The following is a 71,881-nucleotide window of genomic DNA, read 5'->3' as shown; positions in this document are numbered from 1 at the left end:
TCGATCGAATGAGTCCTGGTTCGATCGAATCAGTCACTGATTCGATCGAATCAGTTTCTTTTGACATTTTCAGTCCGTTAACTTGGTTTCACGATCGTTATTTTCATATCGAACCATCCTGATAGAACTGGGGACATACACATGACATTTCATGTCCTAACAAACTCCCCCTTGGAGCCAGTTCTATTTACTTATAATCAATCGAGTTCTCTTGCTCGATCGTAACTCCCCCTTGGAGTTATCTCACTCTCTCTTTTCTCAAAGCTAGTGGTGCGCACGTTGCATCCACGAACTCCTTTCTTCATGAAGTTCTCTCAAGATCAAATGGTTCAGTCAGTCAGACTTACCATAGGTTCCGCATATCCTGAGAAGCTTCGTTCCTACAGAACATATAGATCATAATACATTAGTAACAAATGGAAAAATATCAGGCTCAAACATCTTTGGGTTTTCTTGTCACTTCATCCTTTCTTTCATGCACAGCCTGTTGCACAGATGAACATTTAGCAACCTGCATGAAGTTTTCTTTCATTCCTACACACTGGATAAACAATTAGTAGGAACAGACAGGGATCAGACTACCTGTCACGATGATTTCTCATTAAAAAAAAAAAAACAGAATAAAATTAAAAAAAAATTAATTCAGAATAAAAATCTTTTTGTATGTTTTTTTTTTTTATAATATTCAAACTGAAATAAACAACTGTACAAAAGTTTAAAACACATTATTTTTGGTTGAGAAGGATCTATAATAAGAAATCATACAGACGTATATGACTATCTACTGAGACTTTTTTTTTTTTTTTTTTTTTTTTTTTTTTAACAGAATATACGAAGTTAAACAAGACATAATGAATATTCTTTTTGTGAGAAAGATCCGAACAGGAATCATACTAATTACGTGACTGTCACACAGATCCGTGTTTAGCTGTATTATGACATAAAGAAACAGGTTGTGAGCATGTAAATAACTTAAAATGGTTTTCATCGTTTCTGTGATACGAGTTAGGTTCAATTATGTCTCAAAATTTAAGTGGGTAACAACTCAGAGATTATGATGCCTCCTATCTATTCTCAAAGCGTATTTGGCTTTCCCAAGTCACCCCGAATTGACCTTGACCCATAGTGTCTGATTAAGGTTGTAAGTGTCTTCATCTGCTTCCCGTTTTCTTTCTTACTCCATGATTGAGAAGTCTTGACATTGTTAACTCTAGAATGTTTCAATCACTCATAAGGTAAATTTTTTTATTTTTTTTTTTTTATTTTTTTATTTTTTATTTATTTTTTTTTTTTTGAATGTTACATAGACTTCAGAGTAGTAAACAATTGCAAGTCCCGAATCTGGATCACTGCAGTTTCTTCACACACTATCTTTACAGGAATCAGAACACTTATGGGCTCGTGTATGACTGGGTAATCGCTTTTCTGCCTATCATTCGGAAAGATATATATGAAGACATACAAAACTCTTAAGGAGTTTCCACGTAAAATCGAGTAGATTTAGTTTGTATCACATCTACTTTTACCACCATAAAAAGCTACCATGACACACAATGACCGTTCTAAAGCCTTTTAAGCCTAATAACTTCACTAGTTAAGCTCACAGAATCAGTGTATCTATCATTTTCCAAGGTTGGATCAATTTCTCATTTTCTGAATATATATGAATGTCCTTTTTTTTAAAAAAAAATAACGTTTAAATTATTTCGCCCCGATCAAGTCAAAGTCTTCAGGTAAACGGCTATCCTGAAGATCCAATGGATCAACTGGACCGACCACATACGAGTATGTGTCCTTCTAACTAAGTATAACCGACTATTTTTCAGCGAAAGAATAAAAAACCCATCAAAACCCGCCCCGATCACTTTCAGTCATCTGGTTAATGGCTATCCTCATAATCTACTAGTAGAAGTAAGGACCAAAACACATCCGAAAATGTGTCCATCAAACTGAGGTAACCGACATAATTTTAAGCGATAGTGATGTATAAAAATTTAATATAAGAAAAATGAAAATAAGCTGTACAGAAATAACAAATCTTTTTGATGTCTCAGTATGATAGCGTCTGTGTACTATCACCTTTCTTGTAACAAGATCAACTTCTCAAAATTTTGAAAATTTTTGGTTTTTCTTGAAACCTTTCTCCCCCTAGAATTTATAAAAAAAAACAAAATCTTTTTGGATTTTTTTTTTTTTAAATTTTTAAGAAAAGAAAAAATGAAAACAATTTAAATGATATCTTCAGGAACATCTTCTGATATACGTTTAACGCCGTTGATCTCTAGTAAATATAAAAACCGTGGTTTATCAAATGCTTTAGTGAAGAGATCAGCGCGTTGTTCCTGAGTGGGGATTTTTATCACATCGATTAACTTCTTTTCGTAGCAGTCACGAAGGAAGTGATATCGAATTTCGATGTGCTTCGTTTTGCTAAAATGGACCGGATTTTTGGTAATTGAAATTGCAGCAGAATTATCAATATATATGGGAGTAGTAGAACATTCAATACCGTAGTCACGCATTTGTTGCTGAATCCAAATAACTTGAGAACAGCAACTGGCAGCCGCAATATATTCCGCCTCAGCTGTTGAAGTGGAGACTGACGTCTGCTTTTTGCATTGCCACGTTACTAAACGACTTCCAAAGAACTGACATCCTGCTGTTGTTGATTTGTAATCGAGTTTACAACCACCATAATCCGAATCACTATACGCATGAAGATCGAAGTTGTCATCATAAGGATACCAAAGACCCCAATCTGGAGTACCCTTCAGATAACGCAAAATTCTTTTGACTGCAATCAGATGGGAGACCTTCGGCTTTGACTGGTAACGTGCACAGAGACACGTAGCAAACATTATGTCTGGCCGAGAAGCAGTCAGGTACATTAGAGATCCGATGATCCCTCTATAGTGAGTTGGATTGATCAATTCACCCTTCTCGTCAGGATTAATCCCGTGATTAACCTCTAAAGGAGTTCCCTGTGAAGAAGAACTCAACATCTCAAACCGTTTCAAGATGTCATTGACGTATTTTGTCTGGTGAATGAAGATACCGGAATCTTTTTGATCAACTTGAAGTCCTAAGAAGAACTTCATCTCACCCATGGAGCTCATTTCAAATTTTTCTTTCATCACTTGTTCGAACTCCTTACAAAGTGTTTTATTCGTGGACCCGAAGATGATGTCGTCCACGTACACTTGTACCATAATTAGATCTCCTTCTTTTTCTTTTGAGAATAGCGTGCAGTCAATGGTTCCCCTTCTAAACCCGTTGTTCAGAAGGTGTTTGGATAGTTCTTTATACCAAGCTCTCGGGGCTTGGTGAAGACCGTACAAAGCCTTGTTGAGCAGATAGGCTTTGTCCTTGTGATATGGGTCTTCAAAACCTGGAGGTTGTGCCACATATACGGTCTCTTCGATGTGACCGTACAAAAAGGCACTCTTGACGTCCATTTAATATACTTTGAATTTCTTGAAAGATGCATACCCCAAGAACATCCGGATTGCCTTCAAACGAGCAACCGGAGCATATACCTCATTGTAGTCTAGGCCTTCGATTTGCCTAAACCCTTGGACCACCAGGCGGGCTTTGTTGCGAACAATCACTCCACGATCGTCACGTTTACATTTTAGTACCCACTTAGTGCCAATTTTCTTCTGTCCTTTGGGGAGATCCACCAGCTTCCACACACCAAGTCTTTTAAACTGCAATAATTCCTCTTGCATGGCTGAGACCCAGTTGGGATCTTTCAGCGCATCGGTGGTGCTGTGTGGTTCTTCTTGTGCTAAGAAGCATTCATGGGCATTAAGAGCAACTGATCCTGACTCCATCATTTCTGTGTAGAGACCAAAATTCAGCTGTCGACGAGTTTTGACACCCTGTTGAATGTCCCCTATAATGTTGTCTTGTGGATGATCACGTTCAGTCCTAACAACCGGATTGTCAGGAATGACAACATTTTGTTCCAAGTTAGTTAAGTTCGGCTCAGGAACTGGAGCGGATTGTGGTGCCTCTGAAGTAGACGTTAGAGGCTGATCTGCATTCGGCACTTCTTGATTTGACGATGAAGGTTGTGAAGTAACCTGAGTTGGTGCCGATTGTACATCATCTGCTGGAGATTCATCTTCAGATTCAGATTCGGAAGATTCTTGAACTTGATCGCTAGACTCTGTGGAGGAAGATGATGACGGACCAGGATGAGTTGAAGATTGCAAAGATTCATCAGGAGGTGCATTTTGCGCCTCATACATCATTTGAATAGCAATCTCATACAGATTGAAAGACTTGAACAATTTGTCATAATCAAACAACCAGTCTTCTCCTGTCCCCTTGGCTGGTTCTGTGTAGCGTTGAACATCGACATGGTACCATTCTTCAACTAATTTTGTTGTTCTGTTGAAGACCCTTTTGAGAGGTACGCTGTAACCCAGAAAATAACCCTTGATAATCTTCTCCTCGAACTTATTATCAACGTGCCTTTTAAGTAACGTGCAAAGAGCTCCGAATGGTTCCAGGTGCTCTAAGTTAGGCCTTCGTCGTTGAAGAAGCTCGAAACTTGTCTTGCCGTGGCGCTTGACAATGCCTACCCGATTTAATGTGAAACAGGCGTTGGCAATTGCCTCACTCCAAAACGTAACAGGTAACACTGAGTCGGCTAACATTGTTCTTGCTGTCTCGATTAACGTACGATTTTTCCTTTCAGCAACCCCGTTCATTTGTGGAACATATGGAGCACTGAACTCCTGAACGATCCCTTTTTCTTTGCAGAAATTTTCAACATTCGCATTTTTAAATTCTGTACCGTTATCTGACCGCATTCTTCGAACCACTAGACAGTATGAGTGCCCAGAGATACTTTTGACGCTTATTGGGCCAAAAAGATCCATATGAAGGAGTTCCAACGGAATATCAATCGAGTGGAAACTCTTAGACTTGTGGGACCTTTTTATTTGCTTTCCTGCTTTGCACTGCACACACGAATCAGGGAGACGAAAGCTTCTCAGATTAACTCCCTCAACTAGTCTGTTGTGCACAAGCTTGTTCATGTTCCTGACATTTATGTGTCCCATCCGTCTATGCCATAAGACAGTATCACGTTCGGATGCCTTGGACACAAAACATGTCGCCGTTGGAGACGATGACCCTGCCTTAGCCATATCCAGAATGTAGAGATCACTCTGGCGTGCAGCTGACATTAAAACCTTGTCTTCAGGAAAGTTGAAATCCTTAGCCAAGATGTGGCAATCTCGGTCGTCAAACATAACTTTGAAACCTTTGTCGCAGATTTGACTTATCGACAACAGGTTGTTCTCCAACTCTTTGATGAAATTAACTTTCTCAAACGAAATTCGCCCATTAGACACAATTCCTTGGGCCGTGATATAACCTCCTTGATTTCCTGCAAAGGAAACTGCACCTCCTTTTATTTGTCTGACACTTGAAAGGAGATTCATGTTTCCAGTCATGTGCCTGGAAGCTCCTGAGTCTATGATCCACATGTTGAATCTTGGATCATATAGAGCAACCTTGGCATTTGATGTCTCTGCCATGAATGCAAAGCAAAGATTCCCAGCTTTTTCCAGAAACGATGCAGAAGTTGCTTTAGACTCTACTTCGTTGACTTCTTCAACTTTAGCAGCCTCTGCGGGAATTGTCGAACATGGAGATATTTGAGGAACATTTGACTCTTTATCGTGATCCTCCTTTTATTTCCAAAGATACCACTTCAACCTCAGGTTCTTCTTCATGGACTTCAGCAGCTGGTTCATTGACAATATATTCTTCATTGGTCGAGGAAACAACAGACTCGGTTTCAGAGTTTCCATCTACTATTGTGACATCAGCCATGTTGATGCTGAAGTTCCATGTCTCGCCTTCATCCCCTTGAACTGCAAGAGCAGTTTCATTGTTGATGTTGACGTTGTTTGCTGCGGTTTGATTTTGAGGGACCAGTTGTCTCTCAAGGTTGACAGTTGCAGCAGCTGCAGCAGGAGTGGATGATGATGAAGTGGTTCGGAAGGGATATTGGTGACCTTCCCTTCTTGGCTTCGAACACTCCTTGGCAAAGTGACCAAGTTCGCCACAGTTGTAGCATTTTACTTTGTTTTTATCAAAGCCGAACTTGGATTTGTTGTTTATTGAGAGGGCCTGACCTGTTTTCTTCGTCCACTTTCTGGCCCTTCGGAACGCACTGCCAAGAGCCCACATAATGTCTATGCGTTCCATATCATCTTCGTCAAGCTGTTCATAGTCATCACTGTCCAGATGACTATTTCCTAGCTTACCCGCCACCATTAAACTGTAGGACTCAATTATCGTGCCTAGAGTTGCCATGTGTTCTTTGGCAACCTCCACTGTTACTGTTCCCAAGCCTTCAGTATTCAACGTTGCTTTCTCCGTTGACTTGGGTCCGGAGTTAGTACTTGAGTTTCCAGAAGTTGATGGTGGGACGGAAGATCTCGTTTCTGTCCCCTTTGATTGATTTGACGTTGAGGAGACAAAAGCGGTCTTCATCGGAGCATGATCAGTTGAATCTGACATAGGAGGTTTTGACATGTAGAGTGATTTGTCAGAAGTTGATCTCGGTTTTCTGGAGGAGGCTCTTAGTTCAGCCTCTTCTTGTCTGATTTCTTTAATAAAATCAGACAGGAGAATCGTCTCCAGCTGATGACTTCTTCTCATTACTGTCAGGAAGGTGTTCCAGCTGGTTGGAAGTCCTTGAGCAAGACATCTAACCTTTTCAGTCCCTGTTGTTTTGACATTATAGGACTTGAGTTCTGACATTAGATGATAGAATCTTGACAGTAACGATTCAATGTCTTCTCCCGATTCTGGACCAAACAAATCAAATTCACGCTTGAGCTCCCGTGCGTGAATTTCTCTAAGTGAGTCAGATCCTTCACATCGTTCAACCAGTGCGTTCCAAAGAGTTGACGCTGTTGTAAACTGGTTAAACTGATGGAAGAGATCGCTTGAAAGTGCTTGTGACAGTAACGAGAAGGCTTTCTTCTCAGCATCAAAGGCTATCCTTTGATCTTCAGACAGCCTAAAGTAACTCAAAGTCTCACCATCATCATTTGTCGGATGCACCCAAGTTGTCTGAACAGCTTCCCAAAGTCCAGGATTCACACCTGTTATATGAATTTGAAATCTTGTCTTCCAGGTTGTAAAATCGTTTAAAGTCATTAGCTTTGGTGGCTTGTTATAGCTTCCCGATTCAGAATCACTTTCGAGAATCGATTGAATCCTCTTGTTGGTACTCGAACTTGCAGCCATCTTTGTTTCTTTGCTTTAACGTTGAACTGTTGATCGAATGGGTTTGATTCGATCGGATGAGTGACCTATTCGATCGAATGTGTTCTGGTTCGATCGAATGTCTCTCTGAAATGCTGATCTGTAAGTTATTCGATCGAAAGTGAATCTGGTTCGATCGAATGGGTTGAGAGGTTCGATCGAAAGAGTTTCTGGTTCAATCGAACGGATTCTGACAGTCGAATAAGACAAAGATCGAATCGGCGGATCGAATAAAAGACTTATTCGATCGAATGGTGACTAATTCGATCGAACGAACAAATCTGGTTCGATCGAATGAACTAGGAGTAATTCTCGGCGGGAAAAAACTGATTCGGTCAAAGTTTAAACTTGTTCGATCGAATAGGAAGGCTATTCGATCGAATGAGTTCCAAAAATAGACACGTTCGATCGGAAAAACTGGAAATTCCAAAATTAGAAGATTTTGACGGATTTTCGAATTTTGAATCAAAAACACAAATCTTGGAAGATCAAGAAGCAACTTAAGATCAAAATATGACTTTTAACACAAAAACAACTTAAGACCAACCAAAAAACGGATCAAAACCACCAAAAATACGAAGAACACGAAGAACGCGAGGAACGTTCTTGACGAAACTCGAACTTTTTAACACACAATTCTAAGATCAAAACACCAAAGTATGACAATTTTAACAGTTTTTGACAAGAACACGACGAACACCAAGATCAAAAACACCAAAAATTCGGAATTTTCCGGCAAAAATTACGATTTTCGCGAGAAAAACACGAATTTTACCACGAATCTAACGTGAATCTAGAACCAAAGGCTCTGATACCACTTTGTCGGACCGGTGCGGGACACGGTTTCCCAACGATTCACGGGGCAACGTGTTAGAGTGCGGAATCCTCTAACACGGCGATTCGGTGGTGATCAACAACGCACGGTTACGATTCCTAAGACGGTTTGACACCTAGGGACGGAGGAAAAGACCGACACGACGAAGATGGGCAGAGAGGATTTTCGGCAGTAGCAGGTTCGTGACTGTGTGTAATGTGTGCTCTCTCTTGTGAAATTTCCTAAGTTTCGTTTATATATCGTATACTGATTCGATCGAATGAGTATCTCATTCGATCGAATGAGTCCTGGTTCGATCGAATCAGTCACTGATTCGATCGAATCAGTTTCTTTTGACATTTTCAGTCCGTTAACTTGGTTTCACGATCGTTATTTTCATATCGAACCATCCTGATAGAACTGGGGACATACACATGACATTTCATGTCCTAACAAACCATCCAATAAATTTGCAATTTGAACCGTAATTTCAAGCAAAAACATATAATTACTTGTGTTAAGCACATTCACAGAACCCTAATTCAAGAAAAGAAATCGAAATCTGTACCTGGACAGGGCATGAATAGAAACGACGACCTGGGTTTTTATCCGTCCAAGAGGTTTTAATCACGACTTCATTACCACATTCACGAAACACCATCCTTCCAATTTGATTACGGCGCCCCAATTTCCCCAATCTGATAATGACTCGTAGCCCTAATTTCTAATTGAATGAGGGAAACGTGGGGAGGGTTATAAGGGGGGGGGGATGAGCTGGACAGTGAAATTACGGATTCACCCTCATGTGGGGGTCATGTGATCAGAGTTAATGAGATTATTTAACTGGGTTAGTGTAAAAGGAGGTAACGTGATACATTTTTGAAACACAGAATATGATTTCAGTCATTAAGTTTTCCAAAGAACGAACATTGAAAAACCATGTAAACATAAAGGACCATTTTTGCCATTTTGTCTAATCATAATCATGTCTAGAATAACAACATTAATAGGCGATCATAACGATATTCAAAATTCAAATGAATTGATTTTGGTCAAATGTTGTTATTGCTTAATTTGGTTAAGGAAAGATTCCATCCTTAATTTATGGATGTATTTTGTATATATATATTATGTATGCATGTAAATGAAATATACAGCCTTTATTTCTTTCATGGTATCATAAGTCTAGGTTCTCAAACCCTAACATATATCGCCTCTGTTCACTTTCCATTAACTGTCTTAACACATTTTTCATTAGGTTTTTAATTTATTTTCAAATTTGCTAACCCCAGCGAGCTTATCATTAAGCGAACTTAACAATAAGCGAACTTAACATTAAGCGAACTTACTGTAAGCGAACTTAGTGTTAAGCGAACTTAACATTAAGCGAAGTTAAGCATTGAGCGAACTTATCACCAGGCGAAGTTAAGGCTCGGCGAACTTAGCTTGCAGGCGAACTTAGCCGCAGGCGAACTTATCCGAACGCGAACTTATCCGCAGGCGAACTTAGCCGCAGGCGAAGTTGCCCAGCAGCGGCTACTGTTCGTCCTTAACCCCCATAATCATCTTCATTTAAACGTGTAACCCCTTGAAATGATATTAAACAACCCCGTGAACATTTCTATGATCGGTATCGGGGAAAACTCGGCCCGGAAAAGTATAAAGTTTGGACCTTTAAGCTAAAAACGTTCAACACTAGATCTAAGGTTTTCTTTAAACGAACCGTACAGGTTTATAGGTTCGTTAGGTTTGTTTTAACGTCAAGTTTGCTACTTTAATACTCGTTTATACCCGATCTTTGCTAGGTTCGAGTTTCACGGATAACCGTTCATAAAAACGTAAACTTTAAGGATAAAGGACATACCTTTACGTGTTTTTAAGGTTATGGTTAGCTTGGTGATGAACTAAAATCTTGTATCTTGCTTGCACGCTCAAGATCTATTAAGCTATAGGCTCGGTTTGGTCTCGGATTGCTCCTTATCTCGCGGCCGTATATGGTGTAGGAAGTATGTGTGTGTTTTTGAGTGTGTAGAGATTAGGATGGATAAGATGGATGGAATGGAAAGGATTAGGGTTTAAGGGGGTATTTATACTCCCTTAAGCCCATGGACCTAAGGCCCATATTTCCTTTTGGTCCATAACTAATCCCATCTAATTATCCTACTTAGTCTTCATATTTTGCTATTATTATTATCGTTCCACTAACTCGTTTATTTCACCCGACAAAATAATATATTAAATATTACTTTAGAAATTTCGGGATGTTACACTCTGCCAGCACCTGCTGTTGAAATGCAACCTCAAACTCCTTCCCCGCGTACCAAACCTGAAACCAAACACTTCTGTTCACTATGCCCTCACCCTCCAACTCAAGCCCAAATTCCCTCAACCTCAATTTCACAATCAGACCCATTACCTAGCCAACCTAATACTCCCACTCAACTCGACACTTCTAGCTCACAAAATAATTCACCACCCACTATTTCCATGCAAAATTACATACCAACTTCACCAACTAACTCACCATCATCTACCGATCCACCAGCTACACATACCACCCAATTTCTACCCACCTTCTCTTACCAAATGACAACGAGGTCAAAATCCGATATATATAAAACTAAGAATTTTGCCGACCTTACCGACTTCTCATCACATCAACTTCATCATTCTCTCTTTGCTGCTCATGTTCCAAAAGGCTTCAAAACAGCCTCAAAAAAACCATAACTGGGTCATGGTTATGAACGATGAGCTTACAGCCCTTCGACATAATGATACATGGGAACTTGTTAAACGACCAACTAATGCAAATGTTGTGGGTTCGAAATGGATTTATAGAGTCAAGTACAAGGCGGATGGTTCACTTGATCAATACAAAGCACGCTTAGTTGCACAAGGTTTCACTCAAGTTCCCGGTCTAGATTTTTCACACACTTTCAGTCCCATTGTAAAAGCTTCCACTATATGTGTTGTGCTCACTCTTGCTACTATTTACAATTGGCAACTCCGTCAACTTGACGCAAACAATGTGTTTTAAAACGGGCATCTAACCGAAACGGTTTACATGGAACAACCCCTCAGCTTTGTTAGCTCCAAATTTCCAAACCAAGTGTGTCGGCTCAAACGGGCTTTGTATGGCCTCAAACAAGCACCCCGTGCATGGTTTCAACATCTCAGCGTGTTTCTTGTCACCCTCGGTTTTCAATGTAGTCGGGCCGACCCCTCATTATTTGTTTACAAAACAGATAATGCTATCATCTATCTTCTTATTTACGTAGACGATATTATTCTTACCGGCAACAATGAAATGATCATCAAAGAATTCACAAGTCGTCTTCACAAAGAATTTAAAATCAAGGATCTCGGCTAGTTGAGCTACTTCCTCGGCCTTGAAGTGACTCAAAATTCAACCGGTCTATTTTCAGTCAAGCTAAATACGCTTATGACATTCTTTCTCGAGCAGACCTTGTTGATGCTAAACCGGTTGCCACCCCTCTTACCACAACCGATACTTTCACCTCTACTGGTACACCGTTTCACGACCCCACATTTTGTCCTTCCTTAGTCGGTGCTCTTCAATACCTCACTATAACGAGACCGGATCTCTCCTATGCCGTTAATCAAGCTAGCCAATATCTTCAAAATCCAACCACGGTACACATTCAACTTGTAGAAAGAATTTTAAAGTATGTCAAAGGAACTCTAGCCTATGGTTTCACATTTGATAGACCCATCAAAACGATGTTGGTTGGTTATTCCGATGCGGATTGGGAGCGGTGCATCGAGACTAGACGTACCACTTACGGTTACTCAATTTATTTGGGGGGAAACTTAGTGTCTTTGAGTGCAAAGAAGCAACCAAAAGTGTCGCGTTCGAGTTGCGAGTCCAAATATAGAGCGATGGCTAACACCACCGCCGAAATTGTTTGGTTAACTCATCTTCTTCGTGTACTACATTTCGTAGCCACGTGCTCTAATCCTCTGAGCTACAGGCCCCACTGCGTCTCCGCTGGATCTGTTCCCGGAAGTACCCTCAAAAAAAGGAACCTTTGCTCTCCCCAGCCATTTCGGGTTAAGAAGATGACCAACATTATTGTGTGACAACAAAAGTGCCTTATTTTTAAGTGAAAATCCGGTATCACATAAACGACATAAACATATTGATATCGATTACCATTTTGTTCGAGAATTAGTTTCTGATGATCGTCTCTATACCAAGTTTATACCAACCAAGCTTCAGGTAGCCGATATTTTTACCAAAAGTCTTCCACGTCCACTCTTTGAACGTTTCCAGAAAATGCTTCGCGCTGGATCCCTACATATGCACTTGAAGGGGGTAATAACCGATCACAACAATATTCAAAATTCAAATGAATTAATTTTGATCAAATGTTGTTATCGCATAATTTGGTCAAGGAAAGATTCCCTCCTTGATTTATGGATGTATTTTGTATATATATTATGTATGCATGTAAATGAAATATACAGCATTTATTTCTTTCGAACATAATGCTATATTCTTTTGGTTTTGTATAAGAAGACATTATTATTTCTCAATTTTTCTAAAATTTGATTGATAAAATAAAACAAAAAATTAATTGATCATTGTTATTGAAGAATTTAATAGTACAGTATTTAATTCTCGTAATGTTAAGTTTATCGGTTGCCTATTACCCGTAATAATTAATTGATCGGTATTAATAAGACAATCTTAATTATGTTTTGTATTTCCATAGCCATACTATACGTTATTTGTATTGGTACACTTTAAAATATTTTTCAAGCTAAGTCTTAGTGGTAGCATTTCTCTGTCTAATTAGAAGAGGAAAGATTGTCTTCATCCCACCATTTGGTGGGATTTTTTCTAGGTAATGCCCTTGTTTGGCTGTTTATTATTGTGTTGCACATGTATTTAATCTTGATTTTAAACTTACACTAGATATGTGTATGTTTTTATTATTATGGGTATGTTTAGAAGGAAGCTTTTAAGAGTTTTTAGGAGCTTCTAGCTTTAAGCTTTTAAGAAAAAACTCATACTCAATTAAAAGTCTTGTTTGGTTCAAGGAGCTTGAAACTTTTAGGTTATGAGAATAAGCTTAAAGCTTCTACTAGTAGTGTTTAGAAAGAGCTACAAGATTATAGTATTTTATTTTACTTAAATAATCTTTCAAATAAATACATTTACTATTATTGTTTTTAGTTATGCCCATTTTAGTAATTTTTATACATTTTATTAAAAACTCTAGCTACTCTGCCAAATATCTATATATATCTAAAAAACTACAGCTACCAGCTTCAAGCCACCGGTTACCAGCTTTATGATATAGCTAGCAGCTAGTTTTGCTAAACATACCCTAGAACTCTAGAAGTGGTTGATGAGTATATTAATGTATTTTATATGTTTGTATGTTGTAAGGTATGTTATTCATGATCATTCATACATCTCTACTTTATCGGTGTAGTTTGTTTTAGGGATGAGATATGTGCATACCCGTACCGAAAGTATTCATACTGAAAATTAGTAAAGCTGGGTATCGAATACCGTGCCGAATTTTATGGTGCGGGTATTTTAGTACGGTACCTGCTTTGGTACCACTTTGAGTGTTTTTTTTTCAAATCTTTAGTGAACTTAGTATCGGTACTGGTAAGCGGTCTGAATTGTCTAAATTGGTACTGATACTGGTATGGTACCGATATTCAATAAACTATAATAAAAAAAACGTGATACACAACAAGGAAATACCAAAACCAAAAATTAAAGAGAAAACTCCCAAAATAGCCTATTTTTACCAATTTATTCTAGAAATAGCCTAGGTTTTCAAACAATCCCCCAAAATAGCTTATTTTTCTGTCGGATCCATCGAAAATAATAATTGATCTGAAGGATTAGTATAGCCTATCAGATGTTGACACGTATTCAAATTTTCTGGCAGATCCGACGTTTTTTAAGCTATCCGATGAATTTCGCATTCTAGACGATGTAATAATAAATAGTCGGATCTAACGGTTTAGTTCATGCTTCCGTCGGATCCAACTGTTTAATTCGTCTGTCGAACCCTAGATTTTCATTTCGGGGGTTTTTAAATTTGAGATCTAGAGTGAAATTAAACACCGTGGTCGTGTTCTCCTCGAAAAACTAAGCTATTTGCACTATTGATTTGCTTGAATTTATGGATAAATAAGGATGGAGATGGAGGTTTAGGGTTTGATAGGTAGAAGATGATGAATTCCTTTGGATCAATTAAAAATTCCGTCGGATTCAACGGTTCTTTAACAAACTCCGTCGGATCCATTAATACGTTGACACGTGGCGCGCTTTTAAAGGCCCACAAATTCTGTCGTATGATGTTGAAATTCCTTCAGATTCAACAACAAAAAATGGCTATTTTGGGGATTTTTTTTGTAAAACTAGGCTATTTTTGGAAAAATTTGGTCAAACTAGACTATTTTGGGGATTTTCTCTATACCAATAAACCATAATATCAAACGGGTACCTCATACCAAAATGCCTTATCCAAACGGGTACCGAGTTCTGAAATACCCGTTTGAAGATATGCACGGGGTTGGACTTCCCAGTAAAACTCTAGATATTTCAAATGGATCGTTGAGTTTGTGTGTGTGTGTATGTGTGAGGTTTGTTAGTTAGTTTTAGTCGGTAATGGCCGTGTGAATGTGATAGTTTTGGTTGTATTGATTGAACATGAACCTTTTACAATAAGAATGCGTACATATATAGGATCCCGGAGGAATCTTTGCCTGGACCGTTACTCATAAGGTCCGGTCTATTATCCATTGGTTCTTTCTCTTCCCTCTGACTTTGGCAGAGAGCTTGCTATTATCCGTTGGACATATCCTTTCCTCCAGGAGTACGTATATCTCAATTATGTCCTGTGTCTAGGCCAATAACGACTGGTCTGTCTTTGACCCAGGCTCTTTTCTTGGTGTGCACTAGATACCATTGGGCCGGGCTTCACTTCTTGGGCCCGTCCGTCTTATCATCGCATATTGGGCCTTGAAAGGCTAAATCCGATGTAGCCTCTTCAAGTCTCCCCAGTCTACTATCCTTGTTATTTATGGCAAGGATAGTGGACTTAGTTCAAGCCCATCTTTCTTATCTTCCTATTTGTTTTCTTGCCCTGGATAGCTGGCTTCTGGGCCCATTTCACAGGCGAAACCCATCCTCACTTAGACTTTGGCCCAACACGTTATCGGGCCCATCCTCGATCCACGGAATGGAGGCGGTAAAATATGTTATGTAAATTGAATCTGCGCCTTTCCCTATGCCGTTATTATTCACTTGGTTAAACATCTCATCACCATAACTCTTCAGTTACTTTTCTTTCTTTATCTCACTACCACGACCTCCGGCGACTCATCCATTTCCGACTGACCTTTCCTCTTACCATTTTTTCATCAGGTTAGTGTTCGCTATACCCTTATATTACATCTTCTTCCCTTTCACCATGAGTCGTGAGGGTCTATCCTCGATCACTTCCATCCTTACATAGGAAAAAATGCTTACGTTATGTTCACGGTACCGTATTCCCCTGTCACTATCTTCGATCTTGCCCAAACCCCAATAAAAAGCCATCAGCCGTCCTAAACTCATTACATTATACACCAAAAATTTGGAATGTGCTAACATTCGCTACCCTCTCACTGAGTTTCAAACGGCGTTGCTGAAATATCATAAACTAGGGTTTTCAGAGGTTCATCCGTTGAGCTTCTTGCGGGTGACCCATTTTGAGCTTGCTTTCCATGCCATGGGGGGTTTTCCTACGGTGACTTTATTCCGTCTGTTCTATCACCTTAAGGTTGATGGTGACTAGTTCATTTTTGAACGCCGCCCGGTCGAAAAGCACCCGCCTTGCTACTCAAAGATGCCCACTGGGTTTTATCCAAGAGACTGGAAAAATAGCTTTTTCTTTGTTTCTCCCAACTTCACTCCTGGTATTCATAACCGTCATCGTGTAGACTCCATTATTCATGATTCAGTTCCCCGTCCTCTACGAACCAGGATACTTTGTATAAGTTGCTTGTGGCTAACCCAACAGAGGCCATGACCTACCCTGAACCTATGCTATACTTGGCCGGAATGAGCCATATATGGCTGGATCCTTCTACTCGGCCGGCCATGTTCGAGGTCCTCAGTCCCTTGTTGTTTCTTTCTTTCGCTCATATTGCTCTTTGTTTTTATGTTATTAATGGTATTTACTTTTTACGCAGAAATGAGTTTGAAGGAAATGCTTTAGAAAGGGTCCATGAAGACTGCCGAGTTTGTCACTCTTCCTATGACACCGGTGACTAGCTCAGAAATTGAGTCGGCGTCGTTGGATCGATTTACCCCGGACACCCCCAAGCGTAAGAATCCGTTATCAGACGTTTTTGACGCCTCTATGAAGAATCGGCTACAGAGCTCCAAGCGTCCTTATCTGGGCCAGTCATCCTCTTCTTGTCTCGTTGCCTCGTCTTCTACTGAGGTTGTTGATCTAGATTCCGAGTTTGTCTTTCCCGTGGTTACTACATCAGGAACATATTGTGACGCCAGCCCTCATTCCAACCAAGCCGATCCCAAAGGTAAGCGCCCAGAAGAACCCAGGTCACTTCCCGATGATGACAGGATCCATTGCTCTCAACAACGGAAGAGCCCGTTAGTGGCAAAATATTTGCTCCTAAATGGAAGTTGGACACGGGTGCTTCAGTGCATACTCCTCAACAGGCGCATGACTTTCTCACAGAGGTCATTCCTCCTGTAGACTTTGCACATATTTGGGCCATGAGCATTGATGATCTGGTGGGTGAATTTGGGACGCATATGTATCGTGCCTTAGCATTGGGGGCAGTCACCCACCAAGCTGTCATTGATGCGGATCACTTATTGCAAAAAAACCAAGAAGAAATCGACCAGCTGGAGCACACAATTGAGAAGAACAAGCAGATGAAAGCTTCCCAGGGGGGTGCCTAGTTTGGAAGCGAATTTGAAAGCTTCCCAGGATCGCATTACCCAGTTGTCTGCTGATTTTTCTACGGCCCATGAACGAGCCACTGCCTTGGAAGCTCAGTACATTGCAGCCCAAGCCAACCGGGAAAAGTTTCAGGAGGTAAGGATTTCTCCATTTGCTCTTTGCTTTCTTTCTTTGTGATTTGTCTAATTTTTATGGCCTTGTCGTTAGTTGGAAGCTGGCATCAAACGGGAGCAGGAGGCGCATGAGGGCTTGAAGCGTGAAGTTGGCGTGATCCGGTCTCAGATGGATAGGGTGATCGAGGATCTTCGCGAAGAATGTGCGAAGTTGAGGCAGGAGCGTGAAGGCCACAAAGCCAATCGAGCTTGGATGGTGATGGAAGGATTTAGACTGGTGTATGAACGAGCTAAGTCTTTCCGGGAGACTTGTCAAGTTAGGGATGTCCTGAATAGAGCTTTTTTGCCTCCGGGTTCCAACATGGTTTGAAGGCGGGTTATGATTACCAAGCCCAGGGTGTTCCTATCCTTGAGGTGCCTTCTTTCTCCGCGACTGCTGAGGTCAAGGCTAAGGAAGCCTTCATTGCATATAATGCTTTTGAGTCCCCAATCCTGCAGCAGCTCTCTGCCACCCCTGATATGCCTGTGAATGAAATCAAAGCCCTATCCTCAGTGGTTGATCCCCCGTCGCCTTACCTGTAACCTTGTTGTTTGCTGTCAATCATGGGAAGTAGTCTTCTATTATGGATTTCCTTTTTAAACTTTAAACATTTTGTATGGATATTTGTAATATTGACCCCTTAAGGGTTTAGGTTTGTGTGTTGGCATCCTGCCCCTGGAGGGCTTATTTGGGTATCTTAATCGTCTGATGACGTTATGTTTTATTTGTGCTATGCGTTGATCATACATGCTTATGACAATCTTATGAGTTTTTTTTATGTTTCTTGATCATTTTGGTTAACCAGATAGCCTATCGGCGATGCCTTCTCCTTGCCTTTTGTGACAGGATGTATAGAATCGTTTAGTTGTTATGAGCTCATTTAAACGTTTTTCTCAGGGAAAAGTAGTTTTTTGGTTATCATGAATGGGTCATTATATATTTTTTGAACTGTGAGTGATATGTCATTTAATGTTGCAAAATGAACGAATGTCCTCTCGGAGAGGCTTTCATAAGATTTTCAAGGCAGGTTCCCTGCCATCGAGTTCGTGTCTCATTACACAAGTGAATTACAAAAAAGACATTAACTAAAACCCCCCAAAATGTCAACTAGGGTTAATCTCCATGTGTGAATGCCCTCCCGGAGAGGTTATTGTTGATTCTAAGGGCTCCTACTCGGGAACACGTTGATTATGGTAACAAAAATATATGTCGTTTGCCTGACGTGTGTTGCCCCTCCGCCTGACCATCACCGGGCTCACACATAGTACTTCCTCAATTGCATCGTGTTCCATGTACGGGGTACCTCTTCCCCTGTATGGTACACCAGTTTATAAGACCCTTTTTCCCCAGCCCAAATGACTTGGTAAGGGCCCTCTCATCGGGGTCCTAACTTCCATTGGCTTTCCTGCCTACTCGCTTCGTTTTCTCGCAGGACCAAGTCTCCCACCTTGAATCTGACTTCCCTCATCCTTGAGTTATAGTATTTTTCCATCTTTTTCTTGTATTCGGTTTCTCTCCGGGCTGCCATCTCTCTTCTTTCTTTGGTGAAGTTCAGATTCAGCCTGAGGTCATTCTCGTTGCCCACCGCGGTTAGTTGCATCCGTCTGGTTGGTGACCCTATCTCCACGAATATCATAGCTTCTGTCCCGTAGGTTAAACTGAAAGGTGTTTCTCCATTACTGGCCTTAAGCATGGTTCGATGGGCCCACAAGACATGTGGCAGTTCTTCTACCCATGAATTCCGATGTCCTCCCAAACGCCCCATTATACCTTCGACGATGCTTCGATTTGCTCTTTCTACCTGCCCGTTGGCTTGGGGGTGGGCTACTGACATGAAGATCTGTTTGATCTTCAATTGTTCGCACCATTCTCGAAAGACCCCCCACCCCCACCCCCGGCAAACTGCTTCCCATTGTCACTCACAATGATGTGAGGGAGCCCGAAGCGGCACACAATGTTCTCCTGTAACATCCTAAATATTCTAGTATTAAATAAAAAGAGTTGCGTTAAATTGTCGTGTGTTAAATTATTAATTAGTATTAAATAAAGAAATGGTCATGGACTTCGATTAATTAAAGTGGATTAAAGGGTAATGGGCCTTAGGTCCATGGACTCTAAGGGATATAAATACATGATGTGCTCAAAACAGTCAATTAAATATTAACTAAATTAAACAAGTAATAAAACTAGACCTAAGACTCAACTAAACAAAACACCATCAAGTGAACCGGTCAATTGTACTAAAGCTAAGTAAGTCCGGAATATCGAACCCACAAGACTCTATAAATTACGTAAATTAACTAATTAGACTCGACTTACGACACGACTATTTATTATTAATGTTTTAAGGGGGTTTTTAAACTAATATTAAACTAAGAAAATAAATGAACAAGTAAACTAGAAACAAGCAACCAAACACAAGATCGAAACCGATAAGAGAAGGAATCTACCTAGGTAAGAATCCCATGCATCAATAATCATCAAGCAATGGACAAATAACATGATTATGGAAACTGATTTCTAAACATATTCATCTAACAAACCCTAAAGGACCCTCAATTGTATTAAGTAAAATCCTAAAGAATGAATATTAGATTACTAAGCAATCAGTTATATTGACTTCCTCACATTTATCAAATAGGGTTAATTAATAGTATCTTAGGCAAGCAATCACACGAAACACTAAACCCTAGATAACTTGATAAATTAAACACGACTTCATGAACTAGGATCAACACAATAAGCAAGAATATTGTCATTATCTATCCTAGCATGCGATTGACCAAGAAACATGAACAACTCCTCACCTTACAGCTATTGGAATTTAGCAAAACATTCAAAATCCTAATCAACCATCAACAAGCTTCTATGATCTAACGGGCCCATTTAATCACAAAAATCAAAACACCAAGTAATGATTAAACATAAACCCTAAATCTAAAGAACACAACCAAAAGATAAAAGATCTATGTGAAGCAATAGTTAATAATCAACCAAGATAGTAAATACTTATACGCATCATGAAAACAAAACCAAGTCTTTACTATTAATATAACGAAACCATAATCAAACAATTGTCCAAAGCAAGAATCAAGTCAAAAACATGTTCTTCAAGCCTAGGTAGAAAAGAAGTCTAGCCTAGCATAGTCATAATCAAAGACTAATAACTAAACCAAAGAACAAAGAGAAACATCATGAAAATTAATGAACAAAGGTAATGAAAAAGAACGAAAGAACCCGTCTTAATCGACCCTTGAACACCCGTATAAAAGCTTTATGATCTTCTCTCTTCCTAGCCTTCAAAACACCTTCAACCTTAGCTTAAACCTTGAAAATTGGCTGCCAAAGTCTCTTTCATCCGGCTAGGGTAAAAAGATGTATATATAGAATGCATAATGGGCTTGGACTTGCAAAAACGGTTGACCAGGGAGGCCTAGGCGCCGCGCGAAGGCTATGCTTAAGGGGGTCGCGCGGCGCGGCGCGACGCGGCTTGCTTCTAATGTAGCCCACGAATTTTCCATGTTATTTATTACTTAAACTTGCTAGATCTCTTCCTTAGCTTCCAAGCAACGATAAGAACCTTCTGGAACTTCTTTTCCTTGACTTACAAATCATCATCTACATGAAAACAAATCATAACACTAAGTGGAGTAATCATGTAACCAATGATGAACAAAACGAGCATAAACTTCGCATGAAAAGATAGAAAGAATTAAGTTTAACATGCAAGACACCAAAAGATATACAACATGTAGACATATAATAAAAGTTTCGATCGGTTAATAACATGGTAATTGCCACTGCCAGTACCGGAAGTGATAATAAAAGTGGGAATGCTGTCAACCTAAAATAATAAAAGATAAACCAAAACACGAACTAAAACGAACTCAAAACATTAAATAAACATAACTTTACAAGGGATTCGAGATGTATAAATAGATGTATATCAAATATCCCCACAATTACTCATTTTTTCATCCCTGAAAAAGTTTGATGCGGTTGGATCAGAATCGGAAAATATAGTCTAACAAACATATGGGTTAATTTTTTAAAGCTTAGAAGAACGCAAAAACCGCGATCACCGATATTGTTGTCCACTTAAACCCATGCCTTAATCTTTACCGGGACAAATATGATCCGACAATAATAGTACTCAGTGGTTTACACAATTAAGACCCGCTTATTTTCAGCTTTTACCGGACCAGACCACCCCAACTTGACTTAAACCTCAAAATTAGCAGATTTAAAACTTTTGTTGCTCTCTTTTTTCATGAATAGTTAAGACGATCAAGGGTATTGTTTATCCACCTAAGCTTAAGCATCAAAGTCTACCAAGCCATTAGATATGATTAAGGTACAATTTATTAATAGCTAGTGTTCCCCACAACATGACATACCCCCGTTATCAAGAAATACACCGAACCATTACCATAGGTGAGTATGCAAAATTTCATCTGTAGGGCTTACATGTGGCGTGTCCCTTGTGGTCTGTTTCTTAATGGTAATGAGACGCGAGCAAGGGGACCCCACATGGCTAACAGTATGGATGATCACGTCTGTAATGCATTTGTACTTTTATACTTTTTGTGATCATGTTTAAAGACTTATGTGGCATAAAATATGCGGGTTTGCCCTTTTTTAGCTTTATTTTAAATATTCACAACCCCATTTGGAATTGTGAATACCCAGATGAATATTCGGCATACAGACCCATGGTCTCCGGACCCGGGGCATCCCATCAATACAAGATTTAAGGTTATAAAACCATACGCCAATGATGTGTAAAACACTAAAGCTATCAGTTTAAGATTTATATCACAGGCTACACGGCATACTCTAACGTTAAACCTACCCAAGCATCATATGATAACGTATTCAATTTTTCAAATTTTATATATACTTCCACTTTTCATACCAAGAATTGAGGCTTGAGTATGGCTGACCTTTCATCACTTATTTTCTACGGACAAACGCTTTACCCATAAGAGATTTCCGACCCATTTTATCAAATTGCCCTTTCATTTTCAAGGCTGAGCCTACCGACACATCCCGAGTTAAGTGCGCTTTCTTTTATTTATCTCATATTATTAGTAGTTTGAAAAACCAATTTCCGATAAAATCATCATCTCCCACTTTAACGCAAAAAACTAACTTCAAGGGACATTTTTAAACATTTTTCAATTTTTTTTTTAAATTTTTTATTTTTCTTAATTTAAAGCAAAATTAAACTACGACTCAAATATCCTATCCCCACACTTAAATTATGCATTGTCCTCAATGCAAGGATAAGGACGACTTAAAATAAAAATAAAATTAAAAATAAAGTCGGACCACAAAAAACTATTAAAAACTAAAAATTAAAACTAAAATAAAAACAAAATAAAAAAGTTAACGAGCTAGATAATGGGACTTAGCTGGTAATATGCGAATGAAACATGATGCTAAAGTCTTCTTTCCATGAATGTCCTCCCACTACGAACGTCCTCAGCAAATGGTAACTCCTTCTCTCACGAACGTAAGCGGCCAAACAAAACTAACATATCTAAAAATGTATATTATCATAATGATAGATATTATGCATTCAAAGTGTTTCAATCAAACGACAAATATATAAAACATGAATAATCAGCAGCAAATAATAATAAAACATAAAGTATACGGATCAGCTGCTCCATCCCCACACTTGTCTTTTTCATTAAATTCTTCCTTGGGGATCGTCTCTCTAGCTCATTCAATCTCCAAACTAGCAAAATTTAAAAACACAAAAACAAAGAAAAACTACAAAAAACTACGTTAGTGATTCAAAGAAAAAGAAAATAAAAATAAAAATAAAAGAAAATATACAAACTCTACACTTGAGTTTTCACTCAAGAACCCATGTTATACGAATCACGTGGCGGACCGAGTGGAGCTTCCTCCACCACGGTAGAACTCCAATGCCCTCAAAGATTCCAAATCACGCTCCGACCATTTGTCAACCTTTGTCTTCTTCTTTTTAACTCCATGAACCTTCTCAAACATTTGCTTACCGCCACCTTTTTTCCAACACACTTCACCATTTCCCGAGAACTCGAAACCATTCGTCCCTTTTCCACACTAAAACTCACCGAACGGGAATCATCAAGACTAAGAAGATCTTTCAAAAACTTGGCGTATTTGGGCATATGCTAGAGGACTTCAACGAACGGGAGGTTGACATTTAATTGGCTAAATATATTAAGAAAATGCCCGTAATCCTTCGTATACTGTTGATGCTTTAAACAAGCGAGATACGGGACATAGGTAGGGTTAATGATGTGTGGTGGTGGCCGGGCTTCAACCGGCTTCTTTTCGACTAGTGTCTCAATAATTAGTGTTGAAACTTGTGACTTACCCGGAGCCTCTACCTCTATCTCCTCATCTACCAATTCGTCATCCCCATTTTTCCCAATTTCTTTACTAACTACCTCCGGACCAAAAACCCTACCACTACGAGTGGAGATGGCTTTCAATTGAGAAGCCGGATTAGTTTGAGGAATACCCGAAAACTGACCTGGAGGCCTTTCTTCCAAACGACGAGCAATATCAACAACAGTTCTTTGAATATCGAGAATAGAAGATTGTTGATTCTTGAAAAGCAAATGGTGTTCGGCAAACTTTTTCTGTGTAACTTGATCTCTCTCCAGGATTTGCTTCATCATCTCTTCCAAACGCCCAATTCCACCGTTCGAATCCTGCACATTATTTTGAACATTAGTACCATCAGCGTTATTATTATTAAAATGCTGACCTTTTCCTGAAGCATAAGAATTTTGAAATCCGAGTGGTGCGCCGGACGGACGCCAATTAGAATTATACTGACTCGGATTTTTGTAGGTGTTCCAACTCTGATTATTGTTGCTGTAATTATTGGGAAACCTATTCTGACCAGCGACAAAATCGACCTGTTGAATCATCACCAGGCACTCCAACGTACAATGTCCACCTCTACAAAACTCCCACCTGTCCACCTTGGCCTTCAGCTCCTTAACCTCTCGAGTTAGTGATTCCAAAGCAGCCGCCACACTAGTATCCAGATTAACCTGGTGTACACCTCGAGCGGATGGGGAGGTACTGCTAACGGGAGTGGAATTCCCGCGATGTGGCACTTTGGCAAGGTCTGATTGAGCGAAGCTCTCAAACATCTCGTTACATTCGGCGACATTCTTCCTAGCCAGTAGACTTTCTCCCGCGGCCGTGTCGAACCGAACTTGGGTTTCGTAGTTCAACCCATTGTAAAATTTCTCCACGAGAGCCCATGGTGTGAGGCCATTCTGTGAGTATCGAGACAGCAAGCTCTGAAAACGCTCCCAAGCATGACAATATTACTCCCCCGGCTCCATGTGAAATGAGTGAATCTGATCGCGAAGAATAGCCGCTTTAGCAGGTGGGAAGTATCTCTTGATAAATGTCGAACGTAGTGCTTCCCAAGTGGTGAACGTGCCAGGTGGCTGTGTGTCAAGCCAAGTAGCTGTTTTACCTGCAAGTGAAAACGGAAATAAATGTAAGAAAATAGCATCTTCGGTAGCACCTTGTAAATTAAAAGTTTTAAGAACGCGGTAAAGTCGGTTAATGTGAGCCAGTGCGTCCTCGTCATCACGCCCATTAAACTGATTGGTTTGAACGATGTTGTTCATGACGTATGACGGAATTTTCCACGAGTTGGGGTTTTCGATCTGGGGAACGACGATGCATGACTGGTTTCCGGTTAAGCCATCGAAGGCTTGAGCAGCAATTGTCCTATTTTCGGCCATTTGATCTTGACGTCTTGGACTTTCGGGTGGTGAACTGTGCGGAGATGACTTTTGTGACGAACTAGCCTCGGACTTCAACGGAGAAGATCCAAGATTATCTAGCGGTGGTCCTTGCGAATGAAGATGTGGCATAAACCTGAAAAACGCAAAAGACCAAGTGAGCAGACTCGAATACTTAAAAATAAACTAAAATAAACTAAAACTTAAATTAGACTCCTACGACTCAAACAATAATAAAACAAATAGCACATATGTAGCAGTTAAGTCCAAGTAAAGCTAATAACGCAATTGCTAAGAGTCCCCGGCAACGGCGCCAAAAACTTGATGTGCTCAAAACAATCAATTAAATATTAACTAAATTAAACAAGTAATAAAAACTAGACCTAAGACTCAACTAAACAAAACACCAGCAAGTGAACCGGTCAATTGTACTAAAGCTAAGTAAGTCCGGAATATCGAACCCACATGACTCTATAAATTACGTAAATTAACTAAATAGACTCGACTTACGACACGGCTATTTATTAATAACGTTTTAAGGGGGTTTTTAAACTAATATTAAACTAAGAAAATAAATGAACAAGTAAACTAGAAACAAGCAACCAAACACAAGATCGAAACCGATAAGAGAAGGAATCGACCTAGGTAAGAACCCCATTCATCAACAATCATCAAGCAATGGACAAATAACATGATTATGGAAACAGATTTCTAAACATGTTCATCTAACAAACCCTAAAGGACCCTCAATTGTATTAAGTAAAATAAAAAAGAATGAATATTAGATTATTAAGCTATCAGTTATATTGACTTCCTCACAGTTATCAAATAGGGTTAATTAATAGTATCTTAAGCAAGCAATCTCACGAAACACTAAACCCTAGATAACTTGATAAATTAAACATGACATCATGAACAAGGATCAACACAATAAGCAAGAATATTGTCATTATCTATCCTAGCATGCGATTAACCAAGAAACATGAACAACTCCTCACCTTGCAGCTATTGGAATTTAGCAAAACATTCAAAATCCTAATCAACCATCAACAAGCTTCTATGATCTAATGGGCCCATTTAATCACAAAAATCAAAACACCAAGTAATGATTAAGCATAAACCCTAAATCTAAAGAACACAATCAAAAGATAAAAGATCTATGTGAAGCAATAGTTAATAATCAACCAAGATAGTAAATACTTATACGCATCATGAAAACAAAACCAAGTCTTTACTATTAATATAACGAAACCATAATCAAACAATTGTCCAAAGCAAGAATCAAGTCAAAAACATGTTCATCAAGCCTAGGTAGACATGAAGTCTAGCCTAGCATAGTCATAATCAAAGAAAAATAACTAAACCAAAGAACAAAGAGAAACATCATGAAAATTAATGAACAAAGGTAATGAAAAAGAACGAAAGAATCCGTCTTAATCGACCCTTGAACACCCGTATAAAAGCTTTATGATCTTCTCTCTTCCTAGCCTTCAAAACACCTTCAATCTTAGCTTAAACCCTCTGAAAATCGGCTGCCAAAGTCTCTTTCAATCGGCTAGGGTATAAAGATGTATATATAGAACGCATAATGGGCTTGAACTTGCAAAAACGGTTGACCAGGGAGGCCTAGGCGCCGCGCGAAGGCTATGCCTAAGGGGGTCGCGCGGCGCGGCTTGCTTCTGATGTAGCCCACGAATTTTCCATGTTATTTATTACTTAAACTTGCTAGATCTCTTCCTTAGCTTCCAAGAAATGATAAGAACCTTCTGGAACTTCTTTTCCTTGACTTACAAATCATCATCTACATGAAAACAAATCAAAACACTAAGTGGAGTAATCATGTAACCAATGATGAACAAAACGAGCATAAACTTCGCATGAAAAGATAGAAAGAATTAAGTTTAACATGCAAGACACCAGAAGATATAAAACATGTAGACATATAATAAACGTGACTCAAAACCTAAAATAATGAAAGATAAACCAAAACACGAACTAAAACGAACTCAAAACATTAAATAAACATAACTTTACAAGTGGTTCTAGATGTATAAATAGATGTATATCAATACCCCCTTAAACCATCCTAAAACCCTAAATCCTCATTCCATCTTTCCATATTTTCCTACACACACTCCACACACACACAAACACATAGCCACTTTCGGCCGTGAGGGTGAGGGAGCGATCCAAGGCCAAGCAAATGTTGATTCTTGATAGATTCTTCAATACACAAGATGAAAACAAGATCTAAAGTCCATAACTAAGCCAAACAAACACTAAAAGGTATGTTTTGATCTTAAAGTTTACGTTTTTATAAACTTTTAGCCTTGAAACTTAGAACGAGAATAGATCGGGTATAAACGAAATGTAAAGTTGTAAACTTATACTGAAACGAAACTAATAAACCCATAAACATGAGCGGCTCGTTTATAATAAACCTTAGATCTAGTATTGAACGTTTTAAGCCTAAAGGTCCAAACTTTATGCGTTTTCGGGCCGAGTCTTATCCGAAAATAACCATGGGAAATGTTTACGGGATTGGCTAACATCACATCAAAAGTTCACATGTTGAAATAGAGATGTTTATGGGTTAAAAAGCAATCCTGACGATGCTGCTGATAACTTCGCTAGATAAGTTCGCCCGTATATAAGTTCGCGTGTACATAAGTTCGCCTCATACAAGTTCGCCTGATGATAAGTTCGCTTAACGCTAGGTTCGCTTAATGTTAAGTTCGCTTAAGTTAAGTTCGCTTAAAATCTAAGTAAAAGTAATTTGATACAATAGGACGAGTATTGATACGTGAAACTCATATACAGTTAGCATAACTCAATTAAAGAAGGGGTTAATAATTAATGGAGAAAGAAACAGGATCCATGTGAGTTTCTAGCCCCACTTCCTTGTTATGTTTTCGGAGATGTGTGCATACTCAATGTGATTTGTTAATACACTTACCTTAAGTGGTAAGTGTATGTCTTATATGATTATGTATGAATGAATGCTTGACGATGCATGAACGATCTTCGGATATTGCATGTACCGTCAAGGGATAGTTTAAAGATATGATTGATATATATATATATGAAATATAAATGATGTATGTACGTATGGAAGTTATGATTACAAATGTATAGAAAGGTATGGAAGGAATGGTTAGAAAGGGAACAGACCCTAATAATATCCGCGAATGTAGGATACGGACCCTAATAATATCCGCGAACGTAGGGAACGGACCCTAACAATATCCGCGAATGCAGGGAAGAAGCCCTAATAATATCTGCGAATGTTTAGGATGAGGTATATGTATATGTGTATGTATGAAAGGAAAGAAGGAAGGTATGATAGTATGAACGTAGCCATGGGTTTGTATTCGATTGTGTGGTCTCCCAGCTATATTGGCCATTTGGTCTATCTGCCTGATACTTCTGGTTTCATGAGGATCTGTTGCGCGGGTTTTTCGGTCAAGACTCGTATCATATGGGCTTGAAAATATCTCCTTAGTTTCCTTGCCGTGTAAATAAAGGATAGCACTAGCTTCTCGATGGGAGAATACCTTTCTTCGGGACCCTTTAATGTACGACTGACAAAGTATATGGGGATTGTGCCTCTCCCCCTCGACCATGAGCACCGAACTGATTTTTCTATCTTTGTGTGAGAGGTAAAGGATCAGTACCTCCCCTGGCTGTGGGGAGGTAATTGTCGAGAGCTCGCATAGATGGGCCTTCAATTCCTGGAAGGCTTTGTCGGCTTCTGTGTCCCAGCAAAACTTGTTATTTTTCACGCTTCTTCTCATGGCTGACATGAATGGAAGGGTTCTTTCTGCAATTTTGGAAAGGAATCGGTTGAGAGCAACCAACCTCCCGTTAAGTCTTTGTACTTCCTTGATCTTTCTTGGTGAATCCATCTAAATCAGAACCTCTACTTTCTCAGGATTGGCTTTGATTCCTTCCTTGGTAACTAAAACTCCCAAAAATTTTCCTTTTTCTACTCCAAACGAGCATTTACCAGGGTTGAGCTTCATGTTGGCTCCCCCGAGTGTGTTGAATGTTTCTTTGATGTCGTCAAGCATCTTGTCCTCATTAGTGCTTTTGATGATGAGGTCGTCGACATATATCTCCACATTTCTTTCTCTCTGTTGATCAAATAGTCGATCCATGAAGCGATGGTAAGTTGCTCCTGTGTTCTTCAAACCAAAAGGCATCTTGGTGTAACAAAAGGTGCCCTCGTTGGTGTAGAACGCTGTTTTTTCTTCATCTTGAGGGTCCATTTGGATTTGATGGTACCCTTTGTAGGCGTCTAGGAAGCATCTGAGAGGAAATTAGGCCAATGATTCTATCTTCTTTTCTATTTCGGGCAAGGGGTATGAATCCTTTGGGCAGGCTTTGTTCAAGTCTTTGAAATCAATACACATGCGCCAGCTGTTGTCTGACTTCGCGATCATGACATGGTTGGATATCCATCGAGGATATTTAACCTCCCGCACGATCCCTGCTTGCAAGAGTTTCAAGGTTTCTTCCAGCACGGCTTGGCTTTTCTGGTGCTTCTCTTTTTTTGTTTGACAGGTTCCATCCAATGGAACTTATCCAGGCTGTGTTGTACCAAGTTGCGGGGGATACCAGTCATGTCTTCGTGTTTCCATACGAAGACGTCGGCGTTGCGGAGCAACACTTCCTTCAACTCGGCCTTACCTCGATCAGATAGTTGGGACCCAATTCTCACCATTTGGTCTGGGTGTTCTCCATTGAGCACCCATTCCTCCACCCCCTTCTTTGGCTTAGTTCCTCTTCCAATGCTAGCTACTATTTCCATGGATGAACTGACGGTAGCTATCCCTTTTGGGGTGGGAATCTCATACACCCGTGAACTGTGGAAGGAACGGTCCGAAGCGCTTTCATTCCTGGTCTGCCCAGCATGATGTTGTATTTCAAAGGTGCCCGCACAACCGAGAAACGGAGGCAGACCGTTCTGGCTTTCTCTCCGTCCCTGAGGGTGAATGGGAGGGTCAGAGAGCCCAAAGTTTCGACGACCTCTCCTGAGAAGCCCATTAGTGGAAATACATCTTCCTCCAATTTGCTTAGGATCTCTTTTTGTAGCCTTACAAAACAGTGCTCATACATGACTTCTACCTCGCTCCCCCCATCGACATGGACGCGGGCTACCCGGTGTCCGGCTAAACTTGCTGAAATATTTAAAGGCATTTCTCTGGCATCTTCCTCCTCCCGACCGGGGAAAGATATTGCATCCTTCATCCATGCCTTGATCGAAACCAAAGATCCCATTCTTCCTACCTTGGAAATCCTTCCCGGTTTTCCCCTTCCTCGTCCTCTTCTTTGATTTTTGATGGGGATCCCCTGGCTGGAGGGGGCAGCTGCCCAGATTTTAAGGCTGCCTCCCACAATTTCTTCAACTAGACACAACTTTCAGTAGAGTGGCCATGGCTCTTGTGGTAGTTACAGTACCCGTGGGGATTGGACTTGTATGCTTGTTTAAAAGGACTAGATGTCCTGGGCGGGTACTTGGCCTTATCTACCACTAATACGTCTTCCCCTCCTGACGGTTTCTTTTCACCCTGGGGGGCTATACTGGTTTCCTTCGGGACGCATGTTGGTAGGGAACCGTGGTGAGTATGTCGTGGGTGAGTAAGCGGGGTAATTCTCGGCGGGTCGATATGGCATAAGACGGCCTCTTTCAAACGGCGTTCGGCTCTTCCCGGGACCGGGACCACCAACACCTTTTCCCCCAGGGGCTTGGGTGTCACCTTTTTTGTTTCCCATTCCCACCGTTTGGATCCTGTATCCTTCCCCCTAATGAAAGCTCGTACTCGATCCATTAGCTAGTCAAAAGTGGACGGAAAATCCTCTCCCGGCTTTTTTGTTAGCTAGGAGAACCTCACCCCATTTATGAAACCGCTGATCTTCATAACCTCCGGAACCCCTTGATGTTCATGTTTTCAGCCACATACCGATCCATGAACTGTTCCACCTTTTCTTCATCTCTCCTCCGGATATGTAAAATCTCGTTGGGATTCTTCATAGCCTTCCTCTGTTGACCGAAGTTTCGCAGGAACTTTCCCCTCAGTTCTTCATAACTGTCTATGATTCCTGGTTCCAGACTATCAAACCAAACTCGCGCTCACCCCGTTAAAGTTTGGGGGAAAATCAAACAGCTAGTTGGCAGGGACCACCCACTTATCATTCCCGCTCCCCGGAAGGCGTGGAGATGGTCCTCTGGGTCCTGAGTTCCGTCATATTTGTCCACGGTGGACGGATAACGGAGCTTAGAAGGTAAGGTAGCCTCCGCTATCCGTCGGGTGAATTTGGACACGTCCGATGTGTTAGACGGGCGGTAAGGAGTGTGTAGGGTTTCGGGAGAAGATTTCTCCTCTTCCTTTCCTTTAACGGAAGAAATGAGGGTGACAAGGGATTCCAAGAGGACGCTGGAATCCTTGCCATGGGCCCCTCTAGGTTCCTCCTCTTCCTCCGGCCCAGGTGTTTCAAATGACAAGCGCGTCTTAACTGCCATGAGTTTTTTCTTCTTCTCATGCTCTTTTAAGCGCGTTCTTGTGAGCTCGCACGAATTCGGGAGTTATCTCCCATTTCTCTCCAGAGACCTTTCCCTTTTCTACTCTAAACCTTTGGTCCTCCTTTTCCGTCTCATATTCAATCAGCACCGGTCCTTCGATTTCTTGCATGCTACCCGGAGGCGGACCTGCTTTAGGCAGGTCTGGTATTCCGTTTCCCGTCGGCGTTACCAGTGTACTTCCGTCGCCGAAAATGGACTGCAACCCTGGCGATGTCTCGTCTAGATTCAGGTCGGCCATCTTGTCTAAAACTGTGGGTGGGACTGTTATTTACACAGGTCCCACACGGATGGCGCCAATCTTGAAACCTCAAATGAATCGTCGAGTTTGTGTGTGTGTGTGTGTGAGGTTTGTTAGTTAGCTTTAGTCGGTAATGACCGTGTGAATGTGAATGATAGATTTGGTTGTATTGATTGAACATGAACCTTTTACAATAAGAATGTGTACATATATAGGATCCCGGCAGAATCTTTGCCTGGACCGTTACTTCTAAGGTCCGGTCTATTATCCATTGGTTCTTTCTCTTCCCTCTGACTTTGGCAGCAGTTGGACATCTACTTTCCTCCAGGAGTACATATGCCTCAGTTATGTCCTGTGTCCAGACCAATAGCGACCGGTCTTTCGTTGACCTAGGCTCTTGTCTTGGTGTGCACTAGATACCATTGGGCCAGGCTTCACTTCTTGGGTCCGTCCGTCTCATCATTGCATATTGGGCCTTGCGAGGCTAAATCCGATGTAGCGTGTTCAGGTACTGAGTTCCGAAATACCCGTTTGAAGATATGCACGGGGTTGGGACTTCCCAGTAAAACTCTAGATATTTCAAACGGGTACCGAGTTCCGTAATGCCCGTATCCGTACCCATAACTACTGAAAACCGAATTGCTAAAATCTTGGTACCAGTACCGGTATTGAATATGCGGGTACAGGTATTCTAAAAAAAATCTCTATCCCTAGTTTGTTTATTATTTTGATTGATTGTTCTACGCTGCACATTGCACATTCATGCAATCTGACTCTTAAACTTATACATCTATATGCTTTTGTTGTTTGAAGTTTGAACCAGTTAATGATTTGAGTAGATTAATGTGTTTAGCATGTGTGTGTGTGTTGCAAAGCATGCATTATTGCCATCCATGATCAGTTCATGCATCTATGTACCATCTGGTAATGTGAAAAATCATTTATATTACAAGTATAATTCTATTTATTTGCTGTGAACCTAAATAGTCGGATAAGAATATGTTTTAACAAACTTTATTAGTAACGACCATAAGTCACAGTAATAATAAGTTACCAAATCAAATACCACCAGGCCTTCAGTTCATAAATATATAAATGTCTTAAATCAGCATTTGTACGTACAAGGATGTGATTACAAGTCTTCTAACAAACCAAACACCACAGTAATAATATTAAATCAACTTCTCTTTAAGAATATTAAAAACTTAGAACTAGATGGTGACACTGAAGCACATCGTCGGCCAGTGGTTCCAAATAGCGTTGATGACGGTCCAAGGATACAGGGCGGGCTCTTGACAGCATCAATGAATGCTTACAGTTCACAGTTCACAGTTCACAGTTCACAGTTCACAGTTCATCATGCTTCAGAGTAGTTCCTTCTGTTGTGTGATACAATTAGCATTTAGCACCATATACAGTAAAAAGAAACTTTGTTAAATTCACAATGATTGATTATTATGTCTTAACTAATAAGACAAATAAAAAATGCAATCAAGACTTTGGTAAGAAATTTAACCTGGAAATGAATCAGGGAAGAAAAATGAAATTTCCCTTGCTGCTGACTCATGTGAATCCGAACCATGAACACAGTTTCTCTCTAAATCCACCCCACACATGGCTCTTATTCTACACAACATTACAATTCTAGAAAATGATAATGGGCTAGAATGTAACATCATAAGAAAAGAACAAACAACCTGTCAGGATGAGTAATTTTAGCCTTGCGAGCATCAGTCGGCCCAATAAGAGTACGCCAATCAGCTATAGCATTAACTTTTTCCAGAATCATTATCAAGACTGGCCCGCTAACAACATAAAGATATGGTGTATTAATTTCCTTGTGCTATTAGGACACACTGGTGCTACATAGACATTATCTATCAATCTTATTAGTAACAACTAAAAAGATATTGGTAAGAAACAAGAGTCTTTTGTTTCAAAGATTAAGAAACAGTTTGTTTAGATTATAGCTACTTTCGCGAAAACAGAAATGTGATGATATTAAGAGAAAAAACTACCTTGTCATGTATTGGAGAAGGTTTGGAAAGAAACTCTTTGTTGAGTGCTCAGCATAAAATCTCCTCACACTATCTTCATCAAGGTGAAGTGTAACTTCGCTTTGGATGATGAAGCCAGATTCAAGAATAATCTTCCTTATCGAGCTGCTATGATTACCAGAAACCCCATCCGGTTTCACTATTGCTAGTGTCCGCTCATATTCCAAATCCACAGTTGCCAATGATCTATATAAACCGTGTAGGTCTGTAAATCATCAAACATACAGTAAAAGTGTAAAACAAAACAAAAAAGAAAACATATAATGGAATTGGAAGAGATGCAGCTTTTGGCATACAAATTTTCACACTTAACATACAACAAATGTTTCATGCGTGTTTCAAATACTTGCAAGCTATTAACTGGTATAGAATCCTTGATGTTCTCATTATCTATATCAAATATATATACATGGTATTCCCTTATCTATCTTAGGACAGTATTGCCAATATTCAAATTACAAATTAATGCTATAACATTGCCTATCATATATATTACGTATATATCTCTTGATACAAGCATATAGTGTTGCAAATGGATCAAACATTCTGAGGAAGTTCGTTTACGCTCGTTTAACTTTAACATGAACAAGAAATTTTCATTCGATTAACTAAATAAATGAATACGAACAAAGGCCAGGTTCGTTGAATTGTGTTCGTGAACGTCCGATAAAGTGTCCGTTTATATTCGTTAATGTTTTTTTGTTTATGTGATTAACTTATATGTAAAATTAACATATGAATGTTAAAAAAACACCACCACAAACTCGGTAGCCGGACCAAACTGTTGACACCGACCATTCTCGGTTAGCCAAATAAAATAAAACATTGTTTGTGTTCGTGAACCTTTCAATTCCTAAATGAGCGAACACGAACACGAAATTTGGTTCAGCTAAATGTTTGTGAACCGTTCAGTTGTCTAATAAAAGCTTAACGCACGAACATGAACAATGGCTTAAGTTTGGTTCGTTTCGGGTTAATTACAGCCTAAATACAAGCTTAACGTTAAGAAAACAGAGTTATTTTGGCCAACATGCAATGGGGTGAAGGTTCAGGAGGGGTTGTTCCCTTGTGGGATTGGAAGGCCGGTGATTGGCGTGAAACTCCTTGGTGGTGCTGTAAGCCGGGATGCGGGGTTTATCAGCAGTTTGGCTATGAAAAGGGCATCTAGCACTGTGGAACTGATGAGCTGTCTCCCAAGACTTCGGGATCCTCAATGCGAGCTTCTTTTGCTTCGCTCATGTATGGGATTCGCCAAGCTTTTGTTCGGTTTGAGAACGTGCCAACCTATGTATGTGGGGGAAGCTGTTTCTATATTTGACAATGGTCTTCGAAAAGCGATTGAGGAAATCGTGGTTTGTGGAGGTCCGTTCTTTGGGGATCTCCAATGGATGTTGGCATCACTTCCGACCCGTTATGGGGGTTTGGGTCTCTATTCGGCCGAGGATGTATCTACATATGCTTTTGTGGCTTCGAGAGCACAGTCGTGGTGTTTGCAAGACCATATTCTTCGGGGTTGTGATATTTATGGGTTGGACTCTGATTATGGGTGTGCGATGGATCGTTTACGTACTTCACTTCCAGATTTTGATCTTAGCGGGTTCTCTAATAAGGACACCGCCCCCCCCCCCCCTAAAGCCCAACATGTTGTGGCGAGTGCCTTTTTTAGTGGAATCGTCAAGAGTTTAGAAGTGAAGTTTGATCTATCCCTCGCCAAAAGGCGGTGTTTGAATGCCTTCGGGCTCCTCGGGCTCAGGATTTTCTAACGGCCATCCCCATTGAAGGATTAGGCCAACGTATGTCGGGTTTGGAGTATCGGGCTATCCTTAAGTACCGGTTAATGATCCCTATATTCCCGACTGATGAACCTTGCCCAATTTGTCGCAAGGTATGTTTGGATTCTTTTGGTGACCATGCGGTGCATTGCAAAGAATTGTCTGGCTTTAAATACAGACATGATTTGGTTAGGGATGTTCTGTGTGATGTTCTTAAACAGGCAGGGATTTATGCTAAAAGGGAGGCCCTGTTAACTTTCTCACGGATCCTCTTGAAGGGAGGTCCACTTTACGACCAGCTGATATTCTTGTGTTCGGGTGGACAGGGGGAAACACGCCTGTGTGGATCTTACAGGAGTGTCTCCTCTTGTTGGGCTCAGGGACCGTGGGTTTGTTGTGGGTCAGGCTGCGTTGAAGGCTGAATCGGGCAAAGTTGTTAAACACGAGAAGCTTGTTTAGATAATCAACATGTCTTTCTACCATTTGCCTTTGATACATTTGGTTTCCTGGCCCCAGAGGCTGTGAAATTTTTTAGTAGGGTTCAGCGCGTCGTACACGGAACCTCTTCAGCTTCTAGGTCCCAAAACTTCGTTTTTCGCAGGATTGGCTTTGCTATTCAGAAGGGGGTTGCGGCGCAGCTTGTTGCCCGTTTTCCTGCCACTCTATTGTAATCGTTTTATAGTAAATTATAGTGAAATGGAAAATACAAGCATATCATCAAGCTCCACTTATATTATTATGTTTAACTAGCCAATCTGGCATCACATCACGGCTAGACAGTTTATGATTCGGTTTCAAATAAAAGTTTAGTTGCATCTACTGGATGCAATTTCATAATTCTAAAACCCTAGCATTAATAAATCACCTGAGAGATAGCGAAGCAGCAGAGGCTAGAAGGATGATTACCACCAAGTTCCCAAAGCAGCAGGAGCCAAAACGGAGATTATTATTATTATTATTAAGCATCTAAACAACAAGTAGAATCAGTTATCAGATTCATGAATTTGATAGCTGTGAATTCGAAATACAAAAGTAAAAGGAAGATAAGAATTATTATATTATATTAAATGGAACCTTTGTATCGTCCTTCGGTTGGTCGCCGCCGGTCAACCGTCAGAGACCTGAGGTTTGGGGAAACAAGAGGCGGGAATGCGTTGTTGAAGGACTAGAAGAGACGGTTTTTAGTTTTTATGCAGTCACGTATTTGAAGCTCGAGCTCTGCTCGTTTTAACTTGCGTCAACTCAAATTTTTTTTAAAGCTTGAGTTTGACTTGAGAGTCGTATTTTTAAATTCGGGCTTAGCTTGTTTATTAATTAATTTATAAAGATTGTTAATTTTTTTTGTATATTGAAAAATAAACCTTAAATGAGCTTAAGCATAGCTTGAGCTCGTGCAATACTTTAGCGTCTTGTTCTTGAGTTTTTTAATCAAGGAAAGGAGAGGGAAGGATTAGAAAGGAAAGAGAAGGGAAGGAAATTTTTTTTAATAGATATGTTCTTGAGTTGGAAGGAAATTTGAGGAAAGAAAATGATAACTTATTGGGAAAAAACTTATCCTAGTAATCATCCCATTTTTAGGAGGATAACTTATTGGGAAAAAACATGAATTTAATCCCTCCTAACTCCTCATACTCCTTTTCTTTCCATCCTAAAAAAACTCAAGAACACCCATTTTTTAACTATCCTCAGTTTTCCTTTCCTTTCCCTACTTTAAAAAAACTCAAGAACAGGGCGTAAAGGAATATTGGATTTTAATAATCCCTTTTAAATGGTATTGGCCGATAATAATCCCTATTTGTTTTATCGCCACTGGCGGTCCCAAATTCAAAAAAGTTGGCCCCCAATGGTTCCCCGTTAAAAATGACTTAACGGCGTTATAGTTTTTTCTGAATTTCAAACCAATGTTTTAGGGTTTTTGATCATTAGGAGGATACGAGTCGATTGGTGTAAAACTTAGTTTGAAATAGTGCTTCAAAATGAGGAAACAATGCTTAAATTCGGGTGTTTGAACTTACAATTAACCAGAATCAAGTCATTTGGATCATTGTTTCGATCTAAGTTTTAAACCAATCGACTCATATCCTCCTAACGATCAAAAACCCTAAAACATTGGTTTGAAATTCAGGAAAAACTATAACGCCGTTAAGTTATTTTAACGGGGGACCATTGGGGGCCAACTTTTTTGAATTTGGGATCGCCAGTGGCGATAAAACAAATATGAATTATTATCAGCCAATATCATTTAATAGAGATTATTAAAATCCAATATTCCTACTTTAAACGAGTCAAAGCTTGGTTGTTTAGTATTAACTTAATACAAAGAAGCCTAAAAGAGGTAAAATTAAAAAATCCATAAGATTTAACTAAGGCTCGATATTTAAAGAAAAAATAAAGATAAAAACAGCTCGGGCTCGGGTCGGGTTGGCTAGGTTTTGAAACATATGGTTGGGCCCAGTGCCAATTGGAAAGGACGTCGTCACGTCAGCAATTGTACCTATATAACTATTGGTTCAAAATGTTTTTATGTCTTGAGTAGAAAGAAAGGTTTGGTTCACCTGATAGAAACCAGCATCATCGAACGAACAGTGCCATCTCCACTTTGGTGGGATGGTAAAGGCTTAGGCCTTTGGGTGAGAGGTCCAGGGTTCGATCCCTGGCAATGGCGGTTTATTGTAAATAGTAGGAGGCAAGCTTAAACATTCAAAAAAAAAAAAAAAAAAAATCGAACGAACAGTGATCGGATAATTTATTTTATGTTTGGTATTGGATTGTGTGCAGGATAAGCTGTTGGATCCAACCAGCGTTACACATCTTTTCCCAGTCACCAAGTTTCTTGGACTCTTGGCTACTGGCACCACAGGTTGGATTGGCTTGTTGCTTAACTAATTAAGTTCCATGCTTTTTTAAGACTTAATATCATGTTTTAACTTTTAAACATTATCAGACCTGAATCAAATTGCTACCTCAAGTTTTTTATCTTAGCAACAAAAGTTCAGAGTGAAGTTACATAATTTAGCAGTTTATGGGCCCATGTGGTGTCACTTTTTGAGTAATTTTATTTGCGTATTGGTTTTGTTAGAATGACTACTTAAGGAATGGGCCGAACGGCATCGTGTTGTTAGGTATGCTGTTGTAGATTAATTGTGAGTGTTTGGGAAATCATACTCTTTTAATCTGTGTTTGTTTTTTCTACTTTGATACTTGCATCACATTGTTAGTTCTGTGCTGTGTGTGGATACAAAATTGGTTGGTTAATTTGTAAAATATGAATGTCAGACATGTACATTATTTCTGTTGGTGCAGTTTACCTGTTATACTATTGTCCAGTTCAACTTGCTAAGTATTCTGTTTCTGTTTCGTTCCAGCTGATGCAAGGACCCTGGCTCCACAAGCAAGGAATGAAGCTGCTGAGTTTCGTTTTAAATATGGATATGAGATGCCTGTTGATGTATTGGCTAGATGGTAATCCTGTTTCGTTTCTCATGCTTGGCTTGTCTGTTTCTCTATATGACATGATTATCGACTACAAATATACAAAAAAAGGTTTTGCTAATAGTTTTTGTGAAATTGTGTGTTGCAGGATTGCTGACAAATCTCAAGTCTATTCTCAACATGCTTACATGAGACCACTCGGAGTAGGTTCATTTCTTGCTTTAGGCACTAAAAGTTATTCTACATTTTTGTTTATTACTTGTCATGTGATCCATTGTCTTTGTTCGATTCCTACAGTCTCTATGGTTTTGGGTATTGATTATGAGAATGGACCTCGACTCTTCAAATGTGATCCAGCTGGCCACTTCTTTGGTCATAAGGTGTGTGCAATTTCAAAATGTAAATTTGATATGTACCAGAAGAAAACATTTTTCTAAAACGATTAAGTTATATTTAGAAGTTTGAAATTTGATGAATACACTTCTGAACTTCACGCCATCATATTTACCTTTTTCAGAACAAAAGAATATCATATCTAGTATTATAGTACAAAAAAACAACGCTAGTACATGTTCTCTCTGCTTGTCTGTTGAAACAAACGGTTTTATTCTGTTTACTAAGGAATGGTATTGGGTAATAATGATATATTTAGTGTTTTGAAAGGATAAATATGATATTAAAAAAATAGAAGTATATTATACGAAATTGCAGCTCAACAAAGAGGTTTTATTTACAAAAATATGTAATCTTTTTCAGGCAACAAGTGCTGGCTTGAAAGAGCAAGAGGCAATTAACTTCCTTGAGAAGAAAATGAAAAATGATCCTGAATTTTCTTATGACGAGACCATACAGGTGCATTATTCTGTTTCTATTCTGGAAAATGTGGACGCAATTTTAGTTTGTTGAATCATGCTTTGAACATAATTTAACTAAATTGATGCATCTGCTGCTTGCAGACTGCAATTTCTGCTTTGCAATCAGTTCTACAAGAAGACTTCAAGGCAAATGAGATTGAGGTTTGAAAAATACACCTTGACTCATAGTTAGTTGTATATGGTATGATATTTAGTTTTGGGTTGTGACTGTGAGCAGGTTGGAGTTGTGCGAAAGGAGAATCCAGCTTTTCATGTGCTGTCGACTGAGGAAATTGACGAGCACTTGACTGCCATAAGTGAACGAGATTAAGTGTTCTTGTGTTTCTGAAAGTGAATGAATGATTTATGTATGTTTACATTGATGATGTTAATTTTCCTTTCAGTGATTGAAGTAGGAGGTAAATAGTATAATCTCCTTGGAGACTAGCTGGTTCCTATTTTAGCCAAAGCTTCATATATCAAACATCGGCATTTAAAGCATTTAAACCGTCTGGCTTTAAATCTTAAATTAAAATTTTTTTAGCCAAGGTCAGGGATTTGAATTTCGGCTAAACCCGGGTTAAATACGCAGTCTCAAAAGAACGATAAGGTCGTGTGATTGGGTGAGAATCTTATTGAATCCGATACATCAAGGGGTGTTCATGGTTTGGTTTTGACGACTTTTAAGTTAAATCGTGAGGTAGACTGTTTCGATTGTTGAAAACCGAACCGTTGTTAACAGTTTGGTGTTGGTTTAGTTTCACAGTGAGTCGCAAGCAATTCAAATGAGTAGGTTGTTTTCATGATTGCAACATTACCCTTACGTTGATTATCAAAAGAAAAATGAATTAAAAAGTAACACCACCATCATGATCAACTTTCTAAATCTATTTTATCATTTTAAAGTTTTATTGAGAATGATACTCATTATAGATGAGCACTTGGAAATATAATTCTTCAAATGTTAGAAAACACTCTTTCAAAAGAGAGTTGAAACATGAGTCCTTACTCCTTAAGCTCAATGCATGGTCTAAACAAAAGGATATATACCCTAACATGTTCTAAATAAAAGGACAATATGAGTATTGATTATTCAAAAGAGTAGTCATATATCTCAAGATTAAATTTTTTATAAATTATATATTATATACGATTTTATAATCTTATAATTTAAAACAAAAGGGTGGAGTTCCCATACCAATAATTAGGGATGAGATCGGGACCGTACCGGTCCCGGTCCCGAAAATCGCGGATTCTTGGTACCAGTATCGGTACCGAAATATTTGGTTCGGTACCGGTATTTAAGCTAAAATTTCGGGAAATACCGGTCCCGTACCGTACCGGTACCGAAACTCAAAACGTTGGTACCGATTTGGTACTGACGGTACCAAATCGGTACCGATTTCGATCCGGTACCAGTCCCGAATTTGTCCATCCCTACCAATAATATGACAAACATGTTAAGTAAAAGCCAAAAGAGTTCAAGTTTTCAAGGAGAGGCTTTAACATCAAAGTTTAACGATCTGACAATAAAAAGTTTCATGAAGTTAGTCACATACGGAAGCAATAAAGAGAGACAAAACATGAAGCCTATCCAAAAAAGAAAAAAACTTATAAAATGAGAAAGATAGAGACGGAAAGACATTGGTCGTTAGAAAGCCTTAATGAGTGTTTTAAGTTCATGTTTTAAACAAGAGTGTTATATTTTCATTTCCTTTGTAGTTTTCCTTACATCCATATTCTAATACATCTATAATGAAATAATATTTTTTCTATTTTTTTATAAAATATTTAAGTGTTCTTTCTATTTAGAAATATTAATTTATTAAAAATTCTCCAATTACAAACCGTCTTTTTTTTACCATACACCAGATGTAGCAAATGAAACTTGATTGTGCTAGATATCGTTGAAGAATCCATAGAGGAGTTCCCTAAAGCTACTTAGGTTTAGTCTGAAACAACCAAGTAAAAAAAACTCCCGTTTGTAACCCGACAATATTTTGGTTGAAACGACAAAACAGTAACAAACACTAACGAAAATAAATGAACACAATTGAGCAAACATAAGACCGAGATAGTTATTATTAATTGTAATTGAGGCAACGATCGGAGTGAGTTTTATGGTCACTCTATGATCCCCATATGATTTAACATTAACATTCTTATTATTAATAATAATAATAATGGCGGATGGTTCGTCTTCATCATCCCCAATTCAATTAACCGATCAACAACAAAAGCCAGGGATATCTCAAACCCTAGCTTCTTCAATAGACATTGCTCAAATCACATCAACTCAATCATTATCATCCACCGTTATAACATCTCAACAGCAGCAACAACAATTGGTTCAACAACAGCAGCCTCCTAATTTCCAAATTCATCAACAACCGATATCACGATTGAATCACATACAACATCAACAGCAGCAGTATAATAATAATAATAATAATTTGAGTGCGGGGGGCAATGCTGCTGCCAGAATTTACGGCCAGATGAATTTCACTACCCCCCAGCAGCAGCAGCAGATTGGCAATGCCAATTTGACCCGCTCAAACGTTATGGGCCAAACCGGTCATCTCACGGCTGCACAGCTTAATTTACTAGCTTCGGTAACACTTCTCAAATGTAGCACTAGTTATTACAATTTAGCACAATTTCAATTCCATCAATGTTGACAAAGAAACAATGCTGGCAATCCGGACCTGTTAACGTTAACACGGCACAACACAGGTATTAACAGGTTTGGGTTTGGGTTTGAGCCTGACCAAACACCTGTTGATAACCTTTTTATATTTTTAATTTTAAAAATTTATATATTTTAATATAGACATTTATGGATTTTTGTTACAAACATTTTAAAGGTTATTATGTTGAGGATTGTGTATTAACCAAGACCTTTATGAAGTGTTGGCAATTTTTGTTACAGTACATAACTACATAACGAATTATTTATCGTGTCTCTAAACATGTTCCTAAACATGTTGTGTTGTGTTGTGTTGTGTTAACCTGTTTCTAAAGCGGTTCTGTTTGGAAAAAATGACATGATTAGTTATCGTGTTATGTTCGTATCTAGCACCATAAGTAATCGTGTCTGACCTGTAATGCCAGTCCTAAAAAGAAAGGTTGCCTTTTGTTATATCATTTTGATGTGTAATTTAGTGTATAATTGAGTTTGCAGCCAAGGCAAAAAGCCGGGTTAGTTCAAGGGTCTCAGTTTCACCAGGCAAATACAGCCGGACAAGGAATGCAAATGGGAATGAATGTGATGGGTTCTTACACTCAAGTCAGGGCAAACGGGTCCCTTGCTTTTAACCAACAGAGGTTGAATCAGGCGGGTCAGATGAGACCACAGCAAAATAACGCTCTAGCATCTGCTCAGGTTTGCATATTATCAATCTTATATGTTTAATGCCACACATGTAGCTTTTAGGCCTTTGTAAACGCTGTGCAGATAGGTTTCAGTAATATTTTTTATTTCAAGATTGTTAATAGCTGTATTTTAGAAGATGAAAGGTGCTTTTATGCTTCTTGGACTGGTCATGTTACTTTAATGTGCAATAGTTGTGTAAATATGATGTTTTTTTATGTTTTTGTAGTGTTATGGTATGAGTACATATAAGTAAATATGATGTTTATGGTCTTAAAAGTTGTGGTTTGCTGATGTTATCGTAACTGAACTTGATGCTTTTGATATCTTCAGATATTAAAGTTAAATTGTTTAGTTGAACTTTTTTTTTGTGTGCGTTTTCTTAGTTACGAGAACATATGTATTTTGAGTTGATTGTTCTATTTAATATGCTGGATTTAAATATTGAAATAGTGCTGCCTTTTGAAACATACTGCCTTTGTTAAAGTTTCTTTCTTTTTTTAGTAAATTTGAAAATCGTTTGGTTTTTATTTTAATTTGATGTAGTTTCTTCTAGGTTCATGGTGAGTAATTTCAGCAATAGGTGCAGGTGTATGATATATATCATAATTGTCATATAGGGTTTGCCTCAAGTTATGCATAATAAGATAAGTGGCATGAGTGTTAAATATCTACTTCTTTTAATAGATCAACATAGTTGCTGGAAAATGAGTTCAAATTCCCTCATTAGAGTGATGGTTTTTTTTCCTTTAATAAAAGATATAACACATTTTACCTCTGTCACTTTATTTGTTCTTCACTGTCATCTCTTTTTCTTCAGACACTTTTTAAAAGATTAAAAATAGAACTTCTTCATCTTTTTAAAATAAAACACACATAGTGATTATTTTTGTATAAAAGAGTTATCATGTTTCAAGTCGTATATGAAAAGAACTACCATTTAGAATGAAGGAATTTTAAACTTAAATCATTGAATAATATTTGAAAATATAAGAAGGAAATGAAAACGGTTGAGAAAGCACGACCTTATATATATATATATTTTTGTATCCTTGCTCATTTAACGAAATTTATTTCTGGAAGTTGCAGGCACAGGGCCTGTCCCGAACATCATTCATGAACCCACAGTTGTCACAATTAGGTCAAAATGGTCAATTAGCCATGATGCAGAACAATCTAACACAACAACAATGGTCAAAGCAAATGCCTGCCATGTCAACACCCAATTCTCCTTCATTTCGGCTTCAACAACAAAGGCAACAACCACCTTTGAGTCAACAACTTCCTTCTCAGTTGAACAATTCTATGTCTTTGAGCCAACAGCAATTATCACAAATGGTTCAGCAACACCAGCAGCTACCAAGTCAGCAACAACCAATTGGCCATCAACAGCAACAATTGCCAACTCAGCAACAACTTTTGCAGCAACAGTCACCAAGAATTACAGGATCTGCAGGGCAAATATCGCTAAGTTTAACCGGATCACAACCTGATGCAACCGCATCGGGGACCACCACGGGTGGCAGTTCAAGCCAAGGGACCGAGACCAGCAATCATCTTCTCGGGAAAAGAAAAATACAAGATTTGGTTGCCCAGGTTGTTAGTCTATTTGAGATTCTGCATTTGAATTAGGCATATGAATTTAAGATTATGCACGCGATTTAGGGACATAAAAACGAAATATCCAATATCAGGAAAAAATTTCAATAACTAAATTTTAGGATTTGATGATTCTTGTTCTGGTGAACTTGGTACAAAATTTTTCACATTTAGTGTTGTCTGTTTTTTGATGTTCAGGTAGATCCAAATGCAACTTTAGATCCTGAAGTTGAAGAACTTCTTTTGATGCTTGCTGATGAGTTTATTGATTCGGTGAGACTTGCTAGTATGTACTTTGTTATTTGTGTGTAGTGGTGGGCAAATGGGTGGGCTGGGTAACGGGTCAAAACATTAAACATGTTCAGGCGGCCACTAGGCCAGGCGAAACAACTCTGCTATACATCACCAGAAAATGTTGAAGTTTGATGTTTGAAAGTTGAATTGGTTATTTGTAGGTTACTTCATTTGCAGCAAGGTTGGCAAAACATAGAAAATCGTCAATTGTAGAATCCAAAGATGTTTTGCTACACCTAGGTTTGTGCTTCATCCTAACCGACACACTACAACTTATTTAAGTATTTAGTGAATCTCTTAGTGGGTTGAACCTAAAGATGTGCAAACAGGTCTGAAAAGTATTTAGTGAATCCTAGAGTTATTTCTACTCACTTTGTGGAGTCTTGCATGCTCTGATATTGACAACTATTAAGCAGCATTTAAGTAATGTGTAATATTTTGTATATTCTACAGAAAAGAATTACAAATTAACAATACCTGGATTCTCAAGTGGAGAAAGGAAACAAGAACAAAAACATGTGAGTTTTCTTTGTTTATTGCTAATGGCCTACACTATAGAACAATTAAGTCATTGTTCACATTATTTTATTACTTATGCACAATGTTTTTGATAAGATCTCAAATCTTGGTCAAAGATGATATTGAAAAAGGGGGAAAGTGAGTAAATGTGATGCTAAAGATTAGGGCCTGTTCTATTAGCTTAATTTTAGTGTCGGTTATTATTCTGCTGATGCTTATTTATATTATTTGTTCTAGGTTTAGGGAGTGAATGTTTTATGTTTATGAATTTACTTGGTTAAAATCCTTGTAATGGAGATCTAATCCTTCTCGAATAGGATTAATTGGAGAATAGCCCATCTCGAATCGGGCCAACTATCCTTTAATTTCTTGTTTAAGTTTTGGGTTTCTATCATTTGGTTCCATTGCCGGGAATTTCATAGAGAAAATGATGTTAAACGACAGAGAAGATGCTATCATGGCTCAATTAGCAGCCATTATAGCCAAGTTAGATTCCCTCATAGCCTTGAAGGATGATATTGTCGAGATCAAGAAAGCTTGGATGGGTGACATGGAAACTCAGGATGAATCTGCAGAGCCATTGCCAGATCTGGTCAAGGAGGATGCTCCCGACGACAGTCCTAATGATGGCGTTGTCGGATATGAGCATGTTTCGGGTGATGACGTCGTCAAATCTGAGCATGTTTTGGGCGCGGTGAAGTTGGTGCAAGAGCCCTATCTGGAATCTCAAAATCAAAAGGTTTTCGTTGTTCAAGCGGTTGTGAATGTATTGCACTTGAACACGAAGATTGAAGATTTGGATCAAACCCTAGCGTTCACCCGTAATCCCTCTAGGGAAACAATAGAAGTTCATCACTTTAGCCCCCACACCAAACGTCAATTCGTATGGGGAAAGTCACATGGCAAATTTGAAACTCAGATTTGCACAAGCAAAATTGTAAACGCGGATTTGAAACGCACAAAAGTCAATTATCAACCACAATATGTTTTGGTTCAACGACGGGTCTATGAAGGGGGTCAACCTATAATTGAATGGCTTATTGCTTGGCACAACAATTCCTCTCTTTTCGACTTGAGGACAAGTTGTGTCTCCGGGCCGGAAGTATTGATAAGATCTCAAATCTTGGTCAAAGATGATATTGAAAAAGGGGGAAAGTGAGTAAATGAGATGCTAAAGATTAGGGCCTGTTATTATTCTATTAGCTTAATTTTAGGGTCGGTTATTATTCTGTTGATGCTTATTTATATTATTTGTTCTAGGTTTAGGGAGTGAATGTTTTATGTTTGTGAATTTACTTGGTTAAAATCCTTGTAATGGAGATCTAATCCTTCTCGAATAGGATTAATTGGAGAATAGCCCATCTCGAATCGGGCCAACTATCCTTTAATTTCTTGTTTAAGTTTTGGGTTTCTATCATTTTTCCTTTAAATGAAATAATTATATATGTACAAAAATAAATCAGGCAGGTTGGGTAATGCGTTAAAACAGGTAAAACTTCGGCCGGGACGGGTTGCATTGACCAATCATCAGTTTTACCCTTTAGCAGTAAAATTGACATAAATTGGTTGATATTGCCTCCTCTTCTAATTACCTGAATTGCAATATGCAGCGGCAGACAGCAAGTGATATCTACAAGAAGCGTTTGGATATGGTACGCGTCTGATCATATATATTATCAGCTTGTGATAATTCATCTAAATAACTAAACTATCATTGATTAACTCAGATACAAGGACTGATGCAGAACTCATATTCTGAAGCAAATATGATTAATCCTAAACCGGACCCACGTAACCAATTTGGGTTGACTAGGCCTTCTGAGCAGCTCATTCCTCATTCAATCCCTAATCAAAATCAGCAACGCAGACAAGGATTTTGATGGTTACAAGTTCAGTCTAGCCCCAACTACTCAAATATCTGTATGGTGTGTACCTTCTTTCTTTTCACTTTTCATTTCAAATTTCAGTTTCATGTTATTCTAATATACAATACTCATTACTTATAAATTAGTTGATCCAGACGGGAATAAAAATTAATCCTTAAAAGTAAACAAGCCAAATGGATCAAAAGTCACTAAAAATGTTTTTTTTAATTCATAAAACTTCTTAAATCATTTTAGCAAAGGTTATATTTGAAATAATACAATTCGTGTTGACTTACCGATCATTTAAAAGTTGATTGGTTCAACGATGGTGACTAAGGCTAAGGTGGAGACGAGTTGTCAAAGGTGACCGAGAAAAAATATCTAACCTACTTATTAAAAGTTATAGATAACATCCATGATAAATAATTTTCACGTTGTAAAATCTTGCAAGGGCTGCACCGCAACTTTAATTCATTGATATGGACACAGCCTAAATGACTAATAAATCTAACACGCAAGGCTTTTGATAATTAAGCCTAATGAGAAAAAATGTGTGATGCACTTTCATGATATCACCCAAAATTCATAAACAGGGCACCCTTTTTTTATTTATTTATTATTAGTTTAATGAATCAGATTTGGGTTGTAATATCTAACCAATTTACAAATGAATCATGCTCGGGTTGGCATGTTTAAACCTTTTGATTAAACATACCAACCTGCCAGAATGCTTAATTAAACAACCAACCAGTTGGCCCATTTTATACATTTATTACAACCCACCAACTTGTTTAATACGTTTATAACTCATTCACAACAACCAGCCCACCCGGTTAACTAGGTTACATGAATCGGTTAAATGAGTTGCATTTGGTAATACGATTTATGCGTCTGGTTATTGTTGATGGTTTTAACACAAAAAAGTATATGGATTATATTCGTGTTTAGTTATTCAAAACGCCAACTTAACACAGTTGACAACCCCTAGATCAATACAGTTATATTATTAAAATAACCATTAATCGAATAACTATAAATTAATTTAAAAACACTTCTGAGTTATCTTTAAAATGATTGAAATAATGTCGTAGGGTCCTAGTTTTCATACACCCTAAGGAGTAAAGAAAAAAAATTACAAGGTAAACCGTCTTTTACTTATATATAATAAGTTGTTGCTAACAAAAAAAAAAGACATATATAATAAGTTGTTGCTAACAAAAAAAAAAGACGATATACGTTTACTAGACATGATGTATGAAAACAAGTCCTCTCATACTCATGTAGGGGACTAGGGTCTACTTTCACTAACCATAAAGATGCTGAGTCCAAATCATATTCATTGTGTTCAATTATTAAAGCAAAAGTTGGAACACCATCAATTATTTCATGGGTCAAATATACACTTCTCCACTAGAAACCAAACCTATACAACAGTCAACATTCAATTACACAAACTCCCAATTTTGACTTTTAAAGTCAACACCCAGCCAAACAATCTTATCTTAAGCAAACCCAGTTAACTTAACAGACACTAAGCCCGGCTAAATTCTTCGTCCTATGTTTCATACCTATATTCATTTACAGGTTTAAAACACACATAATACCGTTTCGTTCTCGGTTTAAAACAAGGTTGGTCCAACACGACACAGTGAGCCATCGCTTATTTAAAATCAATAAAAATGTGATTCTGGCCTGAACTGGACCCGAGTATTAAACGGGCCAGACTATACTAACAACTTCCGGCCCGATCATGTCCAGTTTTGGTTGTTTTACCGATTAGGACAAACTTTTACACAACAAAAATGTTTTAATCTTACCTTACAACTTAATACAACACCATTACACAATATATTACAAACAGGCGAAAGCAGTTCAAATAGATACACTATTTGGAACCCCTCGGCAAGTGACACCGGGTTGTGAACTGGGTGCAAGAAGTTCATATGGCAACACGCCCGCACCACACCGGTTCTTTAAACCCGTGTCTCGGTTCCTTCTCTCAATCTCCTTCTCTATCCTCTGAATCTCAGTTGAAAACCCGTAAAACGCTTCCACCATTTCTGCATCCCCAGTCCAGGTGTCGGTCTGTTGTCTCTCACCAATATACTCCTCATCAGGTGAATGAGTAGACAATGTGTCCACCACAGCCATATATTTCGTCGACTGCAACATGCTTGGTAACGCAGACAGAAAATACTTTTGCGGATCTTCAATAAAACTCGTGTATTCGGGATCGTTTTCGTCTGGAATCAGTCGCCGCATTAGTGGCGGACGGTTTGGTACGTAGCCACCATATGGGTACTGACCAAAGTTAAGCGCTGCGTGTTGGGCTGAAGCTAGCCAGATAACGGTTGTCAGGATGGCGGTCAGGTCGTCAGGGTTAGCCATCGTGGGCCACCACGTCTCGTGGCGAACATCCTCATGGCCCACATTGATTGACTCTGTGTACCAAGCTTGAAGCTCTCTGTCATTGCATACGTGTGATGAGTCTGGATAGTATCGGGTCACATACGTTTTAACCCATTTCTGTATGGCTTCCCAAATCAAAAGCCCGTCAGCAGCATACGGGTAGTCATCGATTAGAAGCTTTAGCCCATGTTTCTGGCTCGGGTCTGGAACCGCCATACCCCTATGAGGACAAATACAATCAACATTTTGGTCCTAAGCAGTTTTGATTAAAAAAAATTATTATTAAAAATTTATGTTTATACATACATACCTTCTTATGAGGTCAGCTGGGAGACCTTCTAAATCAAAGTGCCAACTTTTATAAGCAGCAGCACTTATTTCCATAGCATAACGTCCAGGTGTAAAACATTGTTCTATCACACCATCTGCGTTAATTAAGTTCTGGCGCGCAATTGCATTGATTTCTAACGTGTATCTCATATGCGGTTCCAAAAGCTTATATATTGGGTGCATAGCACTCAACTGTCTATGTGCAGACAATATAAACGGTTCCATGGTTGCATGTGTCCGTAACCTGGTTACAAAAGAACAACTTAGTCGATTCATATGACCGATACAAGATTGAAATTACACGTACTGGTGTGCTTACCAGTGGTTTGCAAGCTGGTGAACACCAGCATCATTAGAGCAGACATGGGCTTTAGCCAGTTGCCAGGCCCAATTGCTAGTGGCGTCTACGGGTGGGCTGACCACACGTTTTGACTGTGAACTGGGTAAGGCTCGTGGTAAACTAAGCTCAATTGCAATAGGCTTAAGTGTGCCTGATGGGTTCAAGTAAAATATGGTGCGGGTTGCGTATGCTTTACGCCCATCAAGTGAGTTTATAAGGTCAAGAAATGGTAGATATATGTCATGGTAGTCAATTATGAATAGCTTATTTTGCTCCATAGCCTGTAAAAATGTACAAAATATTCATCATGCTTCGGTCATTATCTCATTATTTTTAAAATTGTACAAGTATTTTCACCTGTTGAACAGTGAGGCCATTAAGATATCGCGATATGTGTTCTTCTTTGAGGGCAGACTCTTGTAGCCCATAGATCTCAGGGTCGAGTTGACTCACTGGTGGGAAAACTTTAAGCTTTTCTATGTTGACCGGGTTGACCCCCGCAAGCGCTTGCCGAGCAAATTCATCATCACGTAACCATGAAAATCTGTCCTCTACAAATACAAAAGATACTATAATATTCCAAGCAGTTTTACAATATTCATAGCTGAGTTACGAGTGTGATGCTTACTTGAAAGAATCTTTGGGACATCATATTTAAGAAGGCCGCCACCCTGGCTAGACTCATGGAGCCTAGTCACCAAATTTGGAAGCCGAAGTTTTTTTAGTAAATCATCTTGAAGCCCAATTTTGAGGGGGAGTCCTTCACTGTAAAGACCCTCAATTTGTGAAAAACCCTTGAAGTCGTGTTTTTTTGAAATATTTGCCACCATTGAGGGCAGAAGATTATGTAGCACCGCCTTTAACCGACTTGTTGAGAATGTATTTTGCTTTGACTCGTCAAATTGTTCGTCTCTTGGAACATATAACGGAAAAGGCTTCTCCACTCGACTCTCAGCTAAAATATCTGTAAAAATCACACAAAATTAGTCGATGTTACAGTAACTGTATCGCTAACAGGTCAAATCAAAAAAGTTAGCTGAAAGGAAAATAGATTGCATACAACCTTCTAAATCAATAAATCATTTTATTTAGAGACATACTATTATTGTAATAATATTTTTTCTACAATGATCAATAGCATGTTCTGTGAATCATGTTTACACACTAGTGGAAAACACAATTTTATTAGCATATACACAAACAAATACTTTAACTATAAATGGGCCACTCGGGTTACACTTTATCTCTAACGTGACAGAACGGTTAACTCAAAAGGCTAAGATAAAAAGGAAGCCCCAAATTGCATTTTAATTTGATACAACTTCTAAAATTGCTTGCTTTATATCTTGTAATACTATAAAAAGGAAGCATGCCAAACATTCTTACAAGTGGCCCCTAATTGTATTAAATCAATACAGCTTATTAAATCACTTTACCCGAAAAAGAAAGTATTGTAATACTATATTTGCATAATCACTTTTAACAAGCAAACTATTCTGACTACCCAAAAAGTGCCTGTTTGGAACCGACACCGTTACCCAACCCAGTACAGTTAAAGAGAGGTTAAAAACACACACCAGTGTCACTAGGTAAGCGGCCCGTGCGACACCGCCTCGGATAGGGGATCTTTTGACCACCTAATAACGGTCTAATAAAGTCATTTCCCCTGTCAGGATTTCCAAGATCATTGTAAACATCATAATCGTAAATTCGGTCTGATAACTTCCTCACTCCTTTCCCGTCACCTCTTAAAGCTTTAAGCTCTTTTTCTCTTAGTAATTTTAGCCCAGCTGGTGTCTCATCTGGCAGATATGGCTGTTGAATTGTACAATAATATCCATAAGAAGGCGTATGCGTATACAAATTCTACACGTAATTACTTTTATGCAAGTTGTCAATGAATTATTCATTCATCAATTATATCTCATCTGATTAAAAGTTGATATAATTGTTTACTAGTTAAGATTTTAACAACCAGTGACCCTTTTAGTTTTAGCAGCAAATTTAAATTAGGATATAAAGCAACTTACATTTCTTTATCAAGTTTTGCAGCCAGGGTTACCTGTTCAACCTTATTTTTAGTGGTTTGTTTTAAATTGTTGATGTGACATTTTATTTGTCAGGTAGTTTATTTGGAAATATATTTCTTTCTTTAAAATATCATATTATTTCAAAGTTGTAGATATCTCAATATAACTTCTTTAACTATTTTTCACATAGGCAATGTTGTGTATGTCGGATCAACTGCTAAATTCGGTAACAAATCGAAAGTTGGATTCTGAAATTTGGGAAAAATTGTAAACTTCATTTCTATTTTATTAAGTTTGCCCTATGTTATATCAAACTACTAGATGAACTTTGTCCCAACTGATGATGGTTTAAGTGTTTAACTTTATGTATGAATATCAATATCTGAGTATTCAAGTTCCAAGTTCCAACCTTTGACTTATCAAACAATTAGGAACAATAACTACCTGATTAGAGAAGAAGATCCTGGGATCAGGATGATCAGTGGTGGACTGAACCCAAGAATTGCAAAGGAAATACACCGGGCCGCAGGCAAATCCTTCAATGGTAATACTCTCCAAATAAAACTCCTTTTGATGCTTATTAGTAATAGTAATTGCTCCAGGGATCCCAAAGTCTGAATCAACCAATATATCAGATGTGTAATTAACCTTTTCAGACTTGAGATTTGATTTCTGTTTCCAGTCTTTCAACACTGCTTCTTTGCTCTTCTTTGGAGCCCTGGTTTCTTCATCATCAAATCAAAATAAAAACATTCAAATCATCAGTAATAAAAAAATAACCTGTTAAAGAACAATAGGGGTGCATACGAGCCGAGTCACTTGTGAGCTACTCGATATCAGATCGATAAAAAGCTTGAAACGAGCCAAGCCCAAGTCTCAAGTAAACTTGTTTTAGTTATCAAGCTCAAACTCAAGCCTTGTTTGGAAAGATCGTTAGGATCGTCGAGCCTAATTCCTTTTTAACTTTTAAATCTCTTGGACTTCTCTGTATTAATATTACATTGCGCAGCCGAGTTTTGGTTGTTTAAGGCATTGCATATGCACACGAGCCCGATCCAAGCTTAGGCTTGCTCAAAGTTTTCTCAAATTATATAAAAATAATTAAAAATGTATAAAAATTAATTAACAAATAATAAACGAGTGGAGCCCGAGCCCGATCCAAGGTTGAGTTTGAAATAGTGACTCACGAGCCGGGCTTGAGTTTTAGAAAAGATCTCGAATCGAGCTGAGCTAGAGCTCTCGCAAGTCAAAACGAGCCAATCTTGAGCCTAATCCAGCTCGGGCTCGGCTCGTAATCTATTAACAGAGGCATTTGGTGGAACAGGTGGGGGGGGCGTACTTGGATCAATATCATTGCTGTAAAGCTGTAAGACAACATTTCTTCCGATCTGATCAGCAAAGGCGTCAATCTTCTTGACGAGTGTGTCTTTGAAATCCTCCTGGTGCTTGTTCCGAACAGTCAGTACAGCTCTGACCTTGAAAGTAACCGCCTTTTCCGGTTTCACAAGCTTGGCTATGTCTTCACTGATGGCCGCCTTCACCACCCGAACCCTCGTTCGAGTATTCACACGGAGTTGGTTGTGGTTATGGTTATGGTTATGGTTATGATGATTGGTGGGTTTAAGAGGAGAGAGTGGTTTCACGGTTATGGAACAGCCCATGATCTCTTTAACAAGTGCCATGGTGAAGAAGAGTGAAGATGTGAAATTGGTGGGAAGTGCGTGTGGTGTCTTATATAGAATAGAAATGATGAATGAGAATAATAAAGTGGAGTTTTTAATGATGACGAATACCACCGGCCAATGGGAGTCAGTCCACTACGTACATCATCAATCAATCTATCTATCGATCCCACGTTTAACATTCGGAAATTAAATTCTTCAACAGGGTACTATATATTAGAGCTAGAAAATTCCACGCCCACATTTATCATAATTTGTATTGAATTTCTTGAAAAGTAATGAATTTGGTGATACATTTTTCCAATATAACCCATAATTTATAACTTATAAAATTAGAGTCACACACATTGAGTAGGCAGCGGCTAATAGTGACATACAGTACAAGAGCGTGCTGCTCGTCATACTGTTGTCAGTGAGCTGTCGTATCTTTGGTCAGATCTTTTGTCCATACCTCGTCAGGTACAGTACAAAAGATCCTCCAGTATCGTACAGACTGGCTCATTTGGGCGGGAGTATTCCCGGCTTTGCTCATTCCTTCTTCAGGTGATATTACTGAATTATTACGAGAGTTAAGTGCCTTGTGCGTGTAGCCTTGCTGCGCGGGTAGCCTTCCCTGATGGCTTGTATCCGCAGCTGCGGGAACAGGCGGAGTACTTCACCATTGGGAGGCTTTTCCTGCGGGAACAGCTTGCGTACTGCGCGTAAGGACGTCACGTCTCTGAGCATGGTGGGTCCTGCGGATCCAGTTGGTCTCGGCGCAGACGTCCCTTTAAGTTAAGTTTTGCGGGTTCAACCGCGCAGACGTCCGTTAAAGAGTCTTGCGGGTTCAACTGCGCAGACGTCCCTTTTCAAGGTGAGTCTTGCGGGTCCAACTGGCCACTGCGGCAAGCCTCTTGTTTTCCTCCCGGATTGCCCGCGCCTGAGCCACTTCCAGGCTACGCGCCGTCTTTAACTTGTCGTTTTCACGACAAAGTAACTCGACGCGCGGCTGCATCCGGGCAAGGAGAATCCGCAGTTCATTCGACAGCCTACCCTCCTGGTAGCTGGACATGGCTTCCCCCAGCGCACCGGCGGGGGCGGCGTGGCGCGCCCATTCGACGCATTCTACAGGCGTCCGAAGGGTTGTTCCTCGGCGGATGTTCCATCGTGGAAAATACACTTCATTGGAATCCGACACTGCAAAAGCAAAACGCAGTTAGGAAAAGATGATATAAAATATATATATATATATATAAAATAAAGGCCAAAATAACCCTACGCACCTGTAGGGTCAACGACAGGCCTGTAGCCGCCAAACCCATCACCCGAACCTAACGGATATCCATCCAAGAGGTCAGGCAGATAGGAAGGAGGCAGAGATTGGCTTGACGCCCCAACCCCGGACATACCTGAAGGACCGGCCGTAGTCGCCGGCGCCGGATGAGGCATAGCGGAGGCCGCCGCGGTAGAAACCAGCTGAGGTGAACTCACCGGAGGTGAACTCACAACCGCGGTCGCGGCTGCGGAAGAATCCACAGAAACACTCACCGCCGGCTCAGTGAAAGAATCAGTGAATATGGCACTGACAGCCGGCGGAGATGTCGTCACAGTTGGAACAGTTGGCTCAACTGGGTGAGCAACTGAACCAACTGAAGCAGGCGCAGTCGCCTGGGTCATCGCCTAAGGTAGGTTGACCAAGCCTACCGTCATGGGTCCGGAGGTGCTCCTCCCCGCTCCACCCTGGAATGCGGTAGCATCCACGCCTGCACAAAGAAGATATAAGTATAATGGTGGAAAGCTATGCAGTAAAAGTAAAGGAAGATTATACTTACGGGTTTTCTTGAGCCTAAAGGTGCGAACAGGCGGGGACGAACCCGATGGAGCCGGCCTCTTCATACCGGTCACCATCGTCGTCCTGGGCTGCTCGGAGGTGACAGTCGTCTCAGCCTCCGGAGCAGTGGTCTCAACACCACCTGGGTTCCCCGCCGCCTCCTCGCTCTCGGTCTCCGAGTTTGACCCGTTCCCCGGATCGGCAGTGGAGGCAACCTTCGCCTTCCCCTTCCCGCCGGCAGCCTTCTTTTTCCTCGCCAATAAAGGACCATCTGCGGATTCCTCATCAGAAGATGACAAAATTAGAGGAATTCCCGCAGAGGTTTGAGCATTGAGAGGGCGAGGGTCAAAAAGTTCTTTACCTGGCCGCCTGGCGCTCAGGATCTCGTGGCCTGGCGGGTAGACCTCCACGAACCGATCCGCCGTTTACTCAAGGATAGGCAACTCGTTCTCATCTAGAGCACGAGTACCCATCCGAGCGGACCATCACTCTCCTGCGGCTGCAGGAGAGACTGCAAGTCGTTTCCCTCTGAAATAAAACAAGAAACAGTTAGAAGAAAAACCTATATCAACAAAGAAGACAGAGCATACCGTAAGGGACAGAGTTCAAACCGTATTCGAGGACGATGGGAATCTGTGACGCCTCCTTCCACACCCGGCTCATCCCGAGCATCACCATACCGGACTCCGCAAAGCGGTACACCGGAGTCTGGATCCGGGAGATCTTGGCGAACCATTCCGCCTCCTGGTAGTTGAGGGCGTGAAGGGCGGGTAGTGCTCTCCCATTCTTAAACTTCATCGCAAGGGGGACGACGCGAGCGGAGATATAGAAAAACTCCCGCTTCCACGACCGAAGACTGCGCTCGGTAGCGCAGATCTTCAAACCCTTGATCCGATTGACCAAGGTGTACCACCCCTGGATGCACCTCCAGGAGTAGAAAGTCATCAACCGATCAAGTGGGGCTCCACGCCCAGAATGAGGCACACCCACTCAAAGTGGCGGATCTTGGCGATCGCCATCGGGTGTACCTCCGTCAAATGCACACCGTGCCTCTCCAAGACACGGTATACAAACTTCGTCAATGGGAACCTGAGATTCCCATAAACGAAGAATGCAGCATACACCCCTATTTTGCCCTTGGGGGCATCGTACACCGTCTGGTGTGGCTCCGGAAACTCAGGCTCGAACGGCTCGAGCATGAACTTCCGGACGATGTACTGAAAAAGCTCGGTGGGAAGAGCACACTGGCATTCGCCAGCAGTGCTCTTATCGTCTTTATCTGACGTAGACGTTGGGATCTCGACGTGCACGTCAGATTCCTCGGCGGCAGCCTCAAAATCGTGAGTAGAAGACATGTTTTGGATCTAAAGAAGTGATTTCAGGAGAATGCTCGACAGAAAGTTTGAGTATTCACCGGAAATCGCTTAGAAGAAGAGTGAAGGTGTGGATTAAGATGCACCCTCTCCCCCTTTATATACTCATCGCAATTAATGCGATGAATTTAATGCGGAAGAGAGAGAAATCGCAGGTGCAATGAAACTATGACACGTGGCAAAGAGCAAGCTGGCAACAACTGTTGAAAGGACGCGTGCCATAAAACTCGCGCCCACGCGCCCGAAAAAGCGTCTGGAATGACCATATACTGTCACGTCGCCATAACTTCTTGCACGTCGTGGAGCTGTCAGAAGAACCGTCAGACCACGCTGACGTCCCTTCAACAGGTCAGACTGTTCTTATCCTTTCACCAACTCTTCGAATTTCAAAAACGAAATTCAAAAAAAATTCAAAAAGATTCAAAAGTAAGCGGGATTATACCCCTTACCTTGGCAACCAAGTAACTATAAGACAGGTGCGAGTACAGTGTTAAGGCAAAACCCTTCACATACTTAGCACCTACAGGGAATTGAAGCCAAGAATACCTCGGCAACCAAGTAACTATAAGACGGGTGCGGGTACAGTGTCAAGGCAAAACCCTTCACATACTTAGCACCCGCAGGGAATTGAAGCAGGAATACCTTGGAAGTAAAGTAACTATAAGACGAGTGCGGGTACAGTGTCAAGGCAAAACCCTTCACATACCTAGCACTCCGCAGGGAATTGAAACCAAGAAGGATCTTCTGGGCCATGCTTGCGGAAACGGGAATGACATCCCCGCATAGCGGGAACGTCGAGAACTAGATTGTTTGAAGCTCCAAGATGGAATTGGTTGTTTAACATAATTGATCACTATGTTCAAAACTACCAAAACCTCATGGAGAATCTACACAAGAGGTACTCAACGCTCCTGACTTGCGAGGAGGTTACAGACCTACCCGCATCATACCCAAAAATCAAGAAGAACAGTGGGAAATTCTGCACGTGACATTAGGACTTCCGCGGGAAGAATCCCCATGGAAAACCTTAAAACTAAACCCCTTTTCAAAACCCCTTGCTTAAGTCCAAAAGTTCACCTCACTTATTAACAATTCATGAGAAGAACATTGGACTGGGGGGGCTTGAAGAGGTAGGTCCCAGCAGAGCCCAGTTGGACCCGCAAGACTCACCTTGAAAAGGGACGTCTGCGCAGTTGAACCCGCAAGACTCTTTAACGGACGTCTGCGCGGTTGAACCCGCAAGACTTAACTTAAAGGGACGTCTGCGCCGAGACCAACTGGATCCGCAGGACCCACCATGCTCAGAGACGTGACGTCCTTACGCGTAGTACGCAAGCTGTTCCTGCAGGAAAAGCCTCCCAATGGTGAAGTACTCCGCCTGTTCCCGCAGCTGCGGATACAAGCCATCAGGGAAGGCTACCCGCGCAGCAAGGCTACACGCACAAGGCACTTAACTCTCGTAATAATTCAGTAATGTCACCTGAAGAAGGAATGAGCAAAGCCGGGAATACTTTCGCCCAAATGAGCCAGTCCGTACGATACTGGAGGATCTTTTGTACTGTACCTGACGAGGTATGGACAAAAGATCTGACCAAAGATACGACAGCTCACTGACAACAGTATGACGAGCAGCACGCTCTTGTACTATATGTCACTATTAGCCGCTGCCTACTCACCAACCTGTCGGAGGACGTGCATAGCCTGCAGTTGGTGGAACAGGAATAGTACACAGCCGGCCTGGTCACTATCAGCCGCTGCCTACCCACCAACCACCAGCATGGCATGTGCGTAGCCCACAGTTGGCAGAACAGGAACACTATTCAGCCGGCTGTACCTTCTTGGAAACCTACCTTCGGCTATAAATACTCCAACACCTTGGAATGGTAGGATCATCTTGTATCTTATCTCATATCTTATATCTTGATATATTACGTGATATCTGCTCTAGTCATTCTCTTAATATACACTTATATTCAAGAGCAATCTAGTCTGATTCTCACGCCGGAGGGTGGTCACAAGGAGGTACCCCCCCCTTCTCAGTGACGAGCTCACGGTGTTTGTTTTGCAGGTTATCAGAAGAACCATCTTTGCCGGATCTAACCCCTCGTGGGAAACATCTATTTAACCCCCAGATTATTCATAATCTGCCCGGGGGTCCATTAGTGTTTCTTCACACATATAAAATAAGCAATCTCAAATACCCTCTTAGAATGAATGGGGCGTCAAACTCGCCTCACCCGAGCTCGCTTAGGTTGAGCTACCACACCATCCTATGGCTTCCGGGTTGATGGAGTGAGAATGATCGGTTAGTGGTGTGGGTTGTTGTGGGTTTAAGGAGGAGTGCCCTTCCCACTCTCATAATATACTAGGTTATTGTTGGTTTAAGGAGGAGTGTCTTTAAATTTTTGTGAGAGGGTTGTGATAAAAGTTTGTTTGCTTTTATTTATTTTTTAATACTTGTTGAAATTGTTTATGAGTAGAGGAGAAAGAAACTCTAAGAATAATTGCATAAAATATATTATTTAATTGATTATGAGAAAGAATTGTAGTGTTTTTTAAGTTTGATTATAGAGATAGGGATAACGGACAGACTGAGAATGCTCTAACTCTATGTATTACAAGAGTTGAATAACGTTAAAATCTAATAGTTAGTAATTTTCGAGACGCTTTTCAGATGTTCAAATAAATTTTATGTCGTGTATGATCAATTTGTGTGATGTGTATCAAGTTTATAAATATGAATGCATTTAATACATTTAAACTATTGTTTTATTGTAATGATCTACACAAGATTATTGACAGAATTATCATTTATGTTATGATTATTGAAGAATTTCACTGTCATTAAACTCCCCATGTATGGTATTGATCGGTTTTATATTGGTAAGCTTTACTCAAAACTATTTTAATTTTATAATTGATGTTATAATAATTTATTATCAAGTTATTTACTATAGTTAATGATAATCTGAAGAAACTTTAAATAGCAAAACACACTACAAAACTAAAAATTTAGTTTATTACAAATTTTAGCTACTTAAAATTGTAAAATTGATAAACCGGATTTAAACATGAAAATAAGGGTGAGGAAACACAAAATACATGTGACAGGAGATTTATTTGTTTATTATATAATCTTACTTTAAATATATTAAAATAAAGACCAACCCCTTTATTCTTCTTGCGACCTGCATTTTTACATTGTTGCAAAATTTGAAGTTATGATCCACTTAACATGAATATTTTCACACTTATTCAAAGAATACTGATTATTATTATTGCTTATAGTAAAGTAGAGATATTTATTTAACATTACGGAAAAGAATATTGTTTTTAGTTATTGGATGCTAATGAACTATATATGCCCCCACTTGGAGCTGGATTAGTTAACTAATAATGCAACTACTTTGGTCCACATGTTTAAAGGAACATGCCTATATTTTAGTATGGTGTTTTAACTATAATATGCATTTAATGAAACGGTACAGGTGTTAGTTACAAAATAAAATAGATTATGCACTTAAAGACAAAGCATACATTAAATATTTAAAACACGAGGGACATAAAGTATGCTCAGGCATACATCAGACACGAGGGGGGACACAATGGAAAAATGAAATTAAAAAAAAAAGACCAAATCGTTTAACAAATAACTTAAATATTAATCTAACAAGTTACCTGGATTTTTTTTAATGGGAGTCATGGAAAGGGACAAGTCGTGTAAATACACTAGCTAGAGTTATGATGATTGAAATGACACCCATTCGTCATAGTGAGGATAGATTGGACCATTTAGAAATTATATTATTAAGATATTATACGCCCTGCTTGTGGTGCGCGCATATAATGTATATATGTGTGAACCCTCGGGTGGGCAAAAGTAAAATTGCACTAATTTTGACGTTATTTTACTAATCTCGTGAAAATAACGTTAAAAGTGGCGGAAGGTTAATCAGGCATCATGTGGTGGCGTTGATAGCCGAAAGACAAGGGCACATGCACCGATCAGCCGGTGTCCCGATGATTGAGTGCTATGTGCCTTATGTCCAAGGCTTGATGCAAAACTATTATCGAGCCGGGGGTCTCACCGGAAGCAGCCTCTCTATCCCTATGGGATAGAGGTAAGGCTGTCTACATCTTACCCTCCTTAGACCCTACCATAGCATTGCTATTGGTGGGATATACTGAGTACGATGATGATGATGATTATTATTATTATTAAGATATTATATAGAAATCTGAGAACCCACATGGAAAACCCGACAAGATTTGAGGGAATTTTCTGATTTGATATCATTAACTTAAAATAAACATACAAAGTTGTTTATATACGATACAAACAAAAGTAGCTCAATTAAACGAAACTAGCTAACTTACGTACGAAACATTGTTTTGGATGACACCATACTCCGTGTACATGATAAAACCTTTTTCAAGTTAGTTTGGTCCACTAACACGCTCTAATATATACAACTTAGTTGTATAAATATACTATTTATTTTTGTTCATAACTAGTGTTTAAACCCACATTTCATGGCGGGGTCGTAGATTTGAGGATGTGTGTTTCGTGTTAGTTGGTTTTACCGTTAGTTGGCTTTTTAAGGTTGTAGCTAGTAGACCACGTATGCACAAAGTACTAAGTAGTGTGTAACCATTTGGACAGTTACTTGATCAACATTACCTAAGTACATGTGGGTTAGCTATATACCTAATAAATGGCCACATGGTTTGGTTTATAACTTTATGGCTGCGGTTCATACATGTCTTCATTTTGCATCCAAAAAGCGTGTTTTTTCTGCCACACTACTAGTGACCTGGTTGTAATACCAAAAGCCTCTCGTTTTCATCAGCTTAGTTGAGTAGTGTCCTTGCTTGGCTTCGGTGGTATATGTTATTGATAATGTAGTTAGCGTTTGTGTGTGAATAAGGGATTGTTTGTTTACATATGAATGGAACCATTCAGATGTAAACATCTGATTCATTCAGACTTCAGACTATTTGGTTTCAACCCGAAAACATCTGAATGGTTAAAATTAGGTCTGAATCATTCAGACTTATTGTTGTTGCTGAATGAGACAGATGTTCATTCAGATCTGAATAAACCAAACAGCCCTAAGTTATAAACTGTTTTGTAACTTTTGGATGTTACTTGGCGTGTCTATTGGAATTAATCAAGATTTTAACCTAAGTATTTAATTAATAGAAGCTAGGGTGTTAACCAGGGGCGAAGCTATGTGGGACCGGGGGTGGCCCCAGCCACTGCCATTAATTTCGCAATTTTTCTCGAAAAAATTTTATAGGTATTAAGCACGGTCATCCCGATGTATTTTTCCAAAATGCTACCGGTCACGACTGATTTTTTTCTTTAAATATAATACACCATCGTTTGTTTTTTTTCTTCTAAAACCTCGCAATATTTATAAAACAAAAGCTACAAATAGTAGTCAAATAGTAAAAGATTTGTTTTTATAAATATTTTAGGTCTTTGCAATTCATCTTCTAGGTATTCACCCTTAGGGATGAGATCGGTACCGTACCGGTGCCGGTAATGATACCAAAATATTGGGTTCGACACCGATATTGAAGGTAAATTTGAGATATACCGGTACCAAAACTCAAAACTTTGGTATCTATTCGGTACCGACGGTACCAAATCTGTACTGATTTCGGTACCGGTGTCGGTATCAATACCGAATTTGCTTACTACTCACCATTCCTCTCGCATCATCATGAATATTTAAGGTCTTTGTTGGTTAAAAAATTATTTTGTTTTTTTATTCTAAGAACAACTGTTTGAATAAATGAAGAAAAATTAGATATATAGATGTCATATTGTTTGATCCGACCCGACCCGAATCACCGACACGAACCGAATCGCCGACCCGGAAATTTTTGAGTCCGTGACTTCGGTCACCCCCGTGATTAAGCCTAAGCTTCGTGTCACACCCCCAGGCCGAAGGCGGAAACACCGGGCGTGCGTAGATTGAAATCATGCACATGGTATTAAATGTAAAAACTCTTCTTAAAACAAACATAATCCAAAATAGAAAACATGACATATCAATTTATTCATTAAACTTCTAAGTCTAACTCATCCCCTACATGAAACTTCAAGAATCTTTCTTAATTTTCATTACCTGAAAAACATGCGATAGTGTCAACTAAAAATAGTTGGTGAGAACATAAGTTTTTAAATAGAAAAATATGTATTATGTTGAAAACATTCATATGTGTTAAGTTACTTTATATACTTTAGTGATTACAACCAAACCTCTGACACGATTAGCGAGTCGTCTAATCCACGATTAGACAATTATGTTTAATGTTTAACGATCGTCGGATTCTGAACACACAGGTCTCTACCCGAGGCCTGAGTGGGCGGGTCGGACCAATAGATCTATCATCATACTACCACAGGCTTAACAAGTTAATGGTTGTACATGCGATTAAGTATATACTTGTAATGATCACACACAATGAATATTATGAATAAAGCTTGGGTCAAATAGCATTTATAAAGCATAGAATAAAAGGTTGCATGTTTCCACCCCAAAGTATAAACGTTTAAAAACATGTAAAAGGGGCTATGAACTCACCTTGCTTGATGGATGAACACGAATACGAGCAAGAGTTAGTTGAACCGGTCACGGGATGCCCTAGATTAAGTTTTGTGTTTTAAATTAGTTAGAGTGTCGCATACTAGAATGTTCTAAACCAAGATCATGACCTCCAACAAGTTGATTCCCAGGTAAGAGTCACGGGTCCAGTGAGATTATGTACGCCACTCTTGCCTTAGGCAAAACCGTTTGCTTGTCAGATACATACATACCCGGTTTATACTCTATTTGTATACTAACTCAAAATGTTTTAGAATGGTTTTGATAAATAAGAAAGCACGAGGTTAAAAGTGTAATATCATATAGTTTTATGTATTTATTATCATTTAGGAAGGTATAGGGTTCAAAATGTAAATATTATAGTTTAAGATGTTTACTGACATTTATGAAAGTATAGGGTTTAAGTGTAAATATTATAATTTTTGATATTTATGATAACTTTATGAGTTTTTGAAGATCATAAGAATAATCATAGTTGCTCTTGAAAAAATTATACTTTTGATCCAAGATTTTGAGAAAATAATTGTGATTTCTTGGAATAACGTGATCATCATAATCTTTAAAGCAAAAAATAAAGATTTTATTAACAATTTATGATGATCATGGTGAGGGTATATGAACAACTATGAAGATTCAAAGGAAAACTCAAAAACATAAGAACAAACAAGAAGAAATTCATAATAGGAAGCAAAAATGTATAAAAATATCAATGAAAAGCAAAATTATTATAAAGGCTTACTTGTTTATGCTTAAAGAGAATGAGATTTGTTGTGAAAAATAATGAAAATGAGAGCCTCTATTTATAGTGGAGGTATGGAGGTTTGAATACAATTGAAATAGAGATAAATGTTGTTTAAATATTACATGATAAAGATTAATGATAATCATAATAATAAAATAAATAAAAAAAACAAATATGCATGCACACATGATGTGCACGGCATTTTTCTTTCAAACTTTTTTTTTAACTTTTTAAATTAAAAGAACTAGATAAAATAACTTGGGGAATAAGATTAAATTAGAAGGTTCTAGAATGTTTCATCTTTTAACCACATGATCAATTTAAATACTTAGGATAAAATTAATAATAACAAAATATTTTGTTACATGTCATAAAATATTAATCTAGGCATTCCGGTTCAACGTGTCATATTAACGATTAAACATGTTTATGATGAAATGAGTTATGATCATATAATTACGCATACAAAGTTAATGTTATTCAATAATAACATATAATTCAACAATAATAAATGTAGACGATGAAATGAATACGATATCTTTATTAAATGAGCAGAAACTAACGTTTATTAACAAGAACGATCCATAGATGTTACACTTCGCCACTGGTGTTAACTAACTTCTATAACCTAGAATGCGGTGGTTGTCACCGTCACATTAGCGAACTAGTGCCAAGGGTGAATTTCACCCCCTTCGTCACCTATAAATACCATGTAAAATATTCATTTGAAACATACGATCCTAAATTCATTAAACATATTTTCTCTATTCATACCATATTGTTATTAGTGTCACGTTGAAGCTAACGTTTTGCTAGTAGGTGATTAGGTTGCAATGTTACATTGAAATTAACTTCTATTTGCTTTCTCTAAATAATTTAATTGAATGCTTTGTCTTTAATAAGAAAGAATAAAATATTCTCAGAACTCCTAATAAATATTACATGCTATTTTTTTTTGTTCTATCCCTTTGAGGATCATTCATGGGTGTTTTCTTGTTCTCTTTTACATGTATTGTGATGGTTATCGTCCTTTTTTAGTCCTCTCCTTTTGTGTTTATGATGTTTGTTGTCCATATTGATTAATGGATACAATCTAAATACAAACCATGAAATTTCTGTTTATTGACTAGAAAAGTTGTTGGCCAATTATGAAAATACAACTGGTTCAATGATAATGATATATTTATGGGAAAATTTCTAAAATAATTCATTTGATGAAAGAGATTTCTCACAATGAATTTTTTTTTTGATTTCATAAATGTCCATCCAATAGTGTTGGGGGAGACAAGATTTGAACCAAATCCGCGGCTGACAACTTTTGAACCAAACTTGTCGGCTCATACAAGTTTTGAGCCAAACCTGTCGGTTCCATCCATTTTTTAGGAAAGATCAATTATTGTTGAAAAATCAAGTAGGACCCACAAGTAAAACCAACCCATCTTCTTCCTAAACCTTATATTTTTCACCACCCCCACTCCGGTGACCATCCAAACTCTGGCGGTCATCCCTACTCCAGCAACTTTAAGGACCACTCGTCATCACATCCAAAAAGTTCAATGAGTCTATCTTTCTTATGGTGATGTCGCGGTGGTGTGGCAGTTGTGTTGGTTTTATGGTATTTGCAGGAAGTTGTAGGTAGTTAGAAAAAATGATGTCGCCAGAAAATCTTGAAGAAGAATGGTGGAAAGTTGGTGGGTCTCGACGGATTTGGGTGAAAACTTGGTCTTCCACGGATTTCAAACACGACGAATTTTCAAAAGTTGTCTGAGCCGACGGATTTGGTTCAAAAGTTGTCGGCTGGCGAATTTGGTTTAAAACTCGTCCTCTGTAAGTCCCGAATCTGGATCACTACAATATGATATCAACAAACGAGTATTGGGGCGGAATACCAATCCTCGGTGATTCAAGAACACGAATAATAATAAGTAAAGTAACACGGAATTGCTTCAAAACACACGTATATTATTGAATACGTCAGGTGCTTAAGCACTTACAAAACAATCAAACACAAACTGGAAGTCAACAACCCTTACCCTATACAAGATGTAAACTATATATAGGATAACCAAACACCTAGGCCGTCCCAAACACCAACAAGCCCACCGAGAACACATAAGTGTTCTCGGTTTACATATGCACCCAAAACCCAAGCCCAACTAAGTATAAACAAGCTCAAACCATAAAACTAGGCCCAACAATCTCCCTCTTGGTTTGTAGCTTTGTCTTTACTCTTCCTCCATGTAATCAATATCCGCATCCTTCAATCCTCCTTGCCAAAACTTGTTATTTATGATAGATGCCACCATGCTCGTGTATTCTTTGGCGGCTGCTTCAAAAATACCATCAGCAACAATCTGATGCGTGCTGAGTGTCTTGATGTCCTTCTCATGAAATTTCAACAGATCCTTAGGGTCAACAAAACGATATTGACCTTTCCCCTTTTGTAGCTTGACAACAGCTTGGCAGTAAAGGGATCAAAGAACCAGAATCTCATGTTATCCAATGTACCATCGGGAATGGCACCTGGTACAGGATTGTAAGTAGCTTTCTTTGTGGGAGGCCACATCACATTCACCATAGTTTTCCCAGTTCGTGGACCAAGACTCCTTTGGCTTTCTTCAGGAAAGATTCAGCAGTTGGCATGTTTGGAAAGCCTCTATCAACTTGACGCTTGAGAAAGTTCCAGAAATCTGTGCCCCGTTTGTCGTGTGATGGATTTGAAAATGGAGCATTTATTAAGTCACTCAAATCAACTTTAGTCCAAGAACCAAAGTCCTTCATCTTTTTATAGTATTCCATTATCCCTGACTTTCTCTTGACCCACCACATGTTCTTATCTGCATCAAAACCCCATGATAGAACTCCAGATCGATCACCATATTTGTCAGAGAACCCCTTTTGAAGTGTAACAACATATCTCTCTGGGTGATCTGAAGACACAACATTTTGATCTGAGTTCTTCATTACCAGCAACTTCTTCTTTCCCTTCTCAAGCAGTTTCTTCTTAATTCTGTCAGACTTCTCTTTTGTAACAGATGGTGCATCCAAGTAACGTTTCAGAGAATCTGATTCTTCTTGTCGACTGACACCAATGTTATCGTCTATATGAGCATTAGAATCTTTGTCTTGATCAGTAGTGGGAGTTCGATATACCATATCTTCATTACTTTTGAACTCATCTCCAAACTTCTGAAATAGCCTTTGTTGGAGATCGAGATACATAGCTGTTAGACCTCCCATTCTGGACTGCAATTCTTTAAGCTTGGAGTCTTTATCTGAATTGCTGGCCTCAAGCTCCTGAATACGAACATCTTGATTACCGAATCCTGCTCGAGTTCAAAAACTCGTCGTTGTAGAGCCTGAATGTCCACAGGAGCATTCTCAAGAACCACTCATTTTCCCTTGTTCTGAAGGTAAGCTTCCTGCATGGCAAGGATTTGAGTAACCTTATCTGAAACACCTGAACTTGACTGACCTTGATCAAATTGACTAGATGACCCAGAGGGGATATCTGCAGCATCAGTGTGTGGAATATCTGTTTCAAAATCAAAATCATCACCAAAATCACTGGACAATAACTCCATGAAAGACGGCTCAGCAGTGGATGCAACTGGTTCGGTTTGCGAATCTGGAGCATGCGATTCTGATTGACCGGTGTTTTGTTGAGGGCTGGTGGTTGATTCTGGTGCTGGTGCGATTGTTGGTGTTGGTGTAGCTTCGGTTGTTTCGAGTTCACTGACCAACTCGCTTGATCTCAAATCATCCCTTTTTCGTTTACGATGGATGAGATCAGCAGTTGGTTCTTCAACACAATCTTCCTCAGTATCTTCAGTAACTGTCAGAGGAGGCTTCCGAGCAGTCGACTGAAATAGAACTTTAGCAGCTTCGAGGGATTTTAATCTTTCATCATCAGTAAGAGTACTTGGTTGACGGAGCTCTTCTTCATCATCTTCATCATCAGAGATCTCAAATGTAGCTGCACGTGGTTGAGCGGGTACCACGTGTTCGTCAGCAACCTGAGCTGCAACAGGCTCAGCTTCGGTCTCAGCAAAATGACCGAATTTTTCCAGGGGTCTCAATCCCCTGTAAACCACTTTGGCTCCTTTTCTTGACTGCTTCATTAACCCAAAAGGAATTGGGTCCCATTGTCTTCATATCCAAAGTCTCAACAGTTTTAACCAGATCGGTGTATTGAAAGTCAAAAATTATCTGTAAGAACCTTGGGTACATCAAAAACATTTCCTTCTTCTTTGCTCTTATATTGCTTATCATTTCATTGAAAACGAACTTGGAGTAGTTGTAATTCCACCCCATGATCAGAGCAGCAGCGGCAGACATTTGGGTGTGACTGATCTCATCTGAACCCCCCTTTCTTCCCGAGATACATGTGAAGAACGTGTGCAATAAGTATCTCCAGTAAGGGTGAAACAGTTTCTTGATTGCCGGTGGATAAGTTCCTTCATACCCCATTCTTGTAATTACTTCTGTAACTTCGGCTGTAGAGTACTCTGTTGGGTAGTCGGGTTGATCCCCAAACAGAAGTACCTCTCTGATAATGGCTTCAGTAACGGTAACAGGCTTCATCTGTATTTTGGAGTCGATTGAAGTAACTCCATCTGCCCCTTGAGAGTTGATCTTTGCATTCTTCCAGAAATCAGTAACCATCTTCTTGTAAATGACAGGATTCTCACGAAGAGCATGACAAAACCCTGCAAGTGTTGAGTCCAACAATTATTGACTTGAACTCCTTATGGGCCAGTGGTGGATCATACAGGTGACCAGCTATATTATGAGTGTCTACAAACTTTAACGGATTTTGATCAGCCATATCTGCACCAAACTTAACAAGTTAGATAGAAGTAATGGACGTTTGAGCCATAAATTAAGATACACTTGGATTATTAAGCATGGTGGGCTCAAATGAACTTCTGTGGCAGTCCAGGTTACGTTGGAGTGGCCCAATGGTGTACCATAATGAGGATCTGGGCCCGGCAGAGGGAATCTCTGTCAAGTAAAGGAGTTCTCGGTCATCGGAAATCAATGAAAAGTAACCGAGAACGAGGGTTCTCGGTCAGCACAATCAACCGAGAACAGATGTTCTCGGTCACCACATTTGACCAAGAACAGAGGAGTTCTCGGTCAATAAGTGACTGAGAACGATATATGACAAGATTTGGGAGTTCTCGGTCAACAAAAGTCAAACCGAGAACTCCTTTCCAGCTGGGGCAGAGAACCCCTTTGGGTTCCACTTGTGGAGTTGTGTAATCATCCTCAACCTGCCGAGATCCTCAAAAACCTCCATTAAACCTGTAACAACACATACATAATCAACCGAAAACCCCTAAATAACCACTAATAAATCCATCAAAAACCCCTTTTTACTCAAAAATCCACTCTTAATTCACCAAACCATCCATGAGATCGGTTCATGGCAATCATCGAATATGCCTCTGTTGATACATGGGTTCCATATGATCTCGTTGAGTACCTGCTTGTGAACAATGAACACTTTAAATGTGATTAGATTTCGATTTCGACAAGATGACTTGGAGAGAAGTTCTCGGCTGAGAAGATTAAAGGGCTTGGGTTTTAAAAATAATAAGAGAAAAAAACTTGAAGATGTACTTGTACTCAGATTAGACGGGCCGAAAACCAAAATCAGCCCAATTAAAATCATGACCCATTTGGAAAGGTCCAAAACTTTCAAAGCCCAAGTTTAAGAAAACATGGTTTATACAAACGTTTCGAGGAGAGTAATTTTGAGGATAAGCAATATAAGACATGACAAAAAAAAAACAAAAATAAAAGTAAATTATCTTCACCAGAAAACAACTCCCTTTATATTTAACGTCAGGATCAAATTTCAGTTCTTCGTAAAACTGCCGCCCTTTTATGAAAAGATCCGAACATGGAATCATATCGTTTAAGAGGCTGTCACAACGATTCATGTTCAGCAATATTATGACATCTAAGAGACAGATTGATAGTGTGTATCCCATACTTAGCATGATCTTTCATCGCATCAGTGATATGATTAAGGTTCAGTTAGGCATAAAGCTTAGATGGACATCACTCATGGACCTGTGATGCCTCATATCTCTTCTCAAAGCGTATTTGGCTTTCCCCAGATCACCCCAATTTGACTCCAACCTCCTAGTGCTTGATCAAAATAATTTTTTTATACAAAGCATGGCTTAGAATTAAGGTTGAACGTTGGACTTAGTGCCAGTAAACTGACAGGCCTTTCATTCGACACATGACAGGACTTACTTGTGTGCCCTCATCTCTGTAGTTCTAGTATGAACCCTTGAAGCCTTATAATTAGATAACTTTAATAGACATAAATTACTTCAATCACAATTTTTTATTTTTTTTATTTTTTATTTTTTAATAATAGTAATAGAGGCAATAGCTTAACTATACAATATTTTTGGTGATCAAGACACTAACGGGCTCGTGTATGACTGGGTAATTGTTTTTCTACCAATCATTCAGAGAGATGTATCTGGAGACATGCACATGTCTTCAAAATGGCTCTCCACATTAAGTTTAGCAAATTTAGTTTATATTACTTTAACTTTTACGCATCATGGAAAGTACCATACACATCAACGACTATTCTAGAGCCTTTTAAGCTTTAATAACTTCACCCGTTAGACACACAGAAACAATTTATCTATCACTTTCTAAAAGGTTGGATCAATTTCCATTTGAAAATTTTTTTAAAACTTCTAAAAAGCTATTAACTGAATAGTAATATCACTTCCCGGAGAGTTAAGTAAAACACACGTGTTAAGCATTCAGTCACACCGGTCAATTTAAGCTTTCAGGTTAATGGCTATCCACTGTAACCACAAGTGGTTAACCGGACCAAACATGCATGAAAACACATGTCCTTCCAACTCAAAGTTACCGACATATTTTTAAGTGAAAGAACACGAAACACAAAAACATATCATAATCA

The 71,881-nt window shown here is 39.2% G+C and overlaps 5 protein-coding genes, 1 long non-coding RNA gene and 1 pseudogene across 6 annotated transcripts; 4 read left to right on the top strand and 3 right to left on the bottom strand.

Annotated features, from left to right (window-relative positions):
- Positions 1-10,844: 10,844 nt before the first annotated feature.
- Positions 10,845-11,147, top strand: LOC143542484 (putative mitochondrial protein AtMg00820 pseudogene; annotated as a pseudogene).
- Positions 11,148-18,604: 7,457 nt separating this feature from the next.
- LOC143542483 (uncharacterized) lies at positions 18,605-18,994 on the bottom strand. The gene has a single exon (XM_077035056.1). It carries the CDS (start codon positions 18,992-18,994, stop codon positions 18,605-18,607), a length of 390 nt encoding a protein of 129 aa, XP_076891171.1.
- A 14,169-nt stretch (positions 18,995-33,163) lies between these two features.
- Positions 33,164-36,617, bottom strand: LOC143542482 (putative nucleoside diphosphate kinase 5). The gene is made up of 5 exons (XM_077035054.1): positions 36,517-36,617; positions 33,841-34,065; positions 33,520-33,627; positions 33,339-33,448; positions 33,164-33,201 (listed from the first exon to the last, which is right to left on the bottom strand). The coding sequence occupies exons 1-5, from the start codon at positions 36,615-36,617 to the stop codon at positions 33,170-33,172; spliced, it is 576 nt and encodes a 191-aa protein (XP_076891169.1). The 3' UTR covers positions 33,164-33,169.
- A 1,806-nt stretch (positions 36,618-38,423) lies between these two features.
- LOC143542469 (uncharacterized) lies at positions 38,424-39,253 on the top strand. The gene is made up of 3 exons (XR_013136908.1): positions 38,424-38,511; positions 39,017-39,113; positions 39,232-39,253. It is a non-coding gene; the product is annotated as an uncharacterized LOC143542469 (long non-coding RNA).
- A 65-nt stretch (positions 39,254-39,318) lies between these two features.
- Positions 39,319-40,331, top strand: LOC143542468 (proteasome subunit alpha type-6-like). The gene is made up of 4 exons (XM_077035044.1): positions 39,319-39,463; positions 39,840-39,935; positions 40,040-40,099; positions 40,176-40,331. Exons 1-4 carry the CDS (start codon positions 39,386-39,388, stop codon positions 40,266-40,268), a joined length of 327 nt encoding a protein of 108 aa, XP_076891159.1. The 5' UTR covers positions 39,319-39,385; the 3' UTR covers positions 40,269-40,331.
- Positions 40,332-42,120: 1,789 nt separating this feature from the next.
- LOC143542481 (transcription initiation factor TFIID subunit 12b-like) lies at positions 42,121-47,777 on the top strand. Its single transcript, XM_077035053.1, has 8 exons — positions 42,121-42,549; positions 43,119-43,319; positions 44,391-44,903; positions 45,105-45,179; positions 45,362-45,440; positions 45,654-45,718; positions 47,336-47,371; positions 47,447-47,777. Exons 1-8 carry the CDS (start codon positions 42,121-42,123, stop codon positions 47,597-47,599), a joined length of 1,551 nt encoding a protein of 516 aa, XP_076891168.1. The 3' UTR covers positions 47,600-47,777.
- A 1,613-nt stretch (positions 47,778-49,390) lies between these two features.
- Positions 49,391-54,395, bottom strand: LOC143542492 (lipoxygenase 1, chloroplastic-like). The gene is made up of 8 exons (XM_077035065.1): positions 54,033-54,395; positions 53,138-53,418; positions 52,241-52,478; positions 51,292-51,627; positions 51,021-51,214; positions 50,643-50,944; positions 50,304-50,567; positions 49,391-50,213 (listed from the first exon to the last, which is right to left on the bottom strand). The coding sequence occupies exons 1-8, from the start codon at positions 54,373-54,375 to the stop codon at positions 49,457-49,459; spliced, it is 2,715 nt and encodes a 904-aa protein (XP_076891180.1). The 5' UTR covers positions 54,376-54,395; the 3' UTR covers positions 49,391-49,456.
- Between the last annotated feature and the right edge of the window lie 17,486 nt (positions 54,396-71,881).

This window comes from Bidens hawaiensis, unplaced genomic scaffold (assembly GCF_021521415.1).
Source record: "Bidens hawaiensis isolate Kalapana, Puna unplaced genomic scaffold, B.hawaiensis_p1.1 tig00012888_1, whole genome shotgun sequence".
Lineage (NCBI taxonomy): Eukaryota > Viridiplantae > Streptophyta > Magnoliopsida > Asterales > Asteraceae > Bidens > Bidens hawaiensis.
Note: the sequence above shows the minus strand (reverse complement) of the source record. Positions and strands in the feature narration are given on the sequence as shown.

Coding starts and splice junctions, on each gene's coding strand:
- LOC143542483 (XM_077035056.1), bottom strand. CDS start 18,994: ATGGGGCGTTTGGGAGGACATCGGAATTCATGGGTAGAAGAACTGCCA.
- LOC143542482 (XM_077035054.1), bottom strand. CDS start 36,617: ATGCTTAATAATAATAATAATAATCTCCGTTTTGGCTCCTGCTGCTTT. Junction 33,628..33,840: donor CTTCTCCAATACATGACAAG/GTAGTTTTTTCT, acceptor TTATGTTGTTAG/CGGGCCAGTCTTGATAATGA. Junction 33,449..33,519: donor AAAATTACTCATCCTGACAG/GTTGTTTGTTCT, acceptor AATGTTGTGTAG/AATAAGAGCCATGTGTGGGG.
- LOC143542468 (XM_077035044.1), top strand. CDS start 39,386: ATGGTTTTGGGTATTGATTATGAGAATGGACCTCGACTCTTCAAATGT. Junction 39,464..39,839: donor GCCACTTCTTTGGTCATAAG/GTGTGTGCAATT, acceptor AATCTTTTTCAG/GCAACAAGTGCTGGCTTGAA. Junction 40,100..40,175: donor TCAAGGCAAATGAGATTGAG/GTTTGAAAAATA, acceptor GACTGTGAGCAG/GTTGGAGTTGTGCGAAAGGA.
- LOC143542481 (XM_077035053.1), top strand. CDS start 42,121: ATGGCGGATGGTTCGTCTTCATCATCCCCAATTCAATTAACCGATCAA. Junction 45,180..45,361: donor CTGATGAGTTTATTGATTCG/GTGAGACTTGCT, acceptor GGTTATTTGTAG/GTTACTTCATTTGCAGCAAG. Junction 47,372..47,446: donor ACAAGAAGCGTTTGGATATG/GTACGCGTCTGA, acceptor TGATTAACTCAG/ATACAAGGACTGATGCAGAA.
- LOC143542492 (XM_077035065.1), bottom strand. CDS start 54,375: ATGGCACTTGTTAAAGAGATCATGGGCTGTTCCATAACCGTGAAACCA. Junction 53,419..54,032: donor CAGCAATGATATTGATCCAA/GTACGCCCCCCC, acceptor TTGATGATGAAG/AAACCAGGGCTCCAAAGAAG. Junction 52,479..53,137: donor GGATCTTCTTCTCTAATCAG/GTAGTTATTGTT, acceptor ACAATTCAACAG/CCATATCTGCCAGATGAGAC.